Here is a 62,809-nt window from a genome sequence, read left to right as displayed (position 1 = left end):
TTTGATATCGATTTTGTTGATCACATAAATAAAATAAAGTTTTTTTTTAAATAGATATTTAAATCTTTAAATTTAAGATAGATTTCTACTCTAGTTATCCAAACCGTACGGAAAATAAATATCCGTTTTGTAAAAACTCTTGAAGAAATACAAGGCATTTAACATTCAATTTGTTGACCAAACATAAAATCATTGTATTTCCCGATTTATATACAGTTTTGGGGTTAAAGTTCAATAAAAATCCATTTGTTTGAATTAATTTTATTCAAATTCATAATATTTTATATTTATAAATTGTTTTTTTATAATTTTAAATAATATAGAATTTAAAAAAAAGTTTATATGATTTATCAAAACAAACATTTAAATAAATAAAGACAAAAATATTTTGAGAATAAAAATGTGATTCAAAAAAAATTAAAAATAAACTAAATTTAATTTTTAGAAATAGAAAAAAAATTATAAAATAAGATTTATATAAATAGTAATAAATAATATCATTACCGATAAATGTTATTTAAATAAACACAAAAGTTTCAAAATAAAAACAAATGCTATTATTTGTTACAATACTTATTGTTATAAACTAATAGTTAAAGACTAATATTAATAATAAGACTAATATTAGGAATTATCGATTAATTTAGTAAAATGATTGACAACTTTATCGATGTCAGTGCCGCAAAATCCCTGAACACCGGTTTGTCGGGCCATCTCTTCAATGGTAAGCGCACCCTTAGGCACGTGTCGATAATCTTTGGTACCGGTGCCGCCCATATAATCGGGCAAATTTTCCTCTGCAATCAACTTTGAGATGTCCTTTTTGGTGGCAAATCGGACCAACTTTTTGGCCTCAGAGTCGAGCCACGAACGGACAAGTTTCCAGATCTGATTGAATATCCAGGGTAACTCATACACGCACACGTATACTACGGCACCTGTATGTTAATATTAAAATTTATAACTAAAATAAATTTAACTATAGACTATAAAATTTATATACCAGCATAATAGTTGGATAGTGTTGATATGATAAACCGTGCAAAGTCCAGGTCAACATTGGACAGGGAGGCCTCGTGACAGTCAAATATGATGGCAAACCCGCGATGACTGTTCTCACTGACAATCTTTTCGCACTTATATATGAAGTAATTTCGGGCCAATTCGTCAAAATGTGGTCTCAATATGGGATCTCTTCTGTTATTTTTCAATCTAATAATTAGTACATTATTGTTATCCCTGTCCGGCAAATAAGTGAAACACGCGGCCAAACGATAAAATTCATTGGGAAAGTAGGTGTCGTTCCTATGATATATAATTATTTATATATTATAATTAATATTAATATTATAATAATAAATATCAAACAATGATTATAAGCTGCATATCTTATAGTGAATATGAAACAATACAATGAATATTCTGTATATTTTAATGATACATAAAAGTATTATAAATATCTACAAAAAATGTTTAATATATAATTCATTTTAAATAGAGATTATAGAAAAAAACAAAAATGAAAGAAAAATAGATTGATGGATAGAAAAAAAACAAGAGAGAGAGAGAGAGAGAGAGAGAGAGAGAGAGAGAGATAGTAAAGTAATAATAATATCGTATTGTATTATAAATTATTTGTTAATCTAATGGAAAAAGACAATTCTAATATTAAATTTTTTATTTGTTTTTTGTTTGTATAAATGCTTTTAGTTGTAAAATACATAATTTATATATATATATATATATATATATATATATATATATATATAAATTTGTCAATATTGTGATGTATAAATAAATTGTGATTTAGAATAATAGTATAAAATATTTTTCAATAAATAATAATTTTTTACATTTACACAAAATAGGACTTTGAGTTATTTCATACATCACTATTATATATATTATGATATTTGACATAAATAAACATACATTTACATACAATAATAATAATAATGTGGGTCTATCTTGATATTGATTTATTATTTATGTCGTTTTATGATATATGACAAATATTTTATGTGTATATAAATATAATGTGATTGTGAGTTATAATAAATTACTTTTATGTTTAATAACTTTACTTGTTTTTTATAATACAAAAATATTATAGCATTTAATAACAATAATAGGAAAATAAAAATGTTAGAAAACTTAATAGAAATAAAAAAACAAATTGATAAATAACTTATAACATATTATAATTATAATTACTTTAATGGACATATTTAATAGTTCTCATATAAATTAATAAATATTTTTTTTATCTATTATAATTATAAATTATTGAAAAATAATACTATTGAAATATATTACATATAAATGTTATAAAAATATAACTTAAAATTGATAATACCGTCAATTAATAATATATCTTATATTTGTTTCATTATATTATATTTGATTTTAATTACAAATAATATATTCTAGCTGTATAATATAGTATATGAATATAAATAAATAAAATGTTTTTATAGATAATAAACAACGTAAATATTATTATTACTATTGTAATTCAATATAAATTAGATTTAAATATATAAATCATTAATTATTTTTATCTAAGTTAACCTTATAATATTATATTACAGTATAATTAGTATATTTTATAAACAAAATTGATTGAAAACTTTGTTAATATAATATTATACTTTAATAAAATAAAATTGATATTCAAATATAAAATTAAAGTTCAATAGTTTTCAAGTCAAACATTTTCTTTTGGGGACAACATTAAGTTAATATAATATTATTGACTGTATTGAAAAATTTTAATATTTTTTCCTTATTTTATCATAAAATTACCTAAAATATTGTGTTACAAATAAGGATAATTATTTTTATTACTGCACTAAATCTAGTTATTAGTTATTTGCAAATTTTAAAGTTCAAAAAAATAATAAAATAATTTTTGTATATAAAAAAATATTTACTGACCAGTCGTTAATGGCCTTCAAGTGTCTCCATTTCATGGCATCGCTGACACACTTGACGGCAGTGTCAACAGTGGTCGGTCTCCACGGAAGAAACCGTCGGACAAACCAATCATCGCATGTCATTAACTTATGGACGTCTCGTTTATCATAGACTTGACAATTGGTCTCAATCTTTGCTATTAATTCAGTCCTAACGGACTCAACAAATGTTTCGTCAAAGTAGTGATCAATTGGTACTTTTGATGGCATTATTATTATTATTATTATTATTATTGTTGTTGTTGTTGAAGGCAAATGATAACTTTTATGATAGTATTTAAAAAAATATCTATTCAAACACTAGTTTATTGATAATAATATTTTTTTTTAAAAATAAAAATGACTTTAAAATATTGACGCTTTGGTTTAAACTTAGAGAAACAAACAAAAAGATTTGTTTTCAAAAATAATATATTAATTTTCTTTATCCGATATGTTTTACACCAACAAAATAACAAAACTAATAATAATATTCAAAAAATTTGTTATATTTTATATGTAATGAATATTTTAAGTTAAGTTAAATAATAATTGTTAGAACTTTTCGCGTGAAGTAATAGAATCCAAGCACTGGTTGATGACTTCAATGTTGTATAATTCAAATGACATGACTTATACAACAAACAGTGTGTTGACTTCAAAAATAATTTGTAACTTAAATAATATATATATATTATATAATAATACTGTTTTGAGTGTATTGAATGAAATGTTGTTGACTACTGATTTTCATCCCAAAAATGTTTTGAATAAAACTTTTGGCTTAAATCCAAATCAATAAATTGCTGAACTGTTGTTGTGTTTAGTTTTGTGTGATTTGTTTTCAACACTATTCTACTATTAATTATTTGTCAAATTATTTTCTAAGATTTTTGTTGTTGATATTATTGTTTAAAAAAATTGTTGTAACAATACATATATGATATATATTTATTTTTTTATTTTCAAGTGTTTATCAATTGATTTTTAAAGTCAAAGATGGGTCGAAACGGTTGGGTTGTTGTTGTTGTCGTAAATTTAAGAGTTTGTGTCAACCCTTATATGTTCACAACAGCGGAACCATTAGTTTTTTAGTTTGTTTAAAATCCTTTCCTTGATATTACTATTTTTAAAATTAAAAAACAATAAATAATTAAATATTTTTTTAAAAAAATTAAATGTAAATCACAATATTTCAAAATGTTAAATTTTGTTTTATTATTGTTGTTTTGATTAAACATAAACAAAATTTTAATTTTATTAAAAGTTATAGTAAATTACATTACAGTCTATTTTATAATATTATATTGTATCATATTTTTAAAAATAAAATAATACAGTAAATACACAGTAATTTATAATTTTATGTTGTTAAATTATATGGGAAGTGTACAGTATAGTAAAAAATTTAATTTTTTTAATTTTCATAATTTTCTATATACACAAACTATTGTAATAAATTTATTGTTTTCATATTTGAATTTTGAAAGAGAAAAAAAAACTTTATAATATTATTTACCACAAAACGACATTAGTTTTATATAATAAGAAAACAGCAATAAAATAAAATATAAAAATATTGTATATACTGTACTCTATGATAATAGTGTAAACAGTTAATATAAATAGGAAATAAAAATTTATTCACATAATTTGAAGTTAAAATTTATTATTGTTATAGTAAACATTAAATTTTTATATTAAAAATATACTGTAAGCTAATTATATTTATATGGAAAAACTTTTACATTATATAAACAATTTCACATTTTTAAACTAATGTGAAATTATATGCAATATTAACTGTATTATTACTTTACTGTTATATACATAATAAACACATAAACTATAAGATTTAATTATATATTAATATATACCACATTGTATAACATTGTGATTTAGATAAACAGAAAAAATAAGTTAGACAAACCACATTTGAAAAATAATAAAATATATACAACAATTTAATTGATGTTTAAAAAAATTTGGTGAAATAATTTAGTGATAATAATAATGATACATAAAACTTGAATTATACTGTATATAATTATCATATAATTATATAATTATCATATAATACTAATTTATAGTATATATAAAAATTTATAATATATAATTCATTTTTATAAATCTAATACTATCTCATTGGAGACTATTAGACAAAAAAAATGAGGCCTCAGTTATATTGTATTTTATTTGGTAATATAAATCACTCACACATACAGTACACTGATAGCTATAACTATGATATGATTTTCCATCATTTAGTATGAAGTATACACTGGTTTACAATACTATAAATTTATGTTAAATCAAATTTCAAAAAATGTTTGATAAGTTGGTTTTTAAGATAAAAAAAATAAATAAATATAAAGGTGAAAGTTTGAATAAAAACATTGGTAAATGTGATTATTTGAATTAGGTTTTTCTCGTTGAATTGAGATTATTATTCAAGATATTAATGTTGGGATTAACGATATTAACAGACGCCCTCCTCCTGTTCACCCTATAATTTATCATATGATAGCAAATATTAATGTTTTTTTAAAAAAAACAGTATATATAATAGCTATTTAGATATGCCATATTATTATTATATATGAATTTTGGCAGTTATGTGTAGTTATCTATATTGACACTGTATGTATATACTGTTAAAAAGTGATTTAAAGGAACTGGTTCTCCCAAATAAAGGGAAAGTTCTACTTTTATTTTTTTTAGTAAACAGTTATCTGTCTTACAGGAGAAACTAAAAACATTAATATTTTGAATAATTAAATAAAAAATACTCAAACTTTATTTTATGTATAGTTTAACAACTCATAAAATATTGATGTTTTTATTACAATTATGTATGAGAAACCTTAAGGTTTAACCATTTTTATAAGTTATTGTTGTTTTAAAAAAACAGATAAATGTCATATAATATGAGTCATTTATACATATAATTTATATAATATTTAAAAAAAAATAATTACAATGTAAATAAATAAAATAAAATTACATTTTTACATAAAAGTTAATTTATTAAAATCTTATTTAAATTAATAAATCATATTTTATATTAATAAGTTTAATAGACACAAATATCATACAATGTTTAAGTCTATAAGCATTTTGTAATAATTTTAAATATATATATATATATTCTAAACATCTAATAGAAAAATATAATAATTAGTTTAATAAATAAAATATTATTAAAAATTCATGAGTTGTACATAAAATAATATCATAAAAAATATTAGTATGTTTTGGGACGACACGAAAAATTTTAAGGCAAAAAAAACAGGAGCTCCGGTTCATACAGCATATCAAACAATTTATTTTTTTTCCAAATCAGGGTCAGTCAGTTCACTAACGATGACGACTACGCAAAAAAACTATACCATAAAATATTGTATATATCACATACAAATGATTTATAATTTTATTTTATTATCTAATACTTCAATGTGTTGTTTCAATGCTGTCTCGACTTTTTTTTTAATTATTTAATCACTATTGAGATCATATCCCTAATAAGTCAGTCAAACAGTCATTCAAATGTTTTATTATTAAGATTATGGATGACATAATAATTGTTTCTTTTTCACAAATAAAAATTTAATACTATATCATAAATAAGTTAAGCTTTTTTGATATTATAAATGTTTTTCTTATAAATTTTTTGGTGTAATTTTTCCCAAAAAATTGGAGCATTCAGTTCAATGGATGGTATTAACCATAATTTTATTATATATTATTTGTAAATAATTTTTAAAAAAAATTTATATAACATATTTATTTTATTGTACGTCACTTCAACTAATCAATATATTAAATAAATTATTTTTATATTAATTTAAATTATTAAAAATAAATTTATGTATATTTAAAAAATGGTATTTTATTATCTAATAATTTATTAAATTTATTAGATTTGTATTATATATAATGGGCAAATTAAAAATTATATCATTAAAATTATATAGAAAACTTACATTATTTGATTAATAATGTAATTATAATATTTCTAATTATTTTCAAATTAAAATTGTTTAGTATAATCATTATTACTGTACTAGGTGCTGTATTCAAAACAAAAAATATAATTACCGTAATTGATTTAAAAAAAATTATAGTAGGTGTTTATGATGTCAATAATAAATGTTTTAATTTAAAATATAAACAATGTAAAGCAATAATAATAATTTTTAAAAATATTTAATTGACTAATAAATCACATATAAATTCAAATCGTATTTATCTATTAAATAGATAAGTAGTTATGTTAATAGATTTAAATTTTATAGTTTGAAATCTAATTGATTTTTTCTAATTATTCAATGCAATGGTAAACTAATTAATTAATTGCAATTGAAAATGTTTTAATTAAATAAAATATTCATCATCGGTTTTATTAAAATAATTTATTGACTAATTAAAATCTGAATACTAAACATTATTTTTTTGAATTAATAAAATATAATAAATTATGTTAGTTTTTAAATTAATATAATAAGATTGCATTTATTTATCTATAGTTACTCTATAATATAAAATATACATAATTGTATAAACAAACATAAATGTGTTGACCTATTTATTATTAAACATGTATTAAGGGGTACAGTTATTTGAAAATAAATGATATTGAAATATTTATTGCATTTTGAATTTCACTTTCAATTTAAGTCAATTACATTATATGAATCAATTAAATGTTTAAATATTAAGATAATTTTTTTATTATAATTATTATTATTACTATTATGTTTAATACACTTATTTAGTATTAAAAGTAATTCCTTATTATAATAATATAATGATTATATATTGTATAATTAAAATGATGCAAAATTTTTAAATGTTTCCTATGTTTATGATTATTGCATATATGTTGCGAAAACTCTAATGAATTGCGACTAATATTTTAATATTTATAAACTGTTTATATTAATATATTTACGTATATTATTACATAATTATTTTTCTAATTAATTATAAAAATATTAATATTTTAATTTATGTATACTCTTATTCGTATTTTTGCTTAAAATTAAATAATATTTATTTATACAATGATCTACAATATGCAATAGAATATATTTACATAATTAAAATTAAATAATTATAAAATAATGTAAAAAACTTAGAAAAATAAAATTTTTTATATATTGTATCAGCAATATATATTTTTTAAAAAATAAATTAGAAAATTTAAAATTATTTTTCACATACACAAATTAATATATCTAAATTTTTAATGTAATCAACAAAAACGTTTTACTTTATATTTTATTATTCATAAATATTTTTTGATATAATTTTTAAAAATAAAAATTAAGATAATTTGTTTATAAAGATCTATTATAATTATAAAATGTTAATAAATTAATTTAAAAATGATAATAATAAAGTAAATTGTTATTAAAGTGTTAGTATTGTTTTACATTCATTTAGTCTTAAAACAATGTTATTTTAAATTAATAATAAAATTAAATCTAATAAATAATTTATATTATATTTATTTCATCTTCAAATTAAATATTTTATTTTTACAATAACTATTAGTAATTTATTGATAAAATAAGACTATAGAAAAAAATAAATTGTGTTTAATTCAGAAAAATTATTATAGTTTTCATTTTAAAATTATATAAAAAAATAAAATAGTAAAAATACAAATAAATAGACAAGTTTTAAAATAAATGTTATCTAATAAACTAATAGCCACAATAATTATAATGTATTTGAACATTACATATATTTTAAATAAATACGAGTAATATTAATAAATAACAAATTTACTAAAAATATAAAACTAAATAACTTACCAATTATTTGTTAGATGACATTATAAATTAATAAACAAATATGTTATTTATTATATTTAAAAAAAATTATTATAAAACAATAGACAAAATATTTCAATAAATTTTTTAATAATGAAAACTTTTTAAAAATACTATTTGTATAGTAAAAAATACTGTATTAACTCTAAGTCAACCATATGTTTGTTTATAAAACTAGAAAAACCATATATGAAAAACTTGTCTTTGAAAAAACTGATAGATATGTGGCCTAAATATTAGGTTAGGTTTGCATTGCTTAGAGATTTTAAAACAAATTCAAATTCAAATCTCAATGGGGATATACACACACATAAAAAAAAGTTGTTTAACTATTGCTAAATGTATTTGCAAAGAAATTTTCAACGCATTATTTATTATTTTTTCATAAAAATACATGGGTTCAGGATATTCACACACAACATAACAGACATTATGGTTATATAAAAAAAGGGATGATAATGTAGACTAACAAAGTTGGGGATCAAGTTATTGCATAATAGTATATGATTTGAACGTACGTACAGATGCGGGACAGGCATTATAGCTAACCAGTGCTATCCCTCTAGCGTTTTTAGCAGCAAAAAGGGATGACCCATTTATTATGTTAAAAAGATTATACACATTGATAAGTACACTAAAAAAGTTTTTAGTTATCCAATGTTTTTAGTATATTTACAAATAATAATTAAATAATTGACTTATAATTTGTCGATTATTTCGTGTATTGATTTCATTTATTGAAAATAATATTTTCACACAAAAATTTTCCACAAAATCTGTTAAATTTTTATTATTTAAATATACAATAATCACGATATATTAATATACTATTATGTGTAAGAAAATTGTAATATTAGCTTTAAAATCAATATAAATGGTTAGCATATAAAGATTATAATGACAAACAATCAATATATATATATATATATCATATGTCCATTATATAACTCATTTGAATGATAATTTATGTAATTTATTTAAACAACAAAAATATTGTATATGAAAACTAACCATAAACAATTTTTTAAAATTAAAAATTAAGTCTTTAAAATTTAAATAATAACCTTATAATAATAATAATAATAGTAATAAATATTTTCATTTAAAATTATTGATGAAAGACATGTTGATATAGTAATGACATGGATTGTCATTGATTAAAATCATTTAAAATATTATTTATTATGGACCACATATATTATTAATATTGTTTAATTGTATTTATTATTAATAATAATGTTTTTGTTTTGTGTTGAAGTAGTAGTGATGATCCGGAAGAGAGTTAAGAGAGCTGAGAGAGAGAGAGAGAGAGAGAGAGAGAGAGAGAGATAGAAAGAGAGAGAGAGACTACTCTTTGTCAATAATTATGATCCTATATTATAGACTATGCGGAAGTTAATAATATTATTGTTGTTGTTATTAACAATTGCTAACAAAGAAAAATAATAATTCAAATTTTAATAACAATAAAAAAATAAATAATATTCACACAAATACGTACTATTATTTTTCATCGATAAAAAAATTACAGTAAAATTTATCTATAAAATCGGGTTTTAATACAATAAAATCAAACGTTTTATTATTGTTGTTATACTGATATAGATTTATTAATTATAATGTTTTATTTTATATTTTATATAATATATAAAATATTTTATTATTTTTCTATATAATTTTTAAAAAAAATTAATTAATATATCATTAATCTTTTTCTTGTAATAAATGTTTTTAAAATTTTTAGTTTTACACAACAAAATAATTCGTTTTAAAATTAAAATTTGTTTTAATTATTATTATTAATTAATAAAAATACAAAACATGCCTAATAATCAATAATAAACACTACTATTGATAATAAGCATAATTAATCTATATTTTTATAATTTATAATCAGATTTATATTATACTTTGTATTACTTATAAAATATAAAAATTTCTATTAAATGAATAATATATAAATATCTTTCAAACATATAATATAATATTATTAAATATATATTTATGAACATTTATGCATATATAATATTTATATAAAAAAACATATAACACATCACAAACATAAAACATTGAAACACTTATTTGATATATTTAAATATGTATGTATGATAATAAATCCTATAATATATATAAATTATGCATTGTTTTTACATTTAATAAAATATTTTTCTTTCATTATATAAATTAAAATGATAAATAAAAATTTTAATATAAAAAATATATTTAAATTTTTAAGCTTATAAATAATAGTTTATAATTTATTATAAAAAATATGGCAATTATAAGTAGTAATGCACTTAAATTAATATTCAGTTAACTGAATATTGGATAACAGGTCGTCCCAGTCCTTGGCATTACCGTTGTTGTTGGCCACGGGATAGGTTGACAAATCTTGACATAGAGTTCCCGATTTGCCGTACAAACAGTTGGATACCGGACTGGCCGGTCTGTGTATGAGTTTCATTGATGGCACCGGATTTTTGGGCACAAAAACGGAATTTCCTTCACTGGTAGGTACGGGTAACTGAATCGGGTTTAGTTGACTGCTTCGGCGTACGGGCTGTTCATTTTGAAATTGATACGGCAGTGGATATATACTAACAATCATTTTGAATAATAATAATAATTATAGATAATTATTAATGTTAATAGTGTTATAAGATTAAGGATATATAAAATTTTTAACTTACAATGAATTCATTTCATTATCGAGTAGTGCCTGAAAGGGATTTGTTTGGCCACCACTGCAAGTGATATAAGTTTTTTAAAAATTTTAATTAATTTTTTTTAATGTTTTAATAAATAATATTAGAAGTGTATTATAGGTTATAATTTTAATAATAATACAAATAAACAATGATATTAATGTCACATATAAATAACTACTGTATTTCAATAATGAACTTAAGTTTATGTTTAATATTATATTGATTTTTAAATAATTAATGTTAAATAAATAAACAAAATACTAATAAAAATAAAATTATCATTGAATTGATATTTATTTAATATTAACTCATAATAATTTATTATATGAATATATTTCCTTAATTATTAGTATTAAAGAATAAAAAATTTTAATTTATAAGATTATCCAGATATTATATATTGAAATAATTTGATTATTACTTTAAGATTTCTCTATTGAAATAATTGTAAAATTAAAAATTTTATAATTTAACAAATCCGGATATTAAAATTAAAATATATATTTAATAAAACATAAAAACATATTTAAAACAAATCCAATTAGTTAAATAACTAAAATAAATTAAAAATTGTTTACTATGATTATAAATTTATTGATGCAAATTGAAATATGAATCTCTATATTAATCTGTTTATACTATTTATTAAGTTTAGTATAACTTAAATAAAGTGTACTAAAATTATATAATTATAAATTAATTAAAATTTTATTTTTTGATTGAAATATTTGTTAATTATAAAAATATAGTAATTCACTGATTATACAGTATTTTATTACTATAGTATTTACTTTTTATTATATTTTTTATCTAAATGTTAATTTTTGATTACCATATATGTTATAATCAATTGAACTCAAACATATAAAATTAATAACTTACTTGAAATTTTATATGTATAGCTAATATGAATATGATTGAATAATCAATCAAGTTTTTATTTTATATAACAATTATTATTAGATAATAATAACAGTATAATTAAATTCTATTTTTTTAGTTGAATAGCATATCAAACAATAAATAAATAAGTTATTTATATAACTTGTATTACTTTATATAATTATTGTATTAATAATTGTTATTCATATAGTTTTAATTTTTTTATTTAACAATTTAACAATTGCTATTAATGCTATTTATAGAAACCAGTTATTAGAGGTCAACAAAACAAATGTAGTAACAGTTAGTCTAATATTAAAACATTATAATCATTATGTTTTAGTTGTTGTTTAGTATGTTTAATAAATTAATTGCTTTGAGGTATAAAAAATAATAATGTATGCATATAAACAGATTATAAATATGATTTAATATTTTTTTGGATAATAAATAGAAATACAATAAAACATTTTAATATTGTATTGTATTATAAATGTTTATTAAAGATAAAGAGGTACTATTTCGATATAGATTTTTTAAAGTAATTATTTAGTAATGTAAAATAGATTATTAATATAATTCACGTTTATCTACAATTTACATAAATAATATAAAATATAAAAAATGTTTAAAGTAATTTAATAAACAAACAAAAATTATAATTATTTGTTATTTTAAAACTAAATATAAATATAATAATATAATTAAAAAATTGTTTATATTATATATGAAAATTCATTTTTTTAAATTCAGAAAAGATAAATATTAAACTAATTATCTATAACACTGAGAAAAACTTATTTTGTTGTTTTTTGTATCAAATTTAAACAAAAATTTTTTTAATTAAAAAATAAAAAGATTGTTAGTATGAAATTTTTTTATCAAATTAGTTTAAAATTTAATTGATTAGACATACATAATCTTTTTGATGGCATCGGAACGGGACGGACCTCTCTTTCGGTTTGGGAACAGTAGGTTACCTATCGATAGTCTTTAAAAAAATAATATTTCACAAAATATTGTCTTTTTAAACAAAATGTATATATATATATATGCATACCCTCCTGAATTGTAGTTATTTTGTAGTGCATCCCAACGTGATTTAGCCTTTTCAACGACTTTCATCAGATCGTCTACAATGGATGACAGGCCAGGGATGTTGGGCAGTGCCGGTGCCGATGCTGGCGGCTGAGGAATCACATCACATGATATGACTAACAATTTAATCAATAAAATATTGGAAATAGTTAAAAATTATATATATATAAATATAAATTACTAATTAATAATTTAAACAAATCCATACCTTTAATCAATGCACTGATCGTCAGTACAATAATTGCTCCGTTATTACAGACCATCTCCTCATATGTATTGTAAAGACAACACACAATCAAAAAACAAACCGATGGATAGTTTTTTTGTGAAAAACTAAAACACCGTTATATCTCTCAACAGTGGTGTCCAAAAATCAACTGTTTCTCCCTTTAAAAAACAACTAAACCACCAAAACATTGGCACCTAAAATAACACACACAGTATTTTTTGATATATTATAAATAAAATACATTTATATTGGGACTCAAAAAACAACACATGAACTTGAACTTCAGGAACAACTCTTCAAACATTAGTTTTTTTTATATATTAATATATAAGAGATGTACACAAAAAACCAGATAACTATCTATTTATCTCTAGTTTTTTTTGCCAAATATATAATAACTATACTTCCCTTCACTCACCTGAAGGTTATGTATGGTTATTGTGTACTCAAAAAAAGCACTGGTTTTTAACACCATTTTTGCCCGAAATCTCATTAAATAATATTTATTTTTGATGCGATGATGTGCCACTTTGTTGTTATGTTACTATTGTTAGCATATTTATCAAAATGTATATTTAAAAAATAAATATTCATTTATTTATAGCTTTAATATAAGATTTCATTCTTTTATTGATATAATAATTAAACTTTTTTTTATTACTTAATTAATATTTATTTAGTAACTAAAAAATAGATTTTTTTGTATAGTTAAATTTAGTGTAATCTACTTATTATTATTATTTTTTATAGTAATAATAAAACTAAGTTATGTCATCCATAAATCAATTATTTTTTTTATTGAATCAACAAAATATTCAATTGTTATAATTATGAATTCATGTGAATCGCCAATAGATTTACATTTAAAGTAATTGTTAAACAATTGATTTTCTCAGATCTAAAGCGTTAGACAAAAAAACTAAATAAATGATTTTTGAAAAAATTAAGTTAAAGTTCAAGTGCCAATTTTATTATTAGTTTTAGTGATAATAAGCACCTGTACGTACTTGACATGTCTATATTAATATTTGTTTGGGCACATAAATACTACATTATAGATAGAAAAAATTGTAATAAAACTATAAAATATATATTTAGAAACTAATTAAAACCTATACAATATATCGTTATTTGTTAAATTAATTAATATTTAATATAATTACTATACCGTATTATAAGCATATTATTTAAATAATATAAATCATAATTATTTTACAGTTTAACAAACCAAATACTCAGAATTTAATGTATAATTTATACAATTTAGTTAACTTATAAGATTATATATTAATTATTTTAATTTTCAATTTATCATTTAGTTTATTAACTTATCTCATAAAATAACAAAAGTTATAAATTTATAATAAAGTTAATATACAACAATAAAATCTGATTTAAATTGTATTTCAAATTTTTATGTTAAAAATCAATTACAATTAAATATTAGTAAATGTGAGTTTATGCAAATTTCAATTAAATCTAATCAAATAAATGATTATTATATTAATTCTATTAAAATTAAAAATATAGATAATAACAAAAATGTAGGTATATTTTATGATAAAAACTTTAGTTTTAACATACGCATAAACTATATATACAACAAATGTATTAATAAAATTTGCAATTTTAAAAAATATTTATAAAAAAGCTAATTGTAATATAATTTTAGAAGCATATCAAACTTATATTATACCTATTATTGAATATTGTAACCTATGATTAGTATATAATTAAACACAATTTGAAAAAATTCAGAAAAAAGTGACAAAATATATTTGTATGCAAATGAATAATTTTAATTTTAATTAATTTTATTGTGAAAGATTAAATTTTTTATATATAGATTCATTAAGTAAACGTAGAAATTTTATTGTCAAATATTTATTGTATTTTAATTATGTGAATATTTGTATTTCATAAAAGTATGTGAAATAAATAAAGATCATAATTATTATTAAATATATTATCAAATGCTAATAAAACTTTATTTTATTAAAATTATTGAACTTGAAACTATTTAGTTCATTATATATTTAATTATAAATAAATGTCAATATTTAAATATTTAAAAACAATCATTAATTTTCTTGAATTTTTTGTAATATAACAGTGAATAGTACTAAATCATATATGATTTCAAAATCAAACATTAACCTAGCAATTATATCTAAAAGATAATTGGCAATAAACATGAACATATAATATGCTAAACAAAAATTTATATAAAAATATTAATAGAAACTTTATATATGATATATGATATATCTATTTTTTTTGTAACTTATTAATATTTTTTGCATTAACTATTAGATTTAATTTTAATAACATATAATTTGTTTTGTTTATTATACATATGACTAATTGTTAATAATTCAATTAAAACCAATGTTTATAAATTACTAACAATTTACTTTATTTAGTTAAAATAAAATCATAATTAAGTTAATTTTTTGTTTAAATTAAATAGTTATAATTTTTTAGTATTTTAAATAGTTTTATCGAAATATTTCTAGAAAATTTCTCTCTAATTACGTCACATAGACAACAAAGCATTTATTATATTTATATCATAACTAAAGTTAAATACAATATAATATAATTATTGATTTGTATTGATTGCGAAAAGCATTAAAAATTTAGTACAAATGATGTCGTAATATTAATATTTATGAAAAATTATAATTATTTTATTGATAATATAATTAATGTTAAATTATATTGTATTAAGTTTCTTAACATTATTGTGTAATTATTTGCAATTATTGTAATAAATTAAACTAATATAAATAGGAGTGTAGACAAATAAAATATGATTTTATAAAATTTATTTTTAAAAAGTTAAATATAAAAAATGTTTAATTTGCTATTTAGATGGATTTCAATTTTGAGTACAAAATATAAAAAATTTGTGTGCGATAATAGCCATAACTTGAATACAATACCATTGTTTGAAAAATTTATGACCCGGTACTTAGTAGTTGCCCATGATTATGATGATTACATGATTAATAGGAAATGTGTGCACCGGCAGGTAGTGCTAATCTTATCAAAAATTATCTTATTTTTAGTGGGCATACGATTTAGTCTATCGGCACTCTTCAATAAACAATACATGAGGGCCTGGATGAGTGATCCATTGTATATATTAGGCAATGAATCACTGTTTGCCATAATAAGCGCCATATCGGCATTTGTAGTGCTATTCATTAGCGTAGTGGTTCAATACATGGAGTTTCATCATACAATACCAGCTGCTGAGCTCATGTATCAACTAAAACACAAACAACTAATACTACCATTAAATCATATGAATAATGAAAAATTTACATTACGAATTAATATATTGATTAAATACTTTATGGCACAAACATTTTGGTTGCTTTTCATATTAACCAATGGTTTCATGATGTGGGCCACAGTGGTTGCCTATCGGGACCCACAATCGGGATTCACACTACCGAGTTGCATGTTTTGGACACTATGCAACATAGTATGGACGGCACAGTTCTATGCTATGACACCGGTATCTGTAATAGTGTTTTACATTATGGCCGCTTATCTTAAGTTTAAGTTTAGAGAAGTTTACAATTTATTAGACTATAATTTGAAAAAACCAAACTTTGCATTATTAGAGAAAACAATGGCTGATCACAACTATATGACAAAGTTGACAGTCGGTATCAACAAAGATAATAAATTTTTTATATTTTTAGTCTATTATTTCGGTACGCCAGCCATTGAAGCTTTACTACACATAACCTATGCCGAGGACACTATACCTATGGCCCGATTGCCAGTAGCTCTTATATTTGCACTATTGATTGGTGTGGTGTCGATGCTAAATTTGATGTGCACCTGGGTTACCAACAATGCCCATAAACCCTACAAATTAATGTATTCATATACTGCCAGACATAAGTTACCCCTTAGAAAACAATTGAAAATATTGTTATTTATTGAGCGTTTAAGTGGACCAGACATTGGTTTCTATTGTTATAATTTGTTTCCAATGAATAACTATGAGTTTTATCTTTATGTGGCCGGAGTTGCGTCCAATTATTTTCTTATAATTGGTTTTATTTAATTTTTCAATTAAATTGCAAATAATTTATTATGAATAATATCAATACAATTTTTTATACCTTGTCTTTCTTATATTTTATTATTTAATAAAATATTATACAGTATTTACAGTAGTTATGATGTACAGTATTTAATATAATTATTTATATAAATAATTAATTTGTTTATTAAAGTTTATCAAATATCAGTATCATTTGTTATCAATTATTATTAAATGATAAATAAAAGTTTAATATAACTAAATACAGTAATTATATAAAGTTATTTACTATATATTTGATATAATAAAATATTAATAGAAACTTCATATATGAATTACTATATCTATTTTTTGTAAATTATTAATATTTTTTGCGTTAACTATTAGATTTAATTTTAATAACATATAATTTGTTTTGTTTATTATACATATGACTAATTGTTAATAATTCAATTAAAACCAATGTTTATAAATTACTAACAATTTACTTTATTTAGTTAAAATAAAATCATAATTAAGTTAATTTTTTGTTTAAATTAAATAGTTATAATTTTTTTAGTTTTTTAAATAGTTTTATCGAAATATTTCTCTATAATTACATCACATAGACAACAAAGCATTTATTATATTTATATCATTACTAAAGTTAAATACAATATAATTTAATTATTGATTTGTATTTATTACGAAAAGCATTAAAAATTTAATACAAGGATGTCGTAATATTATTTTATTGATAATATAATTAATGTTAAATTATATTGTATTAAGTTTTTTGACATTATTGTGAAATTATTTGCAATTATTGTGATAAATTAAACTAATATAAATAGGAGTGTAGACAAATAAAATATGATTTTATAAAATTTATTTTAAAAAGTTAAATATAAAAAATGTTTAATTTGCTATTTAGATGGATTTCAATTTTTAGTACAAAATATAAAAAATTTGTGTGCGATAATAGCCATAACTTGAATACAATACCATTGTTTGAAAAATTTATGACCCGATACTTAATAGGTGCCTATGATTATGAAGATTACATGAATAATAAGAAATGTGTGCACCGGCAGGTAGTGCTAATCTTATCAAAAATTATCTTATTTTTAGTGGGCATACGATTTAGTCTATCGGCACTCTTCAATAAACAATACATGAGGGCCTGGATGAGTGATCCATTGTATATATTAGGCAATGGATCACTGTTTGCCACAATAGGCGCCATATCGGCATTTGTAGTACTATTCATTAGCGTAGTGGTTCAATACAAGGAGTTTCATCATACAATACCAGCTGCTGAGCTCATGTATCAACTAAAACACAAACAAGTAATACTACCATTAAATCATACGAATAATGAAAAATTTACATTACGAATGAATATAATGATTAAATACTTTATGGCACAAACATTTTGGTTTCTTTTCATATTAACCAATGGTTTCATGATGTGGGCCACAGTGGTTGCCTATCGGGACCCACAATCGGGATTTACACTATCGAGTTGCATGTTTTGGACACTATGCAACATAGTATGGACGGCACAGTTCTATGCTATGACACCGGTATCTGTAATAGTGTTTTACGTTGTGGCCGCTTATCTTAAGTTTAAGTTTAGAGAAGTTTACAATTTATTAGACTATATCTTGAAAAAACCAAACTTTGCATTATTAGAGAAAACAATGGCTGATCACAACTATCTGACAAAGTTTACGGTCGATGTCAACAATAATAATAAATTTATTATATTTGTAGTCTACTATTTCGGTACGCCAGCCATTGAAACGTTACTACACATAACCTATGCCGAGGACACTATACCTATGGTCCGATTGCCAGTAGCCTTTATATTTGCACTATTGATTGGTGTGGTGTCGATGCTCAACTTGATGTGCACCTGGGTCACCAACAATGCCCATAAACCCTACAAATTAATGTATTCATATACTGCTAGACATAAGTTACCCCTTAGAAAACAATTGAAATTATTGTTATTTATTGAGCGTTTAAGTGGACCAGACATTGGTTTTTATTGTTATAATTTGTTTCCAATGAATAACTATGAGTTTTATCTTTATGTGGCCGGAGTTGTGTCCAATTATTTTCTTATAATTGGTTTTATTTAATTTTTCAATTAAATTGCAGATAATAATACTAGTTTTGTTATATATAATATCAATACAATTTTTTATAACTCATATTTCTCATATTTTATTATTTAATAAGATATTATACTGTAGTTATGATGTATATTATTTAATATAATTATTTATATAAATAATTAATTTCTTTATTAAAGTTTATCAAATATCAGTATCATTTGTTATCAATTATTATTAAATGATAAATAAAAGTTTTATATAACTATATACAGTAATTATATAAAGCTACTTACTGTAAATTTGATATAATAAAATTTATTTTAAATTTAATGAATGCTACACAGATAATAAATTAAATAAAATCATATTCAATATATCATATTAATTATTAATATAAATTTCTATGAATTGCTTTGAAAATTTATATATTTTTAGTAAATTATATTTTTTGATAAATAATAATATTAATATAATAAATAGCAAATACACAGTAAAATATTTATATATTTATTTTTCATTTAACTTCTATTTAGTATTATTGAAGCATTAATATTATAGTATATGATATGTGAGCAAAATATTAGTTATTTTAAAAAATATATTTTATTATTAAAGTTTATTATTATTATTATTATATAAAATACCTTTAAATAAATAAAATTGAAAATTATTAAATATGAGTATTAAAGTAATTTATCATAACTCAAATAATAATTATATTTGTTATTTATTTTGTTAGTTTAATGAATGCATTTTATATTGAATAACATGGTATATGTAGACAAAAAAATCAATATCAAGATAGGCCCACTTTATTACACAATAATATAGTTTATTAATGTTTGTATTGTATAAATTTATTTATACAATATATATTAAATGGAAATAAACCTTTCAATTAACTCAATACTACTATCCTTTAATGACATACAAATAATCTTTTATTTGTTATTTATTTAAAGCATAATTTACTTTAGATATCAAAATACTGTACAAAAAAAACACTTTTTTTATTTATAAACTAAGCATTTTTTCTAAGACTATTAAATATATATTTATATATATATATTTTATTAAATACCAAAATAAATTTTATACAATAAAAACAAAATATTTCTATCTATAAGAGTATCTCTCCATTGAGGCGCCAAACATACAAACATATATACTGTATAATACTATATAATATTATTTATTGTTACACTACTCTCTGTCTACTTAACTCTCTATTAAAAATGCATTTTATTTTTAGATCCAATTCATGAATACTTTTTTTATATAGATATAAACCGAAACATATATCAAACATTCACTTATATATACAGAATATTCTGTGTTTGTATGTATACAATACTACAGTATTGTTGTTAAACGTAAATGTCATCAGTAGTAGTAGTAATAGTAGTAGTAGTGGTGGTGGCGCTGTTGGTCGTCACAAGCAATCAAATATTATACATACAGGCGCTCACTGTTTGACACTTAAACATATAACATACACACAAACACAATGTTACCAATTATTTGTAGGTTGACTATTGTTATTATAATTGTAGATAAAATTTAACAAACACATATTATATTGATTAATTATTAATATAATTTTCATAATACATATTTTATAGTTATGCTAATTATTTATACCCAATAAAAATATTCATAAATAGTCTTTTGGACAATAATTTTTAGGAAATATGTTGAACAGGGAGCTTATGGAGAGTACATAAGTGTATGAAAAAAATGTAACACTATTTTGAATCCATTGAAAGGTTGGCTCACATGTGTGTTGTCTGTGTTAGAGATCGGAACCTAAGCGGGAACCGTCAAAATCCGGAACCGTAACGGTTTTGGTTCCTATCAGACAATTTCGGTTCAATTCCTAAATTTCGATTCCGGTTTTCGATATGGTTTCAGTTGTAAAATACAATTTCTAATTAATTAAATGTTTTTGTTATTTTGTTATTACTTTATATTATAATTATGATAAAACATTATATAAATTATTAAAATCTCGTTACTATTATAACATTAATTTACACTTATTATAATTACAGAACCAATATTCTTATGCTTGAATCAAATTGAAAACCAATTGGACAGACATTAAAATTATAGAACAGTATAGTTATAAAATCAGACAAATCGAAACATTTTTATATCCAGATTACTATTCAATATAAGGGTGTTATTAAATTATACATATTTCGCGGGTTAACTAGTATTTTAATAAAAAATTGACATATTTTTAAAGTATGTGACATAACTACGGTTCGGTTTCTGGTTTTTTTTGCTCCGACCGGTTCCGGTTCGGTTCGGTTCCTGAAATATGCTTCGGTTCCGAATTCTAGTCTCTGTGTATGTGTGTGTATATGAAAATTGACGGCCACTTGTGTTGCAATCATTATAATATCATAATATCAAACTGTTTTTGTATATATGATATAATAGCGTATAATTAAACAATAATTTTATTTGTATTTCGAGAGAAATAAAAAGTTTTATTTGATATGATTTTATTTTTTTTAAATAAAATTATATAAAACGATATATAGTATACTTGCGATGTATTACTACTGTATATCACACTAACAGCCAATGACTGTATGCTTTTTTCGGTGATATATTGATTAGTAATGTTTAATGTGTTTAATATTATGATATTATTATTTTATGTGTGAATATACTGTATTAATGTGTGTTTAATGTGTCTGTAATGAAAAATCATTATTTAAAACAATTTTCATATAATAATATTCTTGGAGTTTATCATTAAATTATAATTTTTTTGAAATTTATCAAATATTATCTATAATTTAAAAAGTGTATGAATTTATACTACATTACATTAATTTTTACAATATATACTATCATATTCTAAAAAATATATCATACAGGTAAATTAATTGATTTTTTAAATATTGATGTTATTTATTAGTTAATTAATAATAATTATCATAATTATATTGACATATACTATATATATATATATAAATAATTATTGATTGGTTTTTTATTAGTGAGGTTAATAAATGACAAATTTAGCTATTAACAATTTTTAAGCATTTATCACATATATATATTTCAATTTTATTTTGATATATTATAATTATAATATTATATATTGTTATTTTATCATTTGTAAAAATACACCTTGATAATTGTTCTTATTTAAAAAAAATTATATAAATTTTATAAATGTTTAATTTAGATTTAATATTTATATTAGATTATAAATATTAATAATATCATATACTGCATATATTTATTATCTTTTTAATTGTTTAAACGTGTTGTTTATGTAAACTTTATATATAATAATATGATTTACTGTATTTATGATATTTAAATTTATATATATATGATATATAACTATAAACAATTCATACATAAATTATCAAGAAATTGATGAAAAATATTGATAATTTAGTATTAGTATTGTATTGTTAAGAATAATATACAATTTAGTACAAATGTATTATTATTTTAATGACTATTTGTTATTAGATTATATCAAACATTTTTTGTAGTCATTAAGCAATTGTTATTTACAAATGCAAAATCATTTGATTTTTTTAACTCATAGTTTAAAAATATATTAAATAGTTTACAAATACTTTAGTGTCGACAATAAATTATCACTAATTAGAGTAAAGAGAGAGAGAGAGAGAGAGAGAGAGAGAGAGAGAGAGAGAGAGAGAGAGAGAGATGTCATGTTATGAGATAATTATAGACTTAATTTTGAAAAAACTAATAAAATTAAAGATTATTTTTTTCTACTGTTTTACACGTGATTTCTCATCTAATAATTCTGGAGCCCATTCCTTATAGCCATGAATAACATACAGTATATAATATTTTGGAAAGTTATCAAGGTTACTATGTATATAATGTTTTGTATTAATGTAATGTTATTAAGAGTTAATTTGCATTTTTATTAATTTGAATGATATGTAAGAATCGCGCCGTACGACACCTAACATACCATTTATACACATACCCACACACACACACACATGTAATAATAACTATACGTTTGTTTTAGTTATTCCCCCCCCCCTCTCTATCTAACTGCCTGTCCTCTTATTTAGCAAATCAATTCCCTCCCGAAACAATATACCGGTACATATCATGAATGACATCATAATATGATACATATATGGGTTTAAATTATACTTTATAATATTGATATATTAATTGCAATATATATACCATTAAAATATCAAATTTATAAATCAAATTATTCAATAATATATTGTGAATAATATATCAAATGATTTATTATATTTTAGTGGAAAATTATAGCAACTGATTAGATAAATATATAAAGTTTTTATTTTATTTTATACATATTAGTGCTTTTAAAAACTTAATTGGATCTCTAAAACTAGATAAAGTAAAAAATTGTATAAAATACTTATTAAATAATTTATAATTATTTATTATACAGTGTTTTGAATCTACCGGTGCAACACTTGTAGGCAAATTTGGACAATTAATCTTCACATTTATAAAGTAAGATAGTTTGATTCAAACTGTTTGAACCACTGACCCACACATACACCCATCCCCACAACATGCCGTATCTGTTGACTCCTGAGAATGTGCCGGTAGTTATCATACCCGATGAGCTGAGACACTCGGAACGGGTCGAGCGTCTCATTAAGCGTTATAATGACAAGTTTGAATCGAAACCGATGTTTTTGGTGCGAGTGCCCGGTCGGGTCAACATTATTGGTGAACACATCGACTACGTGGGCTATTCAGTGTTTCCGATGGCCCTCAAACAGGACATCATAATGGCCGTATCGGTGAACAATACGCCCAACATTGAGCTAACCAATTTGGAGGCCAACGAGTACGGCGACATAACATTGGATCCGACAAACCTGGAGTTTGTACAACCGCCTCAATGGTACCACTATTTCCAGTGCGGCTATCGTGGAGTTGTCGACCGATTCTGTAATGGCCAGCCACCGCTCGGCCTAAATGTTGCCGTTCACGGCACGATACCACCCGGTTCAGGATTGTCCAGTTCGTCGGCGATGGTGTGCGCCTCAGCTTTCGCCACAATTATGGCGTTTCACCAAAAAACCAGTTAATATATATAATTAATTGATTATTCAAATGTTTTATATCTAATTTACTGTTTTTTTTACTTTTTTATCTATAGATTTGTTGTCAGTACCCATCAATAAGCTAGAAATCACTCAATTGTGCATTAAATCTGAACGATATATTGGCACCGACTCCGGTGGAATGGATCAGGCGATTGCCATATTGGCTCAAGAGGGCAGTGCCAAGTATATCGAGTTCATACCGGAGCTGACGGCCGTCAACGTACAGTTGCCGACTGGTGTCAACTTTTATATATCACATTGTGGCGTATCCATGAATAAGGCAGCGACCGCTTACTATAATACTAGAGTAGCTGAAACACGACTGGCCGCTGCTGTGATCGCCAAAAAACTTAATATATCGGGCTATAGATTGGGTGATCAGCTCTGGGTTGTACAACAGGCCAGTGCTATACCGCTCAGTCAAATGGGTGATAAACTTAAAGAGATCTTTGATATGAATAAGGAGTCGTACTCTAAGTCAGATTTAGTGACAATTTTAGGTATGTGTTCATTGTTTTGACATATGTTTTGTTTTGGTTTTTTAATTTATTAATTAGTTTTATGTTTATATTTTGTAAACTTTGTGTTTTTAAATGAAATCAAGTGTTTCCAGAAATATATTTGCGAAATATATATATATTTATAAAAACATAAAAAAAATAATTTTTATTTTATGACGTCTTTACAAACCAGTGATCTATGGATTTGATTTTGTATTTTTTATATTTAACTAGTGATGTGTGTACTGATTATAGTTATTAAATAACAATAATTAGTATTATATTTGTTTAGTCATGTTATTATTAATAATATTGTATAGTCATGTATGTCATAACAGACACTATTAATTTAGTACTACATTACTATGGTTCATGGGAACAGGTAGATTAGGATAGTATGTCCCAATGATTTCGCATCTAATAAAATAAAATTTAATAATGATAATAATGATAATTATTATTATTAACATTTTAGTTTAGTCGTTATAATATAAGTTTATTTATATTTTATTAATTCATTAACTATTAGATAACTTTTAGACTTATTTGTATCAAATTAAAGTTAATTTATTATAGTAAATTTATAACTTCAAATAGCAATATATATATATATCAATAGGATGTTTACAGTATATCTTAAATTTAGGTCACTATCATTGATGATTTTTATTGTCTGTTCAATTATATAAAATATATTAGTTTTTATTTTACTTTTTTTCAATGGTTTTGATTTTTTCCTGTAATCCTGAGATTAAACAGTATACAACTGATTGACGATTTTTCCAATTAGCTATTTATTGCATTCAACAAATTTTTTATTAAAAAAAAGTTAGATATACTATAAAATAAACACAAAATTTAATTTATTCTTTTATAATATATCTATAAATTAATTAAATACTTATATTTTTCTATTTGGTTGGATAGGTATCGATGAGGAAGAGCTGGACAGAGTGTTTTTGTCTCGTGTGTCCGAACCGATCGATTCATTCAAACTATACCAAAGAGCACTGCATGTCTACGAAGAGGCCGCTCGGGTACATGAATACCGCAAAGAGTGTGAGACCAGTGCCGACACTCACCGTTTGGGTCAACTAATGAACGAATCGCACCGAAGCTGTCGCGATCTCTACGAGTGCTCGCATCCGGCGCTCGATAAACTGGTCACTCACGCCCTGTCCTATGGTGCCATCGGTTCACGACTAACCGGTGCCGGTTGGGGCGGTTGTATCGTTAGTCTAGTCCCAGTAGAAAAGTCAACAGAGTTTGAGTCAATGATGAGTAAACACTCGAAATTTAACTGTAAGAGTGGGCCCTCCAGTGGAGCTGTTATATACAAATTATTTTAATTTTGTTTTTTTTTTAGTTTTTTTAAACCATATCTTTTCAGCGATTTATTTAATAATTAATTTTCCAATAATTAATTATTATTATAAATAAGCACTGATTACGGTTTATAGTCGTTTATATAATTTATAGAAAAACAAATTTCCAAATCATTTTATCACTAATTTTAATTTTTTTAAAAACTCAATAATAAATTTTTTTATGGACCTAACCTTTTTCATAATAGTCATTGAAAAAGATTTATTATATTATTATATATATTCAGTTGCAATATAGTCTAAATCATTGATTTTATTTTAAAATTTAAAATATTTTTATTTTATGATATCATTTGTTTGAATTATATTTCTATTTTTTCTACTTTTAATTTACACCCAAAATAAAAGTTTATATAATATTTTAGTTATTATTACAATAATGATATATTTTAAACGTCTCAATACATCTAAAAAGTCATTATATATTTTTTGTTGCTTTTTATCTATTATTTGTTTTCATTAATTCTCCAAAAAAAACATTAATGCATCACATTTTAAAAATGTCAATCAATAAATGCCTAAATTTTATTAATATAGAAATAAAATGTTGAATATTTAGTCAAACAATGTCTATCCTATAAGTATAATACAATTATAAATTGTAACCAATTGATGCCAAATATCCAAAATTACATTTGAAAAATAATACAATTGTAATTGGTTTTTATTTTGTATAACTTTTAATGAAATTTTTAATGCAATATCAATTTAAATACACAAACAAACAAAATTGTGAGATTTATTATGTCAATTGTTACATTTGATTACAAAAAAATAATTTGTGTTAAAATACTAGTTCATTATATTATTATTGAGTTTAGATTTGCAATTAAAATTATAGTGAAATTTGATATTTATTTATTGAAAAACTGATTTCTTAGATATATTAGATATTAATAATTTTATTATATAATTTATTATATATTTATTTTAAATATTTGTAATCACATATTAATGTATTTATTTCTGATTTTTTGCAATAAATTATTTTTTAATTTTTAAATTGGTTTACTTTTTATTTAAATAAAACAAAGATTTTAACTATTTTTTATATTGAAATTAATAATACTTGTAATATAAATTGTGTATTTAATTATAATATACTTATTAAAAGCGTAATATTAAAATATGAATTATTATTTATTTATAATTACCGGTAATAAATTATTGTGGATATCAATGTTAGCAAATATTTTAACATATAATTAGGTTTAGAAACAAAACATTTAATTCAATAATAAAACTAATAGAAAATACAAAAATAAAAACTATTTAATTATAACATAGAATTCAATTAATTGCATAAAAGGATATTCATTGTTAGTTTTGTCTATTATAACATCAAAATGTAATCTAATTTAATAAATAGAAAATTTATTTAAAAAAAATTAATTTTGAATTATTTACAGTATATGACTGCTACATTATATGATTATATAAAATTATAAAACACATTTTTTTCAAAAAAAAGTTTATTTTATAAATATATTTATAAATATACAAAATAATACTTCAATTATGTTAATAATAATAATAATAATATACCATTTAATAACTCGTATAATAAGTCACCAAAAGAGTTCACATTAATACATAAAAAATAAATATGATATATATATTTCAAAAATATTATACTTTATAATATAGTCTAAAATAAGATTCATATCAATTAATTTTATATCACATATTAGATTATAAACTTAATATTTATATTTAAAAAAATTATTTTTAATACTCTTTATATAAATATTAAAATTAACAATTATCTGGGAGTGGGAGGTAATAGTGATCTTATTTGTTTGGGTTTCAGTCGTATTTCACCTACTTTTACACGTTTTACTAAAACATTATCATCTCCTGGATTACTACTCAAGTGGTTACTATTATTATGTGGTTTTGGAGTAACTTTGGGTGTGAACGGTACGGGTATAGCCACCGGTACCAGTGGTTCATTGGTCGGCATCATTATTGGCAAACTGTTCAAAAAATGTCTATTTTGACTGACATTACGGTTATTTATATTAAAGTTGTTAAGCGATGGCAATATTTTCATTGATAAACTCTGTTCCTGTGGTTTAGTTTTTGGCTGAGAAGATAGCATCAGTAGGTCGTCCTCATTGTCCAATGCATTCAATGTATTATAAAAAGCGTTCAATTCATGCATATCTTCCATAACACCAACTAATGGTTGTTTCTTATAATTGAATCTCCCTTTCCATGGCTTGTACTCCCGGTAGTCATTCAATGGTAATGAATTTAAACCAGATTTTTCTTTCTATAATCAAATAATAATAATTAAGGAAAAAACATTTTAATAGATTATATATATATATATATATATATATATATATAGTTTGTCAATTATTTTATAGGGGTATATTTACTATAAAATCTTTAATGTTATTCAATGAGTATTTATTGTTGTTGTTATTATTGTTGATGTTTGCTAAAGACTGTTGTATTATATGATAATCATGCGATTGATGTGGCAATAGGTGCCGGTGCTTCTCCTGGTTTATCTGTATATTTTTATTAAGGTTTTGTTGTTGATATTGTTGTTGTAATTGTTGTTTTTGTTGATGTATTTGTTTTTCAAGTATTTGTTTCTGTAATTGTTGTCGATTTCTTTCATCGTTGGCCATCAATGTCATCAACTCTTTGCTTATTAGTTCGTAATCCGGATCCATATATTCCTCGTTAGTACTCGACTCGGGCCACAAATCCTGGCCATCGGTTCCCATAATTGTTTTCTGTGAGTTGATGTTAGACTCGGATTTAATATAAGATCCTTTGTCATTAGATCCTAACCTGTATTTTATTAGTCAATTAAAATATGTTTAAATTTATAAAAAAAATTAAATAACAGAAAAATTTATACGAATTAATTATATAAATAAATAATTTATAATAAATTTTAAAAACTTATGACTTAGTTATAACTTTTAGAGTCAGTGAACTTGATATATATATATATACAGTATACTATATATAACAAAAGTTTTATTGTATCATAAATAAGAGATAATTAAAATTATGCACTTTTGACAATAATCACGCATTTTTGGATATATTTAATAATATGTTATTAAAAATTTAGTGATTAAACTTATAGGTTGGGTTTGATGTCATTTTTTTATTAATATATAAATACAGTATATATTTATTAATAGTAGCATTAAATGAAAATATCTTAACAATACGCGACATACAAAATGTTATAATTAAATACACATCACATGTTTGACCTGTTTTCCCAAAACTTGAACCCTATTTCCACTTGTGATGACTACTATAATATTATTAGGCAAACACTACTAATATAAAAACACCAATTTTTTGTAATTCATAGTAAAGTAATTTAAAATATTTAGATTTAAAAAAATAAGTTGAATTAAATAAACATTAGTATAAAAAATAAAGTACACTTTTAGATCCGTTTTAATAATTATATAAAAATTTTAATAAATAATAAATAATTTTAAATATAAATCGTTTTTACATCATTCTTATATCACTATTAATATTTTAAACATTATTAATATAAACAGATTTTATTTTTTTGACATAAAAAGTATAATAGGTTTAATTTAATTAAAATTTTCAATAATATAATGATTAAGATTTAGATTAAAAAATATATGATTTTATTTTTATCACATAATTAAAACTTAAATCTGTATTATAATTAAAATATTATTTTTATCAAAATTAAAAATATAACTGTTTAGTATCTTATTATAGAAATATTTAATTTTATTTTTTATAATAACATTTTGCTATCTAAATTATTTTTAATTTTATTTTTTTAATATTTTCTATTTATTTATATGGATATATAATACTATCGATTATATTTTTTATGCTAACATAAAAACCAAGTATTATAGATTTAACTATTTTACATTATATTTTTAAAATATATTTTATACATTTATATTATTAATTGTTACTATTTTTAGAAGCCATATCTTATATTTATTGTAATATTATATAAATATTATGCATAAAAATTAAAAACAAACGCCTTTATTGTCAGTTTAAATCATTGACTAAACTCGTAATTATAAAATTAATTGGCAATAAAATATGAACACAAATTGCTAACAATATTATTATTATTACACAATTATATTTATGACCACTTTTGCTATTATTTTATATAACAGTTTTTGAGGTCATTCTAGTTTTGTATGATATATATAAATAATAAATATCATAAACAAAAACAACAATTATCGTTATAATGGATATAAAGTTTTTAAATTCTAGTGTAATAGCATTTTTAAAAGATAATATTACTAAAAATAAAAATTTATATAACGGTTTTTAAGATCTATTAACAATATTTAAATAATACTCAAACCAATCAATTTTAATTAATATACGGTAATAGCATAGAAAATGTAATTATATTTATATAAGTAATACATTACTCTAAAATTACATATTATTGATACTTACGGAACAAAATTAGGTATTATCTGATAGTAAGGCACCGGTTTGGGCACCAAAAATGGTACCCTTTTGGCCGGCAATATAATGGGTGTCGACACCTTTCTGATGATCACCGGTAGTGGTAATGGCACCGGTAGTGGCACTATATTTTTTACTCTAAGACTATGCAATAATGTTAAAGCAATCAACTTTTTCTTCAACTTTTTCCAATCATCACCAGAGGAATGGCATATCAGTTGAATCATTAATAATAATAATATTAAAAATATATTATAATTTAATTTCATTGTCACTATTCTTTAATATTGTATTATTGTCTAAAAATTGTATATATTTTGCACAACAAATAGAAATTATAAATTTTCAAATAGAAAACACTGTTTGAAAAGTTAAACTAATATGAATTAAACAACAAATTTAGGTTTCAATTGATATAATAATACAATAAACATAAAAAAATATAACAATTAATCAGTTGATGTGTTTTACATTTTTTATTATTATTTACAGTAAAAATAATATCATTCGATATTATTAGTAATGGTATTATTACTTTATTATTATTATTATTCAATTATTGGGAAATTTATAAATCTCTCAATAAAAAACTTTAAACTAATAAATATTTTTTTCATCAACAATTTGTGGAAATGTCTAATAAACACAAATAAAAATAAAAATAAATAAAGTGTAACATTTGATATTATATATATACTGTATAAAAATCAATGTTAAGATATGATATATACTATACTCTATATACAGTATATATAAGTAGATCTCTGAGAAAAAAAAGTGATGCAAAAACTCATTCAAACAGATGTAATAGTTGTGAGAAAACTTGTAATATTAGTAGTGAAATGTGTGCCACTATTTTTAACCCAAATATCAATTGAGATTATTTTTTTATTATTATTTATTTTAGAAATTTCATTTTGTTTGTGTAATTCTGATTTGATTTGGTTTTTTTTATTTAATTGGCAAAACATTAATAATTAAATTTTTGTGTTATTAATGTTTAGTAATATGTCTTAAAAATATGTTTATTAATATAGTCTAATATTAAATATAAATTAAATTTTGCCCGTATAATATTTATAATATAAAGTCTCTCTCTCTCTCTCTCTCTCTCTCTCTCTCTCTCTCTCTCTCTCTCTCTCTCTCTCTCTCTTTCTCTCTCTTACTCTTTTTCTCTCTATGTATGTGTGTGTGTGTTTAACCAGATATAATTAGTTTAAGTATTTTTTTTGACTAGCTGTCAATATTGTAAAAAAATTAATAATTTTATAACAAAAATATTTGTAAATATACATTAACTTTAGTTAAGAACTAATTAAAATATAAAATTATTGATTTATTAACTTATATGAAATTTATAGCATAAATAGCTTTACATATAGTAAATAGATTTTGTAGCTACAAATCATTATTATGTAATAATTTAAATATGTATTATTTTAGTATAAACATAGATTTAGACGTTTACCTAAAAGCATTTACATTACTTATATTTATAAAGAATATATCAATAGATATTTATTTAAAGCATTCTCTAATAGCATGTATGATATGTGTTATTACAGTATTTTTATATACACTATATAACCATGATATATTATCTAAAAAAATTAGTTAAATTAATATATTATAAATAGGTAATTGAACTCATATTTAATAAAAAAATATATTTTCTTTTCTTAATTATAAAATTTACAATTTTTAATTAATAAATTTGTCATTAAATTAAATATTACATTTAATTTGTATTAATTAAGTTAAGTATTGTTAATAACAACAAATATATTTAATTAATATTTATTATTCAAAAAAATAATAATCCTTTTATAAAATGTAATTGATGTGTTATTATAATTACACATTTATTAATAAAAAAATATATATATTATAGTTAATGTTATAAATTACTGTGTTTTACTACAATGTTATAACAATTACATTTTGTATGTAATCACTCAATGGGTGTCATTTTTATGCATAAGCCGTGCAATAGTTATCTTAGTTAGTGTTGAGGACGGGATGACATAATAATAATAATATGACATTTCCTATAGTTTTATTGATAATCACAATTATTGTTAAAAACAGGATTATGGGTTGAAAATATTTTTAGTATATATATATAATTAATGATTTAAGTTTGATTGAGTTTTTTAATTGATTAAAAAAAGTGTATAGTTTTGCAAACAACAAAATCATGATCTTGCTAATTTTTATTTTGGCTATGAGCCAGTTAGTTTTATCTAGCTATTATCCATATAATAATTTTGGTGGTAATATTTATAATTATAAAAAGGTATTATTATTATTATTATAACATTTTTAAATATAAAAATATTTAAAAAAAAATAATTTGTATACAGGATTATGGTTACAGTGATGTTGGATATGGTTATGACAATTATTACAACAATCATTACGGACATGGATACGGACACATACCATACCATCACTACAAAGGATATGGTATTGTTAAACAATTGCCACCCATTTATAAGGACGTGAAGCAACCGGTATATGTGGAACAACCGATAATCATACGTAAGATACCAGTGATTCATAAGAAAAAAGTAGTGACCGTCAAAAAGCAACCACCGATTTATGATACCAATCCTAAGACAACTGTTGTCGAAAAAGATTATGAAAAGGGAGGCCACGGAAAGTCACGGCCAGAGTATGATATTATGCCTAAAGAGGAAATGATGGAGAAGCCGATGAAAGATAAAATGGGCGGTGAGTACGAACCGGAGATGACTGAGCTGGACATTGATAGACGAAGAGAGGTTATGCCAGACAGGGATATGCCGATGAAAGAAGGCTTCAATCAGCAGAAGATAATGAATGAAAATAAAGATATGAGGGTTGAGTCCATGGATAGGGATAGTGAACAACCGGTTAGCGATTTTAATCCCAAAGATTTTGAACAATAATAATACTTAAGTAAATTAATAATTATATTTATTATTAAATAAATAAATATTAATTTGTTTGTTAAAAACTATCATTTTTATAGTGCAATAATACTAACAATAAAATTATTGATTTATTTTTCAATTATTTAATTTATTTTGTTGTTTTTAATTATTTGAAATATTTATAATATTGTTTATTATGTTAAATTTAAGTAAGTTTTAATTAATTATTTTTCTTAAACATATATACAGTATATATATATTTAATAGTATTATAAAATTTAATATTTAATACAAATACTAAAGTTGCAGTAGTTTTTAATGTAGACGATTATTATACACAAACGGATATCCATAAAGAAAAAACTTGGAAATTGACTGAAAAAATTATGATAACAATAATATCATAATATTAAAATAATATTGTATTAAAGGAAAAATAATACAAAAACATTTTTATCGATAAAATAAAGCATAAATACACCATAACTTTTAGTTTTCAAAATTGTATCAAAGTTTACGTCAATTGAATTGTTTGATGGAAACATTCATGTATTGTAATATATAGCTAATATTAGTTGACATTTATAAATTTATTAAATATACGATAATATTGTAAATATTCTATAATAATGTAATGTAAAACTAAACTACAATGGATTCATCGTTGTATGCATTTATTTGTAAACATTTCTTTAAATATATTTTCAATAAAAAAGATTATTACACTTCACTTGTGTAAGTGTTGAGTAAATTTCTGAAAAGTATTTTGATATTTAATCTTCAAACAAAAAATTTGAAACTTTCAGTAATAAAGTTTCTCAAAAAAAATATTTTGTAAAACTATTTCTATTATTAGAATATTTTACTAAATTTATAATACAGTACTACTGTACTATATCAACAACAAAAATCAATATATTATAATAAAACTAAAAATTTTTAAAAATAAAATAAAAATATGCTTACAATCTTAACTGTACTGTATTATAATAAATAAATATTAATACCTAAGATAAAAATATTTGTATTTACTATATGATTGAAAATTTTGCTATCTATTAAACACCCACACAATTGTTATTTTAATTTTACGGTTTATTTAATGAATAATTTAGTGATTCTTGATTTTATGAAAATTTATTTTTGCTTTACATAAAAAAATTACCATAATTAATTATTAATCATAGATCTACAATAAAAAATAGTTAATAATAACAAATTAAATGTACTATATATTTTCAATTATTTATTACTAAAAATATAAATAACAAATAACATATAAGTAAAATAAAACTATAGTTATTTTAGTTGTTATAATCAATATCATTATATGAGTCTTATAATATAAGAATATTTACGCATATCTATAATATGTTAGTGTAATGTAAAACTTATGTCACAAAAATTTATAATAATAAAAAAATAGATTTTATTATAAATACAACAAAATAAATGATCAGAAAAAATGACAAATAATAGCCAAATATTTAAGTTATGTATTAATAATGAAAGACAACAAAAAAATATACAATAATATAGATTTTGATACTTAAATTGTCTTTAGTTTGGTTTGTATTGCAAGTTATTTGTATTTGTCGTCTAAATATATAAATATATATATAAAACATATATAAAACAAATCTTCAAATTTCTAGATCTATATAACAAATACTAAGTATAAGTAGAGATTTATAAATATATAAGCATAATATGTTTAGTTTTTATTGTACTTGTATTTTATATAAAGTTAAACGTTATATTTATTATAAAGTTTTATTTTGCTTTTGTTGTTGTTGTTGTTGTAAATTATCGATTGTTGTAAAATAACAACAAAAACATGTTAAAATTTATATTAATTATTAGTTTATTTACAGTACATACTTTATTGAGATTTTAAGAATATATTATATATATATATACAGTATTTAATTAAATAATACATTATAATAAATATGTTTATGAAATTTTTAAAAATAGAAAGTTCAACATAAATGTTATGAAACATAATGTCTATTTCCCTAATGGGACAGTTAGGTGATACTTATAGATAAACTCTATCAATGCTTGTATTATACAAACAGATGATCCAAAAATATTTATTAAATAAATTTTTCCAAAGAAAATTTCCAATTTATTTATCATAAATACTTTTAATAAAAATTTTTAACCATTAATATACAATGGGATTACCATAAAATACATTACATCATACATTATACTATTTAATTTGAATACTTAGTAATTATAAGTAATTTTAATATCTCAAAATGAGTTGACGCAAATCATTTTAAAAATTAAAAAACAAATATAACAAAATATAATTTAATTAAATGTGACACAAAATGTAATTACATTCAAAACAAATTAGACAAAACAAAAATTAACTTTAAAATAATATTGAGAGAAATTTTCTAAAAAACTTTCCAAATTTCTTTTTTACAATATTTACAATACTCTCAAAAGTGATAACAAAAATTTACTATATATTCAGCAAATTTTTTTTATTATACTATAGTTTTGTTTCGGTTCCACATTATTAACGCAATTCAATAAATACAGTATTTATAGTGCATATGATATAATATATGCCTTTTTTTAGTTATTTCACAATATGTTATGAATAATATATTGCTAGATTATATTAAATAAATAAATTTTTAGACACATGGGTCATTTCATATAACAATAAATGCACAAAAAAAACAAATATAATAAAGAGATTTATCAATTGTTATGAAATATTTATTATCTTTGAAAAACATAGATCAAAAGTCAATGTACAGTAGGAAAAAATATGGTATTAATTATTTAATAAACTAATATTATTACATTATATTTAAATATATATATATATATATTACTATAGTATATATCGTTTGTTTTTAAGCGGAATTTACATTTGGGTCAATTTTATTAAAGCACATCATTTTATACACATATTTATTGAAATGTTATTTGCATTGTTAAATACTTTATGTTCAATACTATAAAAATAATATTTGCAAAAAAAAAGATTTTTACAACAAAAAATTGACATTTTATTTTAAACATCTATTATACATATTGAGTACAATGAAAAAAACAATTATTTTTTTTAATAAAAACAAACAAATATCATATGTATAAACAGTGTCTACAATATACAGTGTATTATTATATATAAATTGAATAATAATATTTAATATATATATATGAAAATTATGAAAATTTTTGATAATTATTCAATGTATTATATTAGCAACAAATCTATTTTAAAATTATTTTGTGATTAATGGCATATTATAGTTGATTAAATTTTTGTCACATAATTTAAAAAAATGTTTTTGTGATTAATCTATTAGTAAAAATCCCAACAAATTTGTTTATATTGTTAAACAACAAGTTTTTTTTAATTACAATTACTAATCCCTGGTTTATATGCATATACTTAATATTATATTATTTTTGTTGGTACATGTTTTGTTTAATAAAAAAATTATTTCAAAATTATATATATTTATATTTATTTATATATATATATATGTGTGTAACATAATTTAGTATACTATGTTAAATATTTTTTATCTATTATTTATTTTTTCTAATATAATTAATGTATTATTAAAAACAACAATTGGTGCCATATTACCAGATTTGGTAGATGTGCGTAAGTTTGACTTAAAAAAATTAATAAGTAATAAATAATTTGATTATTTTAGCTAAAAATAATTATATTTTCAAAAAATTGCATTTTATAATTATACACTATTTAAATGATAATTTTTAAAAAAAAAAATACTAAATGTATTATTATTTAAATCTGGATTTTAGGAGATTATTATTTTTAAAGTCTGTTTGAGTGACTAATTTAACTAAAATAAATTATTTTTGATAATTATTATATAATATTTATGTTAATAATGTACTGTATGAAAATTAGCATAGTATAAATATTTAGTAATCAGTAAAATTTAATTAATTAAAATATTTAAAATATGTTAGACATTTTATAAATTTATTATTATTATCATAATATAAATATTAACTATAAATAATTTCATATAAACCTTATTTTACATATTATATTTAGTATACAATATTATTAGTCATCAAAAAATAATAGAAACAACTAAATCAAATTGACTGTAAAATTAAGTCTATTTTATTCAATTATTTTATTATAAATGTGTTCAAATATGATGTTTATACTGTATATATTTTTGCTACAATGTAATTGACATTTTAAAATAGTTTACAATTCAATTTTGTTTACTGTATTTAGTTTGTAGTTTATGTTAGAAAAGTTTRTTCATATTTGTTTAATACTATTTTTAAATAAAATTTAAATTGTTTAATGAATTCATTAATAATAAATAAACAATACATAGTTTGCTTTCAGTATATTACAATATTTACAGTTATTTTATTCAATTTATTGTAAACTTGTATTGACTTACACACAAAAAAAGTTATATCTAAGTATTTTTTCATATTTACTGTTAAATAGCAATGCATTGCATATAAATAAATTGAATAACATTGTGTAGTATACAAATTATATAATATATATTTTATACATATATATATATATATATATGCTATTTTTTATTAAATACGATAAATTTATTTTGTTAATATCACTGTATTACACACACACACACACACACACACACACAATATTATATGCCATTTTTGTTAAGCAATTTCGGTAAACTATAAAGAAGTATTTAAATTAATAAAAAAATTTTTTGTGTAAATATACTGTACTATTATATTAATAATGTAATTAATGTACTGTATAAAATTATATATAAATTTGATATTATCTATTTTTTGAAAAATTATTACTCTATATATTACATAGTAGTTAGCATTAATTAGTTTTATGAATTTAATATACCATATTAAATATTATTATTATTATTATTGCATATTAGGTGGAAATAATGGTATAAAAGAGGTTCGTATACTATACTCGGATCAACAAACGGCTGATCAAAAGCAAACGTTTCCATTGATTAGGGGTCGGCCTATGTTTGCTGAAGTCGAGTTCATACCCTGTAATTTAATTTAACAAATAATAATAATAATAATAATAATAATAATAGATAAATACAAAATATAAATTATCTTAAATTATACTATAGAGAATAGTACCTTTTATTATTATTTTTATTATTGTTGTTGTTATAGTAAATAATAAATTAATTGAGTAATTAATTATGTGTTTGTTGTTTAGTATCAAATGGTATATGATTTTTGTTGTTTGTTTATGTTTGTGTATATTATTTTATAAATTTCTGTTTTGCAGCTTATATACCACAATTAACGTATTATATGGCCGTATCGGTAATTATGCCAAAACAAATACGCAGTACCGGTGCTGATGGTCCCTGGGTGCTGGGCTATCATCAGGAGCCGTTTACTGTACCCCTGTGCAGGCTATGTACTAATCGTAATCAATCGTATACTATGCCGGTTACCATATTTTTGCCCGATGATGGCTGGTGTGCTCAGGTATTATATTATTATAGGAAATATTAGTACAACTTTTTTTGATAACAATTTAACTGTTAATACAATTACAAAAACTTATATAATATTTATAACAATCTATTATTACAGTATATAAAAAAATATAATAAATTTATCAATAAATTTCTTTAAATATCAATATTTTATATGTTTGCTGAATAATATAGACAACTTTTGCTAGATCATTTATTTAAGATTAAATTTGTATTTAATATATATAAATATATAGTCTAAACATAAAGAATATATGTATTGATATAATATATTAAATTATTAATATTTAATATATTCTATAATAAGTTTTGTTAAAATAAATTATCGCCTGAAATGTGTGTTCGCCTAATGAATACTAAAGATTGAAAAAAACTTTAATAATGTGTTATATAATTGATTTTTTTGCTTAAATTCTATTTTTAAATTTATTTTTAGTAATTTATTTTATAGTTTAACCATTTTTTCCATTTCTATTTTTTATCTAAAGGCAAAATATTTTATAATTACACATTTTGTTTATTTCAATGATGTATATACTATATATACCATATAGTGTATAATATATTAAATATATAATATATATATATATAACAATATTATTTACACAATTTCTATTATTAGAAATTGTTGTTATTTACTATGATAATATTATAATTAATGAAACATTGATTATTGATGTTTATTTCACTTATATTACAAAACATAAGGGACCGGTGCCTACGGGTTGGAAAGTAGAGGCCATACCACAAAACCCGAAGGACAGCGACAATACGGATATGATAATTGGGATGAGTATCGATGAGAGAGCACACATAGTAATAGCCAATGCCAACACAAGCACCCGGTGCCGCAACATTAATGAATACATTAATTATACCATTCCTGTAGTGTTTTGACACACAAAACATTAACATAATATTGTTTGTAAGTGTGTCTGTATTTGTGTATGTTTTAACACTTAGTTTGGATATAATGTAAAGTATGAGCTGTGATTACACCCTCTATTAGATTGAAACTTAACTATTGTGTTAACACTACTAAAGCTACATATTGTTAAATATATACAGTACATCCACAGTATAGCATACAGTTAAGTGAAAACACTAATTGATCAATAATAAGCACTTAATAGTTTATTAATTAAGTGCAAAATTAATTATTTAGAAATTATTAATTATGGTGTAATACCATTAAAATTTAGGTTAGGTTGCGGGGCGTACACCAGGTTAGGTAACGTTAGGTAACACTAATTTACTATTACTTGACTACTATTGCTTGCTTTCTATGTATATGTTATACTGTATAACATAGACAGTGTATAGTTTTAGTTAAACTAATATCCTATAGAGGGGGTATACACAGCTCCTACTCTAAATTTTGCCCCTTAGTTTTATTTTAATATAATTAACTCCGTGTTTATCAATTGAAAATTAAATTAGTATATAAAATGTATGTCTTGACACTGTTTGATACAATTTTTTTTTATATTCATTACTAAACTTATTTTTGGACATTTAATTAATTTCTTTCTTCACTTTGTATATCGTATTTTAATTTTTTTTTAAAAAACCTAATTTACATTACAATATAATATACTAAATATCACATGAAATAAAATAAATTGAATTTTTATTAGACATTTAAATTAGAGTTTATTTGATTTCTAAGAGAAATAATTCATTATATCAACGAATAGAGCAAAAAATAATATATATTTGATATATCATAGAATAATAATAATATTGTAATTTAATAAAGAATATTCTATGAAAAAAATATTTATATATATGATATATATTATATAAATTCAATTAATTGGTGACTGTATTCAATTGATAGCATTTCATATGCCTATAGATAAACAAAACAAAATATTTACACAATTATCTATCAAATATTTCTAATATTAAAGAAATTTTATTTATTATATATTTAATATATATATATATATATATATAAAGGTAACACATTTATTATGTAAAAATGTTGCTAAAGATTAAACACATAAAAGTGTTTATAATATAAATTACAATACCTTCAAAATAAATGCCAAAACATACGTACTGTTAGTGTAGAGTATAGTACACATACGTAATGTAGTACTGATTTACATATGTATGTCAAGTGTGGGATTTCTATTGATTTTTAAAAAACAGTCAAATAAGAGATAAACCAATGAATAATAAACAATAAATACATTATATGTATGTTTTATCAATGAATTGTGAATATATTTTTCTCAATATGTTTTGTGATTTTAATATTGTTGTAAATATTAAACGTTAAGTTTATTTAATGTATTTGGATTTGCTTTTTTCTCTGATAAGAGTATTTTTAAATTGAAAAATATATATTATATAATAATTCAAAAAATATAAATAATATGATTTATGTTTTAAAGAATTCACGTAATCTAGACTGTGATTAGCTTAAGATTTTTAGTATTTTTTTAAATCTTAAATTAAACTTTAAAATTGTTTAGCTTAAGAGATACTTAATGGTATTATTTCATTATATAAAGTATATATTTTGGTTATATAGATTATATAATATAACATTATTAAACATAGTTTTAAAAACATTAAAGTCTAAATATGAATAGTAATTGTATTTTTTAAAAAAATGTTGTTAAACTTACAGAGAAATTTTTTAAGCAACACACAGTATTACAATAATACCAAAAGTAATTTTAAAACATTTAAACAAATTATTTTATAGTATATTTGACAATTTTTAAGTAGTTGTCACAGTAGCATATTTATCATTAAATAATAAAAATTTTTATCTAATTATCATACATATTAAAATTTACTTTTATAATAGTTTTGTACTTTATTTATATTAATAGTTGTATTTATATTGAATATTTGTTTTAATTTGCTAGGTATGTGACTTTTTTTAACAAATACTTTATATAACTTATATAATTGAATTATATTTACATATATTTAATATAAAATTGACATATGTTTAGCTAACTGTAAATTATTTATGTATTTAAATTACACTTTAGAGTACAGTAGTACAGTATATATCCAAWTTATCTCACATAATGTTTAAGAGATTATAGAAATACTTTTTAAAAATATTTTAATGTTTAGAGGATATCTATATAGATATAAACTAATTTTTTAAAAATAATTAATTATTTACTTACAAGTTAGTAAAATATGCATAAATTCAAAATTATTTATTAAATATAATTATGTAGAATAAACTAATTTGAATTTTATACATTATTTGTAATATATAGTATATAGTTTTTATGCATTATTAAAATAAAATTTAGTTAATTTAACTATTGAATACATTTACCTCTAACTTTATATTTAGTAAGTTTGTTGTTATCAATAATAAATGTATGACATCATCATTACTACTACCACACCATAGCCACCAAAGATAAAAACATTAACAATAACGACAACATTGCTATAAAAAAGAGTTAATTAAAGTTGTGATCCGTTAAGTCTCAGTGATTGGCCTTTAAATTACAAGAGTTTTTTTCATTTGGTCTGACATTACTTTACATTTAATGTCAAAAAATTTTGTATACAATAAATGTTTACTTATTTATAGAAATTTGTTTGTTTGACTATTTTAATTTGTAATTCATTAAAAAAACTAAAGATATTTGAATATAAAATGACTAAAACAGATAATAATATAGCATATATACAGTATATATATATAATTTATATATATAGTGTATATTATACACATAAAAATCATACATTCATAGTATGTATTACACACACATATACACATTGAATTAATTAATATATTATAACTTTTAATAAAAAAAATTATTTGATAAAAATAAACCAAAATCTTGTTGTTAACTAAATCTATTGGTTGTTTTGTTAAAATTTCTATTAATATAATCTAAACTTTATTATAATTGTTATAAAATTACTAATCTTAAAAATAATATTTATTTATTTATTATGTTTGCAAATAATATAAAAAATGTTACTATTTATTTTTACTCCTATTATATAATTCATATTTTTTTGTATTTTTTAATATTAAATTTTATACAGTATTCAAAACAAATAAACAAATAATATTTATCAATGAAATGATAATTATAGTATATTTTATAATCAATTTCATCATTAATTAATGAACACTAATTAACGACAAATATTTATTAGAATCTGTTGTCATTATTTAGTAAAGTATTATTTCTTTTATAAAAAAATAAATAAAATTATTCATTAAATTTAATTCCTTTTTTATTGATTGTTACCGGTATTTATATATATATATAATAATTAATTAATTATTGTTTTATTTTTATAGCAATTTCAGTATTTGTTAATCTATTGAATAGTATAATAATTAGCAATAGGATTTTTTGTTGTTTAATTATTTGAAACTTTTAACGCTAGTATATACTGTATATAAAAAGATAGTAAAAATGTTTGTGTGTTAATGAAAATTAAATTTATTGCTAAGACAATATGCGATGCAACTGATAAGCCCCATGTATTGACGTCTAAAATTATTTTAATTAAATATAAATTTAATTTTCTACACTATATTGTTGTATAACTAACTGTATATAAGATTTATAATTATATAGAGTATATAGACTTAAATTTGTTTTGTAAATTATTTATATATACTGTACACATATATTGTGTTTTATGAAAATTTTAATATAAATTTATATGGGTTTTAATTGATTTAAGATGTACTATCCAATCAAAACTATAATACACTATTGAAAACAATAATAATAATAATATCAATTAAAGACACATTGAACCCGGATTTAATGGTTAACCATTGGTTAATCTTGTATTTATTAATTGGACGAAACAAACAATTAAATCTAACAATAAATACTAAACAGCATATTTGTGATAAAAATTTTACTGTTAATAAATATTTAATAAATTTGTTTTAATTTTTGAAAGTTCAATAACATTATGCAAATCTACTGAATAATATAATATTTACTAAAACAATTTATTTTCATTAATTATCATAACATCACTCATAATTAATATTTTATATACATTTAAATATAAAAAAATTAAACATTTTTGTGTAACAAACTTATTTATTTTAGTTTTATTATATATTATATCACATATTTATAAATAATAAAAATAAATAAATTTTTGGTTTAGATTTATTTAGATATGATTTTATTTTATTTATTCATTACTCAACAAAGTATACTAAAGTTTGTCTATAGCTAATGATAATAATTTATAATTATTGTACAAATAATTAATAATAATAACAAACCTATTGGTGTGATATCGTTTAAATACAATCTTTAAACCATTTATTATATATTTTTTTAAAAATAAAATAACAAAATAATACATATACTGTAGAAACAAATAAATTTCAATACAATAAAAACAAAAAATAAAAACAATATAAAAAATGATATGAAAAATTATAAAATAAATATTAATATATACAATAAGAAAATTTATTTATTTATTTAACATATATATATATATATATATATATATATATATATTTATTTAGACTGTATATACCATTTTATATTAGATAGCATTTTTGGCATAATCAACATCACGTTTTTTAAATCTAATGCCATCGGATGCCCGCATCAGTTTCTCCCTGAGCTTAATAGCTGTCTCTAAATCCATTTTATCGGCGCCGCCATCGCCCGAATCCAAACCGTTTCGACGAAACCGTATCCTATCGGCTGCTCGTAACTGATTCTGTCGCGATCTGACCAACGACTCGATCATCGATTTATCCGACTGTAGCCTCTGATCCCGCCGATAGGGTAGAAGCTGTTGGCGTAGGTCAGTGTCGTCAAAAATGGCCCAATTGGCCAATGGATTGGCCAATACATCCAGACATACATTTGATAATATTATTATTAATATAACGTTTGTTGCCATTTGATTCATATTTGACATTATATTATATATATATATATATATTAGTTGACACACTATTTAAAACGTTTTCTTATTTTACTAATTAGTCGTAATTCAAGTTTTTGAAAGTATTTAAAAGATAACGATTCCGTTGAATATATGCAATGAATTATATGCAAACTGTAGATAAATTTGAATAAAAATTTTTGTTTGTTAATAAATTGTGATAAATAAATGTTGTTATATTCAAGACATTTTAAGTGACAAAACAAATGCTGTTAAGAATATTCTGTATATATATATATATATTTATATTTATACTGACAATGTGTTTATAAATTCAATATACAGAATATTTGAGAGTAAAGCATATGTAAGCTCACGATATGTAAGTTTGATGATTGAAAAGGTCGTGAATTTGATTTATCGCTTAAAGCATAGCGAGAGTGAGAGAGAGAGAGAGAGAGAGAGAGAGAGAGAGAGAGAGAGAGAGAGAGAGAGAGATAGAGAAAAAACTAACTTTATCGTTGGAGACGATAAAAGACAACTATTTTTTTTATTTTATTAATAATATAAATATATATATTATTTGTGTTTATATATATAGGATTCACACACAAAGACAAATATGAATTCTCAAAATAAGAAAAATGATTTATATTTGTGTTGTTGTTGTTGTTGTTGTTAAGTTTGAAAACAATTTAATACTTTTTCTTAAAACGTTTTTGTGTAAAACGTTGTGAACTTAACTTATTACTATACTGTACTATACAGTACTGTACTATCTCTTGTGTATTGTCTCACAAATAGATGGTTATCAGTGCAAGAGTAGAGATTGACTGATTCAACCAACAAAAAAAAAATACTAAAGTAATTGAACCAACAATAAGCATATAACATGGTTAGTCTATTAGTTATATTGTATAGAAATATATTTATAGAAATATATTGATAATTACCTAATAGGAGGTGGAAGCTATATAATCAGGAGATTGGGTATCATATTATATTGAGTTTAGTTATATATAGACAACCGATACCATTGAAAGTTATTTCATGCGACAATGCATTTGTACGCCTCTCATCTTATCCAACAATAAAAATAAGTTTTTATGAAAAAATCTTATTATTTCTCTTTCTCTCTCTCTCTCTCTCTCTCTCTCTCTCTCTCTCTCTCTCTCTCTCTCTCTCTTACTATATTTTAAGTAAAAAAAGGTGATTTCAATAGGAAGACCTTTTTTAACTGAAGTCAACATTTACTTTAAGCAATATTTTAGTTTATCTACGAAAATATCAGAATATATATATTTATATATACAAAGATTTTGATTTTATTGTTATTTAAACTACAATAAGAGTTTTTATATTAACTAAAAAACTAGAAAATTGATATATATCTAAATATAAAGCTTATAATCAACAAGTTTATCCATAACTAAATAACTTGGATAAAGTCTAGTTAACTGAAAATTTTAATAACGTTATTCTATATACTTTATATATATATTGAAATATCTAATACACACACTAAATTGAATTTATGTTAGTATATACACAAAAAAAATATTTATACAATTATATTTTTAAATCAATGTGAAATTTACTAACATTAAAACTTTTTAAATTAAAAAAAATAAGTAAAGTATATTTAAAGAAGAGTAATTTATTTTTCAAAAAATATAATAAAAGATAAATAAATCTACTAATCATTTATTAATACTATTATTATAAAAATTCTCAGATAAAATATTTTTATTTAATTTTAATAAAACACACAAACCTTTTAAAAATATAAGATTTTTAGAAAAATTTTCCAAATATATTGTTGGTCTGATTGATGAGTAAGTAGTATAAAATGAAAACTATTTTTATGGTAACTTATATAATGATAAAATAAAATAATCCCAAATGGTATGACTTATGTTACGTGGAATCAGTACTGGTATTAAAAACTTTTTTTTTGGATTCACTTTATGTGTGGTTATAGAAATTTATATATATATATAGATAATATATATATATATAACTTATGTGAGCGTTTTAATTTTTAAGAATACTGTTCCTCACATATAACCGGGTAGTTTTATACGGTTACACCATTATATAGGTATATAACTCTATATAATTGAATTGAATGAGTTAGTGAGTCAGTGAAATAACGGTGATGTCGGTAGTAAATAGGTGTATGTGCGCGCATACATATAGATCTCATATATAAATATATAAAAACTTATGTTTTATGGACTAACACATACCTGTCTAATGTTAATAATGATGATGTTTGCCAATGAATTTGATGATTATGACAATTCATAACACCAAACTATAATTTGGTTATAAACGGTGAATAATATTTTTTTATAAAAAATTAATAAAAACAGTTTAAAATCTAAATAAAAACATTTGTTGATGTAATTAAAAATGTTGTTGTAATCACACTTAAAAATTAGTTGCCATTTATTTAAGCATTTATTAATTTTTGTTTTGTATTAATAATTCTCTGGAAAAATACAAAAATAAATTAATAAGTTAATTATTAATATAATATTTTAATTTAAATAATATTTTCATAAATTTTTATATACCTTATAACTTATTAAAGCATACAATTATTTATATTTTAAACTGAATTTATCGGTAAAAATTATAGTTGATTTTATTTTTTTAAAATCAAATAAATCACATAAACATAGAAAATATATTTAAAAATTATTTATCAATTAATGTGTAATTAATTTGAAACCTCGTCTAATTAAACTAATAAACAGATAAACAAGTATTGGGAGACAAAATAAAAAATAAAAATAATCTCAAAGTTGTCACTGTCTATGCAAACAAATTGCATATTTGTTTTATCAATTTTATATCGTATATATAAATAAATAAATTATAGTTACGTAATACAGTAATATTATAGTTGATAAATTAAAATTAATACACGGCGTGTTTTTAATAAAAATACAAAAACAATTTCTAATGAAAATCAAATTAAATTATAACATTAGGATATCATTAAATATTAGTATGAAAAACACAAATTCAAACAAATTAATTAAAAAACTTACCACTTTATGCATGTGTTTGTGTATGTATTTAATGATACAGTTTGTCTAAACTAATAATATATGTAAACTCAAAGTTATTATTAAAAAGTTATTTCACAAATTAATTTTAAATATATATATACTGTTCTTATTAAATGTGATTTAAATATTAACAAAATTTAAGTAAATATCAACACACTTATAGTGTATTAAAAATTTCTAAACTCATAGTAAAAAAGATTTAACTTTTCGTAAAAATAATTTTATTTCTTTATTAAAATGAATATATTTTATGGAAAAATTAAAAAAACGCAAAATAAAGTGGAATTAAAATTAAGTAAATTGTTATTCATTTTGTAATCATATCTTGTTTTATGATTAATATGAATAATATTACAAATAAATATAAGTTATAAAAGTTATAAACATTTTAATGTGATAAACAAAATAACAAACATGTGAATAGTCTCAAGTGTGCTGTTTTAGGATCATATTTATTAAATTTTTTGAAAGTAAACTTTTACATTATATCATTATATAAGTTATATAAATTTAATATTTATTTTATTTATGATTTTCTTATATACAATGTGTTTTTAAAATATTAATAATTTATTGTGCTATAACATAATAAAATTGTTTTATATTGTATACGAAAAAAACAATTTAAAAGTCAAAGCTAATTAAAAAGTTAAATTAATTAGATTTTATTGTTTGTTAAAGTATTTGTTTCAATTTTCTGGACATATGAAATGCCAAATACAACTATCAATTAAATGTACATTACTTTTATACTATTTTTCAAAACAATTATAAAATTTGTCAACTAACTAAATAGGTTTAATTATCATGTAATACTTAATTGTTTTAGATAAATAATATATTATATATTTTGTGATGATATATGAGCAATTTAACATTACAATTAATATAATAATAATAAATACTACAATATTTATTATACCACAATAATTAGTATTATACAATCAATCAGTGTTTTAATAGATAACAAATCATATAATTATCAAAAGTAACTTAAGACAACATTTATTGTTTATTTATTAAACAAAAAAATATAGTGTATAAAAATAGTACAGTATTTCACATTTTATTAGTTTTATCCATGAATTCTCTATACTATAATATTTCACATAATAATCATTGATGATTAATATTGCAATGTTTTTTTAATGGTGTAATTAATACATACATCTATTTATATCCAGTGACATATTCGTTATATTAATATTACAATTCATTATTAGAGTATGTTTTATATTAATCTTGTATTTAATACATTTTTATATTATGATTTGCATTGTTTTTGAAAAATAGAAAAAAATTCATAAATTAAACAATTGTTTGTTTTTAATTTTCTACTCACACTTATAGTACACTTATTATTATTATATTTTATTAATAAAGTTTACTTAATAAACTACTATTCATTATGTTTGAAATTCAGTACAGTATATGCCATTATATTATGCTTTTTATTAATAAATATTAAAACAAAATTAACTAAAAAGTCATGTGAATCCCATTGAATAGACGTAAATGTATTAAACATTAATAATGATTCTTACCATTAATTTAATACCATTAGCTAATATTTTAGTATAATCTATCAAAAAATGTTATTCATTGTTAATAATAGTTTTATTTTCACAGTTAGCCTCTCAATAGACTAATGGCAATAAATAAACAAAATAAATATAAGTCATTAAACTCTCACTGTTTGGAAAATTAATGAAATTGAAGCTTAATTTTCAGGTAATATATTGTCAATATTGTCAGTATGTCACTAGTATTATAATATATCAAAAATTATTTTATGATATTATAAATAAATATTTCAGGTTTAAATATAAAAGTAATTATAATTTTTAAACATAAGCTGGATCTTATAGTTTAATGTATTGTAAATTTTTAATTAAGCTCTTAATTTGTAGAATAAAGATAGTTTACAATAAAAATAAAAAATAATAATAACATTTAATTTAATTAATAGACATAAAGACGGTAACTAATTATATACAAAGAAAGTCATGCGATAGCTAACAGATATATATATATATATTATTTAAAGGCAAATATATTTCAATATAATAATTACATTGATCTATAAAACCATTAAAATATTATACTTGAAATAGTGTGTGTAAATATAACTAAATTTATCTAGTCAATACGTAAATAATTTCTAAAAATAACCATGCTAACAACGGGGTAACTTAAAACCATATAGTATATGTATTTAAGTGTAAAATGTTTATCAGAATATCATATATCAATCAAGTATTGAATTATTTATATTATTATTATTATAATTTAACTATTTATTTATTTTTGTATATCACAAATACTGTATATGATTTTTTTTTGTAAATAACATCAAATTAAAGTTAAATTTTTAAATAAATGTTTTAATTATGCAGTTATTCAATACATACTAAAAAATATAATTAAAAATAAAAAGATTTTAAAATAAAACATAGTTATATATAAAGGTATATTAATTTATAAAAGTTCATTATATAATTTCTATAAGTCTATATACCTGTATATTCTATTATACAGTATATATGATATTAAATAAAAAAATAAACTATTATAATTATTAATTATTATTATTATATACAGTATATAATAGAGTATATATGTATATAATTTTATAACATTTAACATATAAAATAATTTTTAAAATATTCAATGTAAATTTTACAGCAAAAATTATTTTTATTATTTAAAAAAAAATCTACATAAGCTAGCAAATTAGAATCAGTAAATAATATATTTTATTTATAGAACAAAATATTTAATAATAATATAAATATGATAAAAAAATTTATCTTGGACAGTTATATTTAATAATAATTTTTCAAATAATAGTTTATACTAATCTTCTATTTTATAATTATTAAAAAATTCCAAAAACATGTGAAAGTTAAAAAAAATATTTTTATAACATTTGAATATCTAATATAATTAATGGAAATATAGAACCTAACCTAACCTAACCTCCATGTGCTAGAATAGCTGTGCTTATTTTTATTTAAAAAAACATTTTATATATTCAACTCAACCAATATCAATGTTTACAAATAAAACATGTTTCATCTCACATTCATTTCCATAATTAAATTATTATTTAAATTAATTTTTATCTATATTTATATTAAATTTTTATATATAGTCAAAATTTTAGTTTATACCGGTATATTAAACACATTTTGGGTTTCCGTTAACATGTAGTTAAAAATCAATAACTCAATCAATAAATAATCAATAATTTTATTTATAGATCAATATTTATATATATATTTCCAGAATTACAATACAATAATCTATTTAAATCTTTATAAAATATAATAATCTTAACAATAAATATAAATCAAATGTAACTGATTTTTTTATATCTTGAATATACAGTAAATAATATATGAAAAATCTCTAAATAAATCAAAAATATTTAACTAATAAAATATATATTAAAAAAGTCTTTATAAACAATAATATTTAGAAATCACATTAAATACTCGGGAATTATAATAATATTAGACACTCTTTAATAAATTTACTAATCAATTATATATTATTATTATTATCATTATATGTGTTGAGTTTGTTGAATATTATGAGCCAATGATGGGTCTGTACTACCTATGCCTTACTCGATAGCTCTTTACTACGTCCCGTATCCTTCTCCAGTTGTTTACCCAAATACTCCCTTTAATTGTTATAAAAATAAATATATATAATATAATTACAAATATAGATATTTGACAAATTTGAATAAACATAATAATATTTTTAAAATAGTTATCCAATTCAGACTCATTAAATCAGTAGTAATTAACCCTCAGTAACAATCAGGTATCACAAAAAGCAGTCATCATTAAGATAGTGATTCATTTACGATAAGTATTCAATATTGTTTAAATATATGACATTTATCATTACCGTAAGTTCATGGCTAACACTTATAATTTATATTACATGTATTACAAATAAATATAACATATGTCACAATAATTGTTTTAAAAAAAACTAACCATTTCTGAACCATCAGCTTCTGAACGCATAGAAGTGCTTCATATCTGACATTAGGATCTTCATGAGTAAGTAATTGCATCACTAGGTGTTTACCGCCTAAATTTTCAGTCACACTATTTGTAGAAAAAAAATTATTGTGAAATTTAAATTATAGTTACTATATATATATATATACTGTATATTATAGGCATAATTTTAAATGATGAATGTGTGGGGGATTGAAAATAAAATTATAGTTAAGACCTCACTAAACAAATAAAACCTTCAACTAAAACATGCAATTTTCAAATAACATCATAATTATGGCAATATTATTGATTATATATATAGAGTATATAAATTTGAATTTCAAAATAAAATATTTTGCTTTCAAAACATACACTTTGCCTCTGGCGTAGTGACGGACGTATTCACCCAAATCATGTGCCGCTACCGACAGCACCAGTGGATCTTTGCTGGTCTCAAGAAGTCGTACCAAAATCTTCAGCAACTCGTAGTTCTTTTCATTGAGTCGACCGGCGTTTTCGCGCCAAAACTTTTCACTCGAATGCACGGGTGACCACTCGAGTCGGCCTGACTTGACTTCGGTAGCGTATTCGTCAAAAGAGGACAAGTCCTGGACTGAGGCCAATAGACGTTCAGTTAAAAAGTCGATATCGTCTTTGATGTCCGGGTCGTCAAACTTTTGGCCCGACTGTTGCAATATTTCCAATTGTTTCAGTACCTGATTGAATGAAAACAAAAAGCAATCATATGTTAACAATTTATTTATTTAAAATAGTTTTTTATTGAGCACTGGTATGTGTCGTCACCAACCTTGCACTGAACCATAGTTATGGCGTTATCTCTGGATATATCTGTATCGATAGGCTTTTCGATCAAATTCTATTATATAAAAATAAAATATACAAATAGTTAATAAATATCTAAAAATAATAAATTTGTTATTTAATTAAAAAATAATCCAAAAATTCAATCAATGCTCAGACTCATTAAATCAGTTAATAAATGCCGCATTGTATACATAGGCTATTATTAAGTGTCATCATTGCAGATATCATATGTGGAAAATATACCAATAATTATATAATAATTTATAATAGTAAAATTAGTTTCATTTATATATATCATAAATCATTAATAATAATAAATAAATTAAATTATAATAAAAAARCTCAAATAGATAACTAACCCTGAATGTGGCCAGAGTCATTCGGGTCACTTTCTCTTTGACCGCTTCGGACAGTATATCTGCGAGCACTGGTATGATATTGTATTTATTCATTTTGGTGGCCAATGGCTCGTTAAATGTTAATATCCATAGACAAAAGCATAGCTGATATTGTATTTGAAAGTTGACTCTACCAGACAATACCGACACAATGGTAGTGATGCCGTCCATCGAGACAAACACATCCCGATAGCGGTCATTCTGTAGCATCATTTGCAAAGAACGGGCGATAGATTGCAGATATTCATTGCCCTATAAATACAAATAAATCATTAAAATAATAGTTTTTAACTAATAATAAAATATTCATAAAAATAATACATAAATAATTATTTGCAAAAATAGTTATCTTTCAGACTCATTAAATCAGTTGTAATTAGCCCTCAGTGACAACAATCAGGATCACAAAAACAGTCATCATTAAGATAAGTGATAATCATTATACCATAAATATTATTGTTAATAAAAATAACAATCAATTGCTTACTGATAACTTCAATTGATCCCTAAGCCATGTTAGATACAGATTCAGATCCGATCCTTCAATCGGTTCACTGGTTGTCCAACAGGCGATCTTTGCTATGATTAGAGCAGTCTATATATATATGTGACATAAAATGGTGACAAAAAAGATAAATAAAAATTATTAATAAAAACAACAAAAGATGACAAAGACATGACATCCCAACCATATTCTGGATAAACGTGTCGTTTCTGTTCAATAGATTGAGGAATGTATTCCAGACGCTCTCCTTCTTCTTCTTCGAGTATTCTTTGAATATCTCGACTCTGGATCTGTCATCTAATATCAAGTCATCGATCAGACAGAGTATGTATTGGATGGTCTGATCTTTGGATATGTGACCCAACAGTGCATTGAATGTTGTGGCGCATTGCGGTCCGTACTGACCGAGCAATTGGTTTCGTTGGTCGGCAGCGGTCGACGACTCCAATTGGGTTATGAATTGGTAGTCTTCCTGTGACATCATCTGCGACTTCAGATACGACTGCCAATTGACTCGTTGTTGTCGTATGTCTTGAGCCCTCTTATGCAACAATGAAGTCGCGGCCAATACACCAGTCTTTTCAATTTCATCGATGGATATCATTGAATCCAATTTTGCCGATAAATTGGTCATATTTTTTGTTTGATTTGATTACCGAAATCAGTGGTCAATTCAATTCAATCAATCAATTGTATTGTTTTGTTGTTATCAATACAGTGAACACACATTACAATAACGCCCATTAAATAYATGATATTATTAGTCGTATCTAACAATCAATTACGTCTCTCTCTCTCTACTATTATTGTACACTATTATTGGTAGGGTTTGTAATGTTCCCTATGATGCTCTCTAGGAATTCCCAGGGAATATATTTCCATGTGAAATCACCTATCAAACCCTAATCAACACAATTTATTATATATTGTCTAAAAAACAAATGTTATTTTAAACTCTATTTTGATAAGTATTAGTAAATAATATAAATAAATTTCTTGATTTAAAATAATTGAGTAAATATTTCAATTAAATCTTATTCAAAATATTTTAAGTTTTGGTATTATTTATTGTAATAATAATAAAAATTTTATTTTTTCCTTCTAATGAAATAGGAAGAAAAAAATAAAGTATTTTTCATATTTTCCGGGAAAATTGAAAGGATTTTATTAGGGAACTTCCATCCCTTTTGAATCATTACAAACCCTAACAATTGGTGATTATTATACTTTGATGAAAAATTTTCGAACATATTATTATCTATTCAATGATAACTAGAGTTGAAAATCTCGAAAACGGTTCGGTTTTTATGTTTCGGTTTCCATTATTATATTAATTTTTGATTTATTGCAAATATTACTAAAATGCTTAGTCTTTTGTTATTGTTTTTGATTATTCATTAAACAATTTTACAAAATTATTATTATTATAGAATTATACAAAATTATTATAATAAAAAAATGTAATTAATTTTAGTTTTAATATATAATGTCAATGTATTTTTGTCAATGTATATTAGAAAAAATATTACATTAATTTTCATATTATATTCACTGTTTAATCCTATTAACTAAATAACGGTTTGGTTTTTTTTTAAATAATTGGAATTTTTCTTAATCTATTCTTTGGTTTGGTTTTGGTTCGGTTATACTTTTGCTTGACTTTAATATATTAATTATAATTTATACGGTAATACTAATACTGTAGAATAACTACAATAGTTATGTAATTATATATATATTTTTATTTTTATACATAAAATTTTTGTTGTTTTTTTTATAATTTTAATGCTATTCAATGTAGTAATAGTTATATATATATTAATAGACAATTCAGTGCTTTTCAAAAATAGGTTTCGTTATATAAATTTTATTTTTCGCCAAAATATTTTTCTTTTAGATTTAGATTTTATTTTTCATTCACTATAACTCAAATCAATGCTTAGTTTGTGATTTTGTTTTTTGAAAAATTTTTGTTTTCAATTATTATTATTTTTGTTGCATATACTGTGTATTCAGTTGCCATACGTTTTGAAAATTAATAATAAAAAAAATAAATATTTTTGTTAGACTTTTATTTTGTTATTACTTTATTAATACTATTCACAGTATTTTTGTTTATTATTATATTTATTTATTTTTTAATAGTTTTTATTTTTCATTTTAGGCTATAATTTATATATTTCTCTCTATTTGTGTGTAATTATTATTATTACTATTATTTTTTTGTTGTTTGTTTTGTCTCGATATATGCAAAACCTTATTGTTTGTAGACCTCAAACACGAAACCCGTTTCTATCGCTTATCTTATATATTATTATTTTTTATTTATTATCATTTGTGTTATGTAACCAAACATCTACTGTATTAACAATAAATAAAATATACGGTATTTAATGTTATATATTCATTATATAATATATTAATACAATTTTGATCAAACATTTTCATACAAACCTTTATGAAAAATGCCTTATATTCTGCCAGTGCTTATAATTTTTAATATAYATAGCATTAAAAGCTTTTTTCATTTATTTTTTGTTTTTTATTATTAGACTTTTTTTGTTATTAGTTTTGAATTTTGTTTTTATTGCAATCTATAATATATGCGTTATAAGACTTGATTTTTATTTTTTGATATACAAAATAAATTTTCTACACATTATTATTATTATTATTATTATTATTATTATTATTATTATTATTATTATTATTATTATTATTCTTTGTTTCTAACATGAAATTCTTGTGCTTTTTATTTTTTATTCATTTACATCACTCAATGTTTTATTTTTCTATATCTAATTTGAACGCAAACTCCTCGTAAAACTCATCTCTCTCTCTCTCTCTCTCTCTCTCTCTCTCTCTCTCTCTCTCTCTCTCTCTCTCTCTCTCTCTAATAATAATAATAATAATATACACATATTAAACATATATTTATTTTATATTTATATACATGTATGCAATATATAAAGTATTAAAATGCAGTCACACTATAATGTTTGAAAGATTGAGAGTATAAAAGAGTTGACGAAAATAAAGTAAAAGAAATTTTTCTTTTGTATTGATATTTTGTTTTTGTAAGTTTCACACTATTTTCCTATACATTGACTACTCTTTTATTTTTATTAGAATTTTACCCAAACTTTTATTTTGTTTATATACTTACAGTATATACTATACTATATTTTTGTTGTTTATTTATGCCATACTATTAATATATAACTCACTAAAAGTTCTCCACTATTTATATTTCGATTTTATTTTATTTTTCATTCAATAGCTTCACATATAGCTTATGTAGACTTTATTTTTTGTTGTTTTTGCCTCACGTTTTGTTTGCTATCTATTCTCTCTCTAACACAACATCTATAGCTGTAATAATAATAATAATAATAGGAATCTGTCATTCATTTTGACTCTAATTTTATTGTTGGCTTTCCTATTATCCAGAGTTGTATAGTATGCCTATTCTTAATATACTGGTATTAAACCAATAGTTTCTGTATATATGTATGTATGTATGTRTGTGTGTGTGTGTATATGTATGTGTGTGTGTGTGTGTATGTATGTATGTGTGTGTGTTGCGAACCTTTGCTTTCTGTATTGTTTAAATCGATATTTGTTTTATGCCTTTTCCAGAATTTTGTTATTTTGAAGGCTTGTATTGTATTAAAAGCGTGGTTTATATTACCTTTGAATTACAGTGACTTTTTTAAAGCATCAATTTGTTTGCATCGATTTTGACGTAAATATTAAAAGTTAGTCTTAAAGACAGGAAAAAGAAGTGTTTTTATAGATATTTATTGTTTTATTTATTGGTTATTATTAGCATTGATATTAATGAGAATATCTTTAAGTAAGTTAAATGAATTATCAAATTATATTTTTGTGAATTATAAAAATTCATATATAATATATAATTAAATTTATTAAATAAATCTGAGATTTGAATTTTGATGATATTAATTAAATTATATATTTCTAATTTTTAAAAAATAAATTTTATTCATTTATATTGTTTTAATTTTGTTTGAAAAACCTAACCTATTAAGAGATATTCAAAGATAATGCTTCAATAAAAATATTTTTATGTTAGTGGCGACACATACCTGTACTAACGATAATGTTATTAATGAATATACAGTCAAAACAACAACAAAAAAGTTTTATTTCCATAGAAGTTAAGTTTAGTTATTATTATTATTAAATCATTGATACACCTAATAGTACTATAATTATGTAATCAATTATAAATCTCATAACTGAAGGTTTTTAATTGATTAGTGAATCATAGTTTTATTTTAATCCTACATTCATTAGTTAAAAATTATATTTAATTATATACTTATGATATAATTTTTAAAAATATTATTTTACACAAATAGTTATGACTAAAAATTTAGACGATAATCACCTAATCATGCATTTGATTAAACATAAAGATTCTAATGTCATATATTTATGTAAATATTTTCATGGGTTCCAGAAACTGGTGTTTTTAAAAATAGTTATTTTAGTCGTTTTGAATATAAATATTATATTTATTTATAAATAAATAAAATATAAGTTGTCTCCAGTAAATCATAAGTAAAATTAGAAATTAGTTTTACTAAACAATTGAATTAAATAGTGAAAAACCCTTTTATATATAAATATATGAATTATTAAATGGATTTACAACGAAATTATACAATAATAAAATAAAAGAGTCATTTATTCGAAGAAAACTTTTTAAATTTTTACTTTTAAATATACTTTACATTTATATTACTATTTATATTGTTTAGTACTTTTTACTAAATTATTATTAATATTTATTATATTATTAATATATTATTATTTTTTCAAAATGTTTAAATATATAATACAGTATTTAGTATTCACATTAAATTCTAAATAAAATTGTCGTGTTTTTTGTTGATTGAATTGCATTATTATTCAAATTGATTAGCATTTAAAATAAAAATAATTTAATTAGAAAATTGCAAAATCGTAATTGCTAATACAAATAATTAATAATACAACAATAATAATCATATATATAAAATAATGATAATGCTAAATTAGCATTGCTAATAATAATAATAATCAAAATCAAGGTTAAAATTTTAAACCATATTATTTTGACTATATTTAAAAATAGACAAAAATAGGCGTTGTTTCACAAGTTGTGTGAGTTGTGGTAAAAACCAAATATATTTTGATTATTGTTTTATTTTTATTTTAAAAATAAACAAAAATTTTATTACAATTATTTTCGATATAATTGATTAGCAAATAGTTTGGTAAAAGGCCTTCAGTTGCGAAAAAAAAGTTTTCGGTAAAAAACTTCATTAGCGGTAAATATTATGCATTTATTTGATTTAATATCAATTTGTCAATAAAAGTTTTAGTTAATGTAGTAATTATTGATATAAAAGTTTATATATACCATATGCTGTATATAAAATAAAAATAGTTATTGATTACTATTAATGATATGAAAGAGAAAGAGAGAGAGGAATAGAGTTAAAGGATTGCTATAATTAATAGGAAAGTCATATAAATGTAATCCAAGAAACCAAAAAATGCCTGAATCGATACTATTTACTACTATTACTATTGGATTAACTTTTTTGCTCAGTTATATAACATACAGAATATTCTGTTTTTATAAACGCTATTTCCTGTACCCTAAAGGTCCGATACCTTTGCCATTAATTGGAAACATTTTATGTAAGTCATACTATACTGTAATACTATTTTTTTCTCAAAAAAATTGCTGTTTATTTTTATTGATTTACATTACTTAACATATATATAGTATTTAGAGGACATAAATTGCATCCATTGGAAAGTTTTCAAGAAATTCGTAAAAAGTATGGACCGATTTATACATTTTATATGGGAAGCGATCCCTATGTTATTATATTTGATCTGAAAATTGCAAAAGACTTGTTTAGTAAAAGCTGTTTTTCAGGTCGACAAATATCATTGATAGGTCGGTGCGAATCAAATAATAATTTAGTATTATGTTTTGATTATAGTTTTAAAAAAAATAATATATATTAATTTGTGTTGAGCCGCACAGGTAGTTTCATATGTAGTGACAATGCAAACGATATTATATTTTGCGATTACAGTGAAAATTGGCACTCATTAAGGACTGTCTTCAAGTTGGCTGTCCGTAAATATGCGTCAACTCAACAATTAGCTCAAACCATTAGCCAAGTGGTAGACAACACCGTCAAAGATAGTATAATCAATGAATCGGTTGGCCAACCATTTGACCCAAAAGATTGTATTGAAATTATCTTCTATTGTGTGGTACTATCCATAGCTTTTGGTAAAATGTATGTATAGTAAATAATTTATAATAACTGAAAAAATTTAATATAAATTAAATAATATACAAAATTAAATTTTTTTATTAAATACTAGATTTACATCCAAAGACCAGGAGTATCAACGACTTCATGAGATAACTGACCGGTTCTTTCAATTGGGCGATAAGTTGGCACTCATCGAGTTTGTACCGATATTACGGTTACCATTGTATAGATATGTCCAGAAATTTCATGGAGTGATCAACGATTATAAGAAACTTATTGCCGACAAATTGGATGAACACATCCAAACCTATGACAATAGGAAAGGGATCCGCGATTTTTGTGACGCTATGATCGCAGCAAAATTAGAGGCTATCGATAGCAACAAAGAGTCGGCCCCATATTTGACTGACCAGAATATAGCACTGGCCATGTGGGACATATTTGTAACGGCCACCGATGACACCCAATTTTCGTTTCACTGGATGCTTATACTACTGGCCAACTATCCCGATGTTCAGCAACAAATACGAGATGAAATTAACCAAAAAATAGGCCATAAAGTTGCCATTCAGGAGGACATTGATGAATGCCATTACATTAATGCCTTTATATCGGAAACGTTGCGCTTCAGATGCGCCAATCCGTTAGGTGTTCCCCATAAAACAATGGCTAACACTGAGATCGGTTAGCGTTTTAAATATCTTTATATAAAAATATCAATTTTAGATAAAATACATTATTTTAAATAATTATATTTTCAGATGGATTGTCGATACCGGCTCAGACAACAGTGATTGTACACCAATACTCTATACTGACTGATCCAAAGTACTGGTCAGACCCGCTTGTGTTCAGACCCGAACGATTCATGGAAAACGGCCGATATGTGTCTACCCGACCGCAAGCCTACATACCATTTGGTGTCGGCCGACGCAAATGTTTGGGCGACCGACTGGCCCTAAACGAACTGTTTCTCATATTAGTCCAGTTTATGCAATCAACTAATGATTATGATATCATACTGCCTGCCGGTCCAGAAACTGCTGATCTAAAGCCAAACCCGGATCAAGTGGTTTTGTTTTGTACACCAAAACCCTATAAAATTGCGCTCAAAAAACATGACAAATAAAATTACATTTATTATTATTATATAATATTAAAAATATATTTTTACATTTTACAAATAATTTTACTTAAGATTGATTAAGACATATTAATTTTGTATTTTTTTGTTGTTGTTATAACATTATATGTAAAAATGAATATGTATGTAATGTATAATCTTTATATATTAATATTAATATAAATAAAAACAATTGATTAATTTACTCATTGATATTGATAAATTATCAATGATAATAAACTTGAAAATTTAGAAATAGAAAATATTTTACGTCTAAATTTAAAATTATTTACTATAATATTTAAAAATTGTTTACATTTTTATTCATGTCTTCTTATTTGTGTACATTAAATATATAATTAACAAAAATTGTTATATTTATTATAAGTAAAAATAATAACAATAATTTTATTGGCACAAAAATAGCTCAGTAATTATTTTTTTTAACATAAATGTTATGATTGATTAAATTAAATACATTATATTTAATTCATATGATATCATTTTATAACTTAGTTTCAACTTACAAAACAAACCATTATTAATAGGATGTACACATAATTATGACATTATACCTTATTTATACGATATAGTTTAAGCTAGGTTATTTATCAAATTATTTCTATGATATTTATATAATAAGCTATAATATTTTATCTTATTATAAACATAGACTAATAAATATGACCATATAAATATTACTAAAATAATAAATCATCTTGATATATTATCTATATATATATTATTCATAATACAAGATATTTTGTTTTTTATAATAATAATGTATTATTAATTAATAAAAATATTTTAAATAAGATATATATATTATATGTTTATTAATTACCTTAACAATAATATTTTTCTTAAAAAACATTAATTAATAACATTT

At 21.7% G+C, this 62,809-nt stretch overlaps 7 protein-coding genes, 1 long non-coding RNA gene and 1 other non-coding gene across 11 annotated transcripts; 4 read left to right on the top strand and 5 right to left on the bottom strand.

The window, feature by feature from the left end:
- Positions 1 to 624: 624 nt before the first annotated feature.
- On the bottom strand, positions 625 to 3,185 carry LOC128955905 (motile sperm domain-containing protein 2-like). The gene is made up of 3 exons (XM_054301584.1): positions 2,938 to 3,185; positions 1,004 to 1,305; positions 625 to 938 (listed from the first exon to the last, which is right to left on the bottom strand). The coding sequence occupies exons 1-3, from the start codon at positions 3,183 to 3,185 to the stop codon at positions 625 to 627; spliced, it is 864 nt and encodes a 287-aa protein (XP_054157559.1).
- Positions 3,186 to 22,719: 19,534 nt separating this feature from the next.
- On the top strand, positions 22,720 to 26,942 carry LOC128956239 (N-acetylgalactosamine kinase-like). 3 transcript variants are annotated; one of them, XM_054301931.1, is made up of 4 exons: positions 22,720 to 22,767; positions 24,321 to 24,967; positions 25,044 to 25,490; positions 26,418 to 26,942. In XM_054301931.1, the coding sequence occupies exons 2-4, from the start codon at positions 24,448 to 24,450 to the stop codon at positions 26,837 to 26,839; spliced, it is 1,389 nt and encodes a 462-aa protein (XP_054157906.1). In that variant the 5' UTR covers positions 22,720 to 22,767; positions 24,321 to 24,447; the 3' UTR covers positions 26,840 to 26,942. The 3 variants fall into 3 exon arrangements, with proteins under 3 accessions (XP_054157906.1, XP_054157905.1, XP_054157904.1); XM_054301930.1 differs by lacking the exon at positions 22,720 to 22,767 and adding an exon at positions 24,174 to 24,266; XM_054301929.1 differs by lacking the exon at positions 22,720 to 22,767 and having other exon boundaries at positions 24,174 to 24,967.
- A 1,695-nt stretch (positions 26,943 to 28,637) lies between these two features.
- Positions 28,638 to 31,575, bottom strand: LOC128955904 (uncharacterized). The gene is made up of 4 exons (XM_054301583.1): positions 31,337 to 31,575; positions 29,515 to 29,683; positions 29,260 to 29,394; positions 28,638 to 29,150 (listed from the first exon to the last, which is right to left on the bottom strand). Exons 1-4 carry the CDS (start codon positions 31,573 to 31,575, stop codon positions 28,638 to 28,640), a joined length of 1,056 nt encoding a protein of 351 aa, XP_054157558.1.
- A 1,921-nt stretch (positions 31,576 to 33,496) lies between these two features.
- On the top strand, positions 33,497 to 34,318 carry LOC128955446 (uncharacterized). The gene is made up of 2 exons (XM_054301118.1): positions 33,497 to 33,644; positions 33,712 to 34,318. Exons 1-2 carry the CDS (start codon positions 33,546 to 33,548, stop codon positions 34,276 to 34,278), a joined length of 666 nt encoding a protein of 221 aa, XP_054157093.1. The 5' UTR covers positions 33,497 to 33,545; the 3' UTR covers positions 34,279 to 34,318.
- Positions 34,319 to 36,269: 1,951 nt separating this feature from the next.
- Positions 36,270 to 40,667, top strand: LOC128955903 (uncharacterized). The gene is made up of 4 exons (XM_054301582.1): positions 36,270 to 36,297; positions 39,180 to 39,302; positions 39,554 to 39,759; positions 40,479 to 40,667. The coding sequence occupies exons 1-4, from the start codon at positions 36,270 to 36,272 to the stop codon at positions 40,665 to 40,667; spliced, it is 546 nt and encodes a 181-aa protein (XP_054157557.1).
- A 5,023-nt stretch (positions 40,668 to 45,690) lies between these two features.
- Positions 45,691 to 48,799, bottom strand: LOC128955435 (uncharacterized). Its single transcript, XR_008484496.1, has 3 exons — positions 48,716 to 48,799; positions 47,906 to 48,150; positions 45,691 to 45,830 (listed from the first exon to the last, which is right to left on the bottom strand). It is a non-coding gene; the product is annotated as an uncharacterized LOC128955435 (long non-coding RNA).
- A 3,379-nt stretch (positions 48,800 to 52,178) lies between these two features.
- On the bottom strand, positions 52,179 to 55,262 carry LOC128956209 (V-type proton ATPase subunit H-like). The gene is made up of 7 exons (XM_054301897.1): positions 54,671 to 55,262; positions 54,469 to 54,576; positions 53,943 to 54,233; positions 53,567 to 53,635; positions 53,131 to 53,474; positions 52,750 to 52,863; positions 52,179 to 52,424 (listed from the first exon to the last, which is right to left on the bottom strand). The coding sequence occupies exons 1-7, from the start codon at positions 55,118 to 55,120 to the stop codon at positions 52,358 to 52,360; spliced, it is 1,443 nt and encodes a 480-aa protein (XP_054157872.1). The 5' UTR covers positions 55,121 to 55,262; the 3' UTR covers positions 52,179 to 52,357.
- LOC128956457 (small nucleolar RNA SNORD57) lies at positions 54,331 to 54,407 on the bottom strand. The gene has a single exon (XR_008484520.1). It is a non-coding gene; the product is annotated as a small nucleolar RNA SNORD57 (small nucleolar RNA).
- Positions 55,263 to 59,880: 4,618 nt separating the features above from the next.
- Positions 59,881 to 61,946, top strand: LOC128954935 (steroid 17-alpha-hydroxylase/17,20 lyase-like). Its single transcript, XM_054300552.1, has 5 exons — positions 59,881 to 60,201; positions 60,290 to 60,466; positions 60,557 to 60,818; positions 60,907 to 61,481; positions 61,559 to 61,946. Exons 1-5 carry the CDS (start codon positions 60,054 to 60,056, stop codon positions 61,924 to 61,926), a joined length of 1,530 nt encoding a protein of 509 aa, XP_054156527.1. The 5' UTR covers positions 59,881 to 60,053; the 3' UTR covers positions 61,927 to 61,946.
- The last annotated feature ends 863 nt before the right edge of the window (positions 61,947 to 62,809 follow it).

The sequence above is a fragment of the Oppia nitens genome, unplaced genomic scaffold, assembly GCF_028296485.1.
Source record: "Oppia nitens isolate AA-2021 unplaced genomic scaffold, nextdenovo-longstitch-racon4-pilon3 scaffold2_pilon_pilon_pilon, whole genome shotgun sequence".
NCBI lineage: Eukaryota > Metazoa > Arthropoda > Arachnida > Sarcoptiformes > Oppiidae > Oppia > Oppia nitens.
The sequence above is the reverse complement of the archived record's forward strand: the minus strand, read 5'-3'. Positions and strand labels throughout refer to the sequence as shown.

Coding starts and splice junctions, on each gene's coding strand:
- LOC128955905 (XM_054301584.1), bottom strand. CDS start 3,185: ATGCCATCAAAAGTACCAATTGATCACTACTTTGACGAAACATTTGTT. Junction 1,306..2,937: donor TTGAAGGCCATTAACGACTG/GTCAGTAAATAT, acceptor TATATATCATAG/GAACGACACCTACTTTCCCA. Junction 939..1,003: donor ACTATCCAACTATTATGCTG/GTATATAAATTT, acceptor ATTAACATACAG/GTGCCGTAGTATACGTGTGC.
- LOC128956239 (XM_054301931.1), top strand. CDS start 24,448: ATGCCGTATCTGTTGACTCCTGAGAATGTGCCGGTAGTTATCATACCC. Junction 24,968..25,043: donor GGCGTTTCACCAAAAAACCA/GTTAATATATAT, acceptor TTTTATCTATAG/ATTTGTTGTCAGTACCCATC. Junction 25,491..26,417: donor AGATTTAGTGACAATTTTAG/GTATGTGTTCAT, acceptor TTGGTTGGATAG/GTATCGATGAGGAAGAGCTG.
- LOC128955904 (XM_054301583.1), bottom strand. CDS start 31,575: ATGATTCAACTGATATGCCATTCCTCTGGTGATGATTGGAAAAAGTTG. Junction 29,395..29,514: donor AAGAGTTGATGACATTGATG/GCCAACGATGAA, acceptor AAAAATATACAG/ATAAACCAGGAGAAGCACCG. Junction 29,151..29,259: donor ATAACATTAAAGATTTTATA/GTAAATATACCC, acceptor ATTTGATTATAG/AAAGAAAAATCTGGTTTAAA.
- LOC128955446 (XM_054301118.1), top strand. CDS start 33,546: ATGATCTTGCTAATTTTTATTTTGGCTATGAGCCAGTTAGTTTTATCT. Junction 33,645..33,711: donor ATATTTATAATTATAAAAAG/GTATTATTATTA, acceptor ATTTGTATACAG/GATTATGGTTACAGTGATGT.
- LOC128955903 (XM_054301582.1), top strand. CDS start 36,270: ATGTCTATTTCCCTAATGGGACAGTTAG. Junction 36,298..39,179: donor TTCCCTAATGGGACAGTTAG/GTGATACTTATA, acceptor ATTGCATATTAG/GTGGAAATAATGGTATAAAA. Junction 39,760..40,478: donor ATGATGGCTGGTGTGCTCAG/GTATTATATTAT, acceptor ACAAAACATAAG/GGACCGGTGCCTACGGGTTG.
- LOC128956209 (XM_054301897.1), bottom strand. CDS start 55,120: ATGACCAATTTATCGGCAAAATTGGATTCAATGATATCCATCGATGAA. Junction 53,475..53,566: donor TAACTATGGTTCAGTGCAAG/GTTGGTGACGAC, acceptor TCATTCAATCAG/GTACTGAAACAATTGGAAAT. Junction 52,864..53,130: donor CACTACGCCAGAGGCAAAGT/GTATGTTTTGAA, acceptor TTCTACAAATAG/TGTGACTGAAAATTTAGGCG.
- LOC128954935 (XM_054300552.1), top strand. CDS start 60,054: ATGCCTGAATCGATACTATTTACTACTATTACTATTGGATTAACTTTT. Junction 60,819..60,906: donor TCCATAGCTTTTGGTAAAAT/GTATGTATAGTA, acceptor ATTAAATACTAG/ATTTACATCCAAAGACCAGG. Junction 61,482..61,558: donor AATGGCTAACACTGAGATCG/GTTAGCGTTTTA, acceptor TTATATTTTCAG/ATGGATTGTCGATACCGGCT.